Source organism: Candoia aspera, chromosome 2 (assembly GCF_035149785.1).
Source record: "Candoia aspera isolate rCanAsp1 chromosome 2, rCanAsp1.hap2, whole genome shotgun sequence".
Lineage (NCBI taxonomy): Eukaryota > Metazoa > Chordata > Lepidosauria > Squamata > Boidae > Candoia > Candoia aspera.
In genome coordinates this window covers 99,209,639-99,281,558 of record NC_086154.1, presented here as the reverse complement: position 1 = coordinate 99,281,558, position 71,920 = coordinate 99,209,639, and the positions used below count along the sequence as shown (strand labels likewise).

The 71,920-nt window shown below is 42.9% G+C and overlaps 1 protein-coding gene across 2 annotated transcripts; it reads left to right on the top strand.

Moving 5' to 3' along the window:
* The first annotated feature begins 11,836 nt into the window (after positions 1-11,836).
* NOTCH3 (notch receptor 3) lies at positions 11,837-71,155 on the top strand. Of its 2 annotated transcripts, none has more exons than XM_063292555.1 (34): positions 11,837-12,071; positions 20,796-20,877; positions 39,176-39,318; positions 39,518-39,853; positions 40,448-40,570; positions 40,914-41,147; positions 41,476-41,631; positions 41,841-42,026; positions 44,506-44,619; positions 46,132-46,245; positions 46,856-47,089; positions 47,368-47,478; positions 48,066-48,258; positions 48,468-48,613; positions 48,776-48,889; positions 49,823-49,942; positions 52,932-53,084; positions 53,524-53,752; positions 54,485-54,686; positions 54,911-55,064; positions 56,061-56,245; positions 58,362-58,494; positions 59,134-59,385; positions 60,714-60,826; positions 61,299-61,840; positions 62,197-62,517; positions 64,089-64,237; positions 64,361-64,577; positions 65,111-65,195; positions 65,489-65,651; positions 65,927-66,231; positions 66,820-66,967; positions 67,713-67,810; positions 68,528-71,155. In XM_063292555.1, the coding sequence occupies exons 1-34, from the start codon at positions 11,975-11,977 to the stop codon at positions 69,773-69,775; spliced, it is 7,200 nt and encodes a 2,399-aa protein (XP_063148625.1). In that variant the 5' UTR covers positions 11,837-11,974; the 3' UTR covers positions 69,776-71,155. The 2 variants fall into 2 exon arrangements, with proteins under 2 accessions (XP_063148625.1, XP_063148624.1); XM_063292554.1 differs by having other exon boundaries at positions 65,111-65,249.
* The last annotated feature ends 765 nt before the right edge of the window (positions 71,156-71,920 follow it).

Genomic DNA, 71,920 nt, shown 5'->3' with positions numbered 1-71,920 from the left:
CAGGTCTCTTTCTTTGTTTAATCTTTCAAACTAACTAGATGACAAATGATTTATTCTTAGTTAATGGACACCTGACTGTTTATTTTTCCTATCAGGCTCATTCCCCATAGCATGTGGATGTGTGTGAGCATGAGAAAGTTTCACCGTGCTGTATTTTACATAGAGAAGGTTTAATCTGCAGTGTGTTCCATGAACTGTTGGTCTGTGTTCTGCACTTTCTGCTTTGGGTGAGAGGTTGCTCCTGTTAAAGAGGAACAATTCTTCCAGCAGTTGATCCGGACAGTTTCTTTTGCTTATTTTTTTCCTCCACATACTTCTTCTTTAATTATGGCAGCTCTTTTTTTTACAGTTTATGTTTCTACTGTTTTCTTTAGGGCCAACTCACAGAACAAGCCGGGATATACCCTGAGTGTCTATACACTCAGGCAAAAGAGCCTGCTAACTAACTGGGAAACTGTGGCAACCACCTCGTAGTTTCCTCTTCATGCGGGGTCTCATGGGAAGGCACAGAGGGAACATGAGCTGCTTTGGTTTCGCTGTCAACGGCTCCCTGAAATGTACTGGCTCTGTCATGGACCCAAAGCCCAGTCTCTGTTTCAGGATTATGTCTCCTTTTCAAATAGGTAAATCTCAATATTTAGTCAGAAAAAAAATTCTAAACTTAGGACTAAAAAGTGATAGTAGAATGTACAACTGTAAAAGGCAGAAGTACAAGGAACATGAGAGACAAAACAGACATGAAATTGTTCTACTGTTCCTCTTGAGGTCATCTTAAAATCATCACATTCTGCTATTTACACTTCTGACATTACGCTTGATGATCTTCCAATCTTCGTCTTGTTGTTGATCTTTTACATTTTCAGATCAGCAGATGTGACCGATACATTATGGTACTCATTGTCAGATTTGAAACCAGACATTGAATGAAATTTGGAACCCATTTTGGTGCAAGGTTCTCCAGAGGTTATGTATTCCTAGCCACACTGCCGTCTCTCTCAGTGTCACTGCTGGTTCCGCAGAGAGTCTGGGGACAAACGACTTATTACACAGGCACACAAAATTGAAACATAGATCCAAAGCAAAGTAATTAAAATATAAAATATTTTCCTTTATTGATAATTAATCCAGTTCCCTCTTATTACTAACGTATTTGTAAAATTACTACTAATGCACTCAATTGTTTGAATTCATAATGTATATTTTTGTTTCCATAGTTTCAATTGAACATAACTAGGTTGTTTCCCTTGATTTTAAAGACATGGCACTTTATTTAGAGAGAGGCAATAGGTGAAGAAGGAGAGAAAAAAATGGACCTGCACAGAGTCACACAAGCTGTACAGGCTCATAGCAGAGTAGAATACAGAGTTTTGATTCTCAGCTACTTTGCTCATAAACACAAAATTTGTTGGTTGAGATATCACACAGTGGTGGAGACACCTTCTTATATGACTCCTTGGCTTGCTCATTTGCTTGCTTCATTCATTCATTCAAGAAAGTATATGTTGCATTTTCCAAAACATTTTCTCAAGGCAGTTTATAGTACTTATCATAAAATCCTTAAAATTAATGTATAAGAAGGTTTAACTAAAAGCACCACACAAAACAATTTCAGTCAAAGTACAAGAAACATGGTACTGTAATTATAAAACGTTGCATTAAAATACAGTCAATTGCATCAACAAAAAGGAACTGTAAAAAGTCCATTTAATGGCAAACAGAAAAAGCAGGGAGGGGCTTCCACAGATGTGGGCTACCACTGAAGAAGGCTTGTCTCTGATGTCAAATAGCCCCTGTTGTCCTTAGTGGTGGGCCTATAAGTAGATCTTTGGTGAACATTTTAAGGCCCAGGTAGGTTCATATGAGCGAAGGTGGTTCTTTGAGTAACTTGGTTCCAAATTGTTTATGCTGGGTATTCTAAATTTTTGTGATAACATGACCCATTAAAATGGTAAATAAAAGGGTTTGACCCCCATCATGAATACAACTAATTCAATACAGTTAAAACAGGACAAGAAATATAGCCTTACTATGAGATATACAATTTTATCATTCTTTCTTGACTTAAGCTTACTTAAGAAAAAGTTTGATAATCTTTTATTTACCCCCACTCCAAAATTTCCCATTTTAAAAGGCTAGAAATTTAAAATAATGGATAAAAATACTGATCTTCACAAATCCACGCACATATATTTCTGAAGACTTTTCAGAAATTAAAGATACATTGCAACACACAATTCTGGAAATCACCAGCCAGTAGGAAACCATCCATGACTCACAACACTATGATTGGTGGATGTTTTCATACATGGCTGGATTCATGGTTTTAGTCATCTCTCAAAATGTGATTCTGGCTTTCTAGTGGGTTTGCCCAGGCAAAGCAGGAACAACTTTTGATAGCACTCCTGCTTTGATTGTGTAATCCTGATCAACTTAAAAAAATATATTAAGGACCCCCCCCCCTTTTAAGTTGTTTTCTTTAAACAGAGCCTGGTTATGAACTTGTAAAGCAGCTGACATAAAATTACTATAACTTATTCTGAATGCTTGGTCTCTATAAGCATCCATACTGCAGCCTTGGGTTCCAGATGAGCTGAAGGTTAAATTCCAACAATTTAAACTGGATGTAAGCAGGGTAGGAGTAACTGGAGCAAGGTTCATTGCCTCTGGAGAGAATTGCAGTTGATGTATTAGGAGAAATTGGTTGTCAGCATCATTTCCTGAATAACATTGAGCCCAGGGAGATACTAAATTGCTGTTAGCATTTCAGGACAATTGTAGTTGTATATCTCCATCCAGATTTCCTCACAGTACCTCCATTCAGCAAAGGATCGTTACCTTGTTGTGGTGCTGGAGCTTGAGCACCTCAATGATGCCATGAGCTAAACCGTGAAGGGCCACCCAAGACGGGAAGGTCATGACAGAGAGGTCAGAATAAATGCGATCCCTGGGGAAGGTAATGGCAACCCACCCCAGTATTCTTGCCGTGAAAACTAAATGGATCAGTACAACCAGAGATATGTCGGTATACCATTGGAAGATGAGACCCCCAGGTCGGAAGATGGTCAAAATGCTACTGGGGAGGAACAGAGGATGAGTTCAACTAGCCCCAGACGTGATGACGCAGCTAGCTCAAAGCCGAAAGGACGGCTAGCGGCCGACGGTGCTGGTGGTGAACGGCGAATCCGATGTTCTAAGGATCAACACACCATTGGAACCTGGAATGTAAGATCTATGAGCCAGGGCAAATTGGATGTGGTTATTGGTGAGATGTCAAGATTAAAGATAGACCTTTTGGGCGTCAGTGAACTGAAATGGACTGGAATGGGCCACTTCACATCAAATGACCACCAGATCTACTACTGTGGACAAGAGGACCTCAGAAGAAATGGAGTAGCCTTCATAATTAATAGTAAAGTGGCTAAAGCAGTGCTTGGATACCATCCAAAAAACCATAGAATGATCTCAATTTGAATTCAGGGCAAGCCATCTAACATCACAGTGATCCAAATATACGCCCCAACCACAGATGCTGAAGAAGCTGAAGTAGAGCAGTTCTATGAGGATCTGCAGCCCCTACTGGACAACACGCCTAAAAGAGATGTTATTTTCATCACGGGAGACTGGAATGCTAAGGTGGGCAGTCAAATGACACCTGGAATTACAGGTAAGCATGGCCTGGGAGAACAAAACGAAGCAGGACAGAGGCTGATAGAATTTTGCCAAGACAACTCACTCTGCATAACAAACACTCTCTTCCAACAACCTAAGAGATGGCTTTATACATGGACTTCACCAGATGGACAACACGGAAATCAGATTGACTACATCCTTTGCAGCCAAAGGTGGCAGACATCTATACAGTCAGTAAAAACAAGACCTGGAGCTGACTGTAGTTCAGATCACGAACTTCTTCTTGCACAATTTAGGATCAGTCTAAAGAGATTAGGGAAGACCCACAGATCAGCTAGATATGAGCTCACTAATATTCCTAAGGAATATGCAGTGGAGGTGAAGAATAGATTTAAGGGACTGGACTTAGTAGATAGGGTCCCGGAAGAACTCTGGACAGAAGTTTGCAACATTGTTCAGGAGGCAGCAACAAAATACATCCCAAAGAAAGAGAAAACCAAGAAGGCAAAATGGCTGTCTGCTGAGACACTAGAAGTAGCCCAAGAAAGAAGGAAAGCAAAAGGCAACAGTGATAGGGGGAGATATGCCCAATTAAATGCAAAATTCCAGAGGTTAGCCAGAAGAGATAAGGAATTATTTTTAAACAAGCAATGCGCAGAAGTGGAAGAAGACAATAGAATAGGAAGGACAAGAGACCTCTTCCAGAAAATTAGAAACATTGGAGGCAAATTCCAGGCAAAAATGGGTATGATCAAAAACAAAGATGGCAAGGACCTAATAGAAGAAGAAGAGATCAAGAAAAGGTGGCAAGAATATACAGAAGACCTGTATAGGAAGGATAACAATATCGGGGATAGCTTTCACGCTGTGGTCAGTGAGCTAGAGCCAGACATCCTGAAGAGTGAGGTTGAATGGGCCTTAAGAAGCATTGCTAATAACAAGGCAGCAGGAGACGACGGCATCCCAGCTGAACTGTTCAAAATCTTGCAAGATGATGCTGTCAAGGTAATGCATGCTATATGCCAGCAAATTTGGAAAACACAAGAATGGCCATCAGACTGGAAAAAATCAACTTATATTCCCATACCAAAAAAGGGAAACACTAAAGAATGTTCAAACTATTGAACAGTGGCACTCATTTCACATGCCAGTAAGGCAATGCTCAAGATCCTGCAAGGTAGACTTCAGCAATTCATGGAGCAAGAATTGCCAGATGTACAAGCTGGGTTTAGAAAAGGCAGAGGAACTAGGGACCAAATTGCCAATATCCGCTGGATAATGGAAAAAGCCAGGGAGTTTCAGAAAAACATCTATTTCTGTTTTATTGACTATTCTAAAGCCTTTGACTGTGTGGACCATAACAAATTGTGGCAAGTTCTTAGTGGTATGGGGATACCAAGTCATCTTGTCTGCCTCCTGAAGAATCTGTATAACGACCAAGTAGCAACAGTAAGAACAGACCACGGAACAATGGACTGGTTTAAGATTGGGAAAGGAGTACGGCAGGGCTGTATACTCTCACCCTACCTATTCAACTTGTACGCAGAACACATCATGCGACATGCTGGGCTTGAGGAATCCAAGGCTGGAGTTAAAATCGCTGGAAGAAACATTAACAATCTCAGATATGCAGATGATAACACTTTGATGGCTGAAAGCGAAGAGGAACTGAGGAGCCTTATGATGAAGGTGAAAGAAGAAAGTGCAAAAGCTGGCTTGCAGCTAAACCTCAAAAAAAATATCCAAGATTATGGCAACCAGCTTGATTGATAACTGGCAAATAGAGGGAGAAAATGTAGAAGCCGTGAAAGACTTTGTATTTCTAGGTGTGAAGATTACTGCAGATGCTGACTGCAGTCAGGAAATCAGAAGACGTTTAATTCTTGGGAGGAGAGCAATGACAAATCTCAATAAAATAGTTAAGAGCAGAGACATCACACTGACCACAAAGGTCCGCATAGTTAAAGCAATTGTATTTCCCGTAGTGACATATGGATGCGAGAGCTGGACCATAAGGAAGGCTGAGAGAAGGAAGATTGATGCTTTTGAACTGTGGTGTTGGAGGAAAATTCTGAGAGTGCCTTGGACTGCAAGAAGATCAAACCGGTCCATACTCCAGGAAATAAAGCCAGACTGCTCACTTGAGGGAATGATATTAAAGGCAAAACTGAAATACTTTGGCCACATCATGAGAAGACAGGACACCCTGGAGAAGATGCTGATGCTAGGGAGAGTGGAAGGCAAAAGGAAGAGGGGCCGACCAAGGGCAAGGTGGATAGATGATATTCTAGAGGTGATGGATTCATCCCTGGGAGAGCTGGGGGTGTTGACGACTGACAGGAAGTTCTGGCGTGGGCTGGTCCATGAAGTCACAAAGAGTCGGAAGCGACTAAACGAATAAACAACAACAACCACCTCCATTTTGTCTGCATTAGAAGGTTATGTGCCCTCATTCATCCTAGAAAAAGACACCATTTGAGCTCCTTATGGATTAAACAGGTGGAAACCAGAAGTACAGCTTTATGTCATCTACAAAGTAGCTGCTTTTTAGCCCAGACCTGTAGCTAAAAAGCTACACTTCCACTCTGTAGCTTCTTATAGATTTTATGTGCTGCACTAAGCATGTACAGGTAGTCTTTGCTTAATGACCACAATTGAGACCAAAATTTCAGTTGTTAAGTGAATCTGACCCAATTTTACGACCTTTTTTGCTGCAGTTATTAAGTGAATCACCATGGTCATTAAGTGAACTACATGGCTGTTAAGTGAATCACGTGGTTTCCCTTTGATTTTGCTTGCCAGAAGCTGGCCAGGAAGATCAAAAATGGTGATCACATAACCATGGGATGCTACGACGGTCATAAATGTGAACCAAGCGCCCAAATCGTGATAGCATGACTGCAGGGATGCTGCAACACTTGTGTGAGCACCGGTTGTAAGTCATTTTTTTCAGCACCATCATAAGTCTGAACCATCACTAAACAAGTGGTCATTAAGTGAGGAGCACCTGTACCCATTTATGAGTACATGCCTACATACATACACACAACATGCCATGCTCTCTCCTGGGCCAGGCTGGCATGAGACAGTGAGAGGAAACTGTAGCTAATGAAAGGCTCTGCAGGGCCATTTTAATGGCACCACCAGCACTCTCATTCCCTAAGGTTTTTTTCTTCAGTCTTCATGGAGGCACACAAGCTATCTTGTCAACCCTCTTCCCTTCCCACCCAGGGACCAACTACAGGATCACTGGTTTCTTGCTCTTTTTAGCAGTGAGAAAACCATAAGATGGTTCCTCCTAACTAGGTGATGAGCTAGCTGGCAGGGACCATGCCACTTCATTTTCAGCCATCAGTGCTAGGAGCAAACAACTGATCTGTTTCTTGCTGTCTTGCTGATTGTGTCACTCAGTAGACCATTGGCCAGGCAGAAAGCTCTCTCCAAGCTTCCAGGGTTGGAATTTTTTCTGGACATGGGCTACTTGCAAATTCTGGGCCACAGCTTACCTATTCATGTTAAAACAGGGGACAACACAGAACTCCAAAATATGCGATCAGCAGCACCATCTTTTGTCATTTTGAGAGAGGAAATGCATGGGAACTCTGTTTTAAAGTCTAAAATAATACAAACTCTGAAATAGGTTTAACATAGTTAAAAAAAAGAAGAAGACCCCTCCTCAAAAACCATTTTTTAAAGGCTCCACAAATCTCAGCCCCAGCCATCAAGCCCTCAGACCTCTTGACTCAGCCAATATTATGTATGGCCTCAGCCAGGATGCTAAAAGGTTGATCATCTCTGTCTGACTGGGTAGCTTTAACTGCGGTTGGACTGTATGTGAGTCTTAGTTCAGAGATAGGCAGATTTTACTCGGCAAAGGATAACATTTGGTCTTTATGCAGCATTACAAAACAAGGCCAGGGGCAGGATGAAATTTGATTTAATCCAAATTCAGATGCAATTAAAATTAAATTGAATTGAATCCAAATTGAATTAACATTGAATCAGTTAGATAGATTTTATATTTTTTCCGGGACTATTTTTTTTTAAATCACAGGCAAAATTGGGGTTGATGCCACTGTGGGTGGGGGTTCTGCATCTTTTTCACAGACACCCACCCACCCTGGTATGCCCATGGGGAGATGAACATCAAAACTGCCACAGAGATGCACTTCTGGAGAGGTTATGTTTATCCCCATCTCCTTAGGATGTTACCTCTGCCATGAATAGGGAGTTAGTTAATCCTGGCAGTCAGCCATTTAGGGTTAATTGGCCTTTAAGGTTAATTGGCTGGGTCATTGACTCAGTTTTCCTGTTTGCAGGACAGCACGCTTCCCCCCTTCCTGTGAACAAAGCCAAGCCACTAAGTTACAATTCAGCAGCAACTTTAAAGGCACTCTGAGGATTATATCTGAGGCTTTGGGAGGCCACACCTAAATTTGAGGCCACAGATTGCACTCACTGACTTTTGTGAGTGCTGCAAAGTACATTTTTAGCAGCTCTTGGAGCTCAGAAGTAATGCCCATCCATCCTCATTCACTCTTGGTCTTGAAAATCAATCTGATGTAACCAGAACATAACACTGCAGTTTTGTAATGGGGGGAAGAGTTCTAATGCAGTGATCCAGTTGTAGCAGGCCTTTGCTTTGGGGTAAAGAAGTTGTGTGATTCGCCTCTCTCCCTCCTTGGAGAGCCTTGGCAAAGGATGAGTGGGAACCCAGCATGCAGAGTGGCAGCCTGAACATTCCTGAAAGTCCCTGGCTTCGGCTCTCTGTTCATGAGGATGGAAGGCAGCCAGGCTGCCAGATGTGAGTTACTTGCCTGTAGCAAGCAGTGGGCCTGGCTCAGACTGGTTCCACCACTTCTCTGACTTGAGCACTGATGGGAGCACTTACTCCCAACATTAGCCCTCTGGCACAGGCAATTTCTACAGGCAGTCAATTGGATTAAATAAGGCCAATATGGAAAGTGGAACATTTTCCAAATCTATGAGCAAATCTCAGATGTAACACTTTCATGGGGCCATCCAAGATTCACAGGGGAATGTGTGAGCTTTCATTTTTCACAAACCCCTTGTAGTGTGGTGTTAAACAACCTTCTGAAAAGAGTACTGTTAAATTCAGAAGCTCATAGCATGCTTTATGAATCTTGGTTGGCTGTTAATACTATGTTGTTTGCTCCTGTTCAGTTCTCTCTCCCCCCATACCATAGTTCAACAGATCCATGCTTTAAAATTCCCCAGAGAAAGTTATGGTTTCTCACTTAGTCAGGGCAAAAATAAGGTATCAGGGATTTGCAATGTATCCATGGCCCAAAGCATTGCTTACCCCCAAGTATTATTGAAATAATGTATACATGATATTTTAAACACCTGAAAAATTCTCCAACCAGGTGCCCTCCAGATGCGTTAGATAACATCTCCTATATTCTCCCATGCCGGTGTACGGTACCAACTTGGATATGTTGCTAATGGCATTAGATTTTGGAGACTTTAAGCCAGCAGTCAAGATATTACAAGTAACCTTTTCAGTTGGTGACACTTTTGGAATTTTGTGAGCACGTCCTAAGCACATGTGCAAAACAGCTGGCACAAGAGAATTGCCTCTTCCCCAAGAGGCAGCCATGGTGGGCATGGCCAGTCATAAAATTTATAATGTGGGGAACGAGCCTCCCAGGATTCTCAGATGGGATCTTTGTGAGGCTACAAATATGTTGCCAGAGGCCTGTCATCTCTCTTCAATTTTTAAAAAATTAAAATAACTTTTTAAAAAAGTCATTTGAGTTAGGGAGCCTGGTGGGCACCCAGAGATATATCTGAGGGTGTACTGGTAACCATAGGCACCATGTTCCTATAACCTGCATTTATGGTAGGAATCTCATTTTGGAAATTGAATTTATACATAGCTTCAAAACAAAGGAGTGATGTTGAGGTGCGCTAATCTGGTTCATAACCTCTTTGTCATCACTGCATCCTGATGTTTTAGTACTTTTTTCTCAATATTATTGTGAAGCCAGGCAAGGATCTTACTTCCAGTGGCAAAATTTGGGAAAGTAAGGCCAAAGAAGTTAAGTAATTGTGAAACCATTCAGGGAGTTAAGGGTGGAGCATGGAGTCAAACCTTCATTTCAAAAGCCAAGAGTCAGTTAAGTTAATTAAATTCAGCAAAAAGTTGTTTGAATGGGTTGGAGTGTTTTGTTACTGTATCCCTTTGGAGATCAGAATCATGTGCCCTGTGCTTCCATATTTGGTTGAAAGGGATCTTCTCCTGGGCTACTTCCACATAGTCAGTTCATCCACAAATCTCAAAAATATGTTGTACTGTCCCACAAGTGTCCTCACTCTGCTGCCTTCCCAATCCTCAGTACTTCCTATGAGTAGCCACTGCTCTCTCCAGCTGGCCAATGTCCTCTTTGGGATATCTAGTTAACCCCCCCTCGCCGCCCCTGTTCTTGCCTTACCACATTTGTTTTTTCAGAGAGTAGAAAACCTACCCCCTTCTCAGTTGTAGAAATCTGGCGAAATGGTGGCAGCACACCGTGGCACTTAATTTTAGCAGGGAAGCGGGGGAGTGAGGACGAAGTAAGAATTTGGGCCCATGGTGAAATTTCTGGAAGGTTTTTTTTTAAGACTCTGCTCTGCTGCTCCAGCACGAATGGCACATTGCTGGCTTTGCACTGCTCATGCTGGAGATGAGCTCAGTGGCTGACAGCGCCTGAAAACTGGTGACATTGTGGGAACAAGGGGCATGGCACTGAGCTCAGATAGCACAAATCAGATGTGTGGAAGGACTCAAGTAAGTGAATTGGGGTCCTGTGTATCTTTAAAGCCTTTGTCTCATTCCCTCCATTTCAGGTGTGGCTGAGTTACACCTTAGCCATGTTGCCTAGGACTGACACGGCCTGCCTCTTCAAGGCCTTCTACCTTGTTGGCCCTGCACTGGGGTCTATAAGGCCCTGCGCTATCCCCTATCAGTTCTAGGGGAAAAGGCTTTAGTTTCTGTGACTTTTTCCATTAACTCCTCTCCCCTCTTTTGTGAGCTGGCTCTTAACAGAATTTCAACACATGATCCAAAGTACCTTTAAACATCAATTTAACAGGTACAACCATTATGATCCTCTGCATGATTGCATTCATATTCCTTTCTTAATTGCCTATTTACAGTCCATGTATATTTTAAAAAAGCAATGCCAACGTCATGATGGCGAAATTCTCAGGGAGTTGCTAGTAATCCTTTGAAGATTAATGTCTGGGGTGCTGTAATTCAGTGTCTTGTAGCAAACCCATCATCCCCATCCATAGTATGGATGGTTGAGGCTTTGGACTGAGGTGGTAAAACATCTGAGGCACTAAACTGGGGGAGGGGGGCTGCTTTGCACCACGAATTCCCCCGTAATGGTGGATCCCATTGACACATTTCAAAGACTCAGAAATGCGAAATTTCTGGAAAGTTTTTTTTTTAAAGACTTTCTTTGTGCTTTTCCCCTCTCCCTGCGTTCAGCGGCAACGTGCCCGAGTTTGCGTTATTGGAAAGAGTCAAGAGGTTGCTGTGGGCTGTTCCCTCCACCTTACAACTGGGGGAAGGATGGAAAGTTTTCCTCTCCTTGGGGATTTCGACGCTCGGGAAAGCAGCAACTGTTTTTGGTCACGTTTGGAGGCTTGGTGGGGTCGTGTGTGGGAAAATGCAAGGCAACTTGATGGTTGGAGCGTGTAACCGAGCCAAGCCATCCAGCGATTTCCCGGCCTTGTCTGTTCCCTCTCCCCCGTTTGTGCCTCAGGCCCCTTCCAGGCGATCCCGTTGGCTCTCCCCTCCAGAAACCCCTCAAATCTTGCTGATCCCAATCTAACAACCCACAACGGCCTCAAGTGGAAAGAACTGAGCTATAAACCTTCCCGTTCAGGTGGCTCGCGTGTCCCTAGAGGCATCCAGATGTCCTCGCATCTGGGTAAAGGGGGACAGACTAGAACCCCCTTCCCCCGCCCCCCGAATTCCAAAGAGCGGGAAGGAGAGAGGAAGCAGCGATGCCCTGCAAAGCGCCACGCTCCTCTTTGACTTTACGCACACTCGTTTCCCCGCGCCTCCCCCCACCCCGCCCAGCAGAGGCGTGGGGTGTAGGGAAAGAGGGAGCGTGGGAGCCGAGCCGAGCCAGGCCAGGCGGGCTGGGTGCGGACCCCGCCCCCGGGCAGCAGGGTCGCTCCGCCCCGCTCTCACTCAGAGAAGTTTCCCAGGGTCCGGGGAGCGAGGAGGCGGTGCCGCGCTTTCGCTGTCTCGGCGCCTGGCCCTAGCCTCAGCTTAGCCCCTTCCATGGATCTATAGGGCGGCCGCAGGAACTGAGACCCAACGGGGGGAATGGGCTCGGCGCCCCGGTTCCGAAGCCCTTGGCGGGCATGGCTGGGAGGTGGCTTTCTGGTGGTCGCGTTGCTGGCCCGCCTGGCACTAGGGGCAGGTAAGGAGCTTCGGGGGGGGGGGGGCTGCTTGAGATCGAGTGCGGGAGTCCCCCTTCCACCCGGACGCTGGGGGATACTTGGGACGAGCTCGTTCCGCGCTTTCCTAGGCACTGGGGATCATGGCCTCTTCGTTTCCTCTTTTCAGACTTTTCAAACAACTTCGCTGGGTCATTTTCGGCTCCGTTTCGGCTCTTAAAGTTTAGAGCGCTCTTTCCCAGGACCGGGAGATGCGGGACCCTGAAGTTATTTTCCTTGTTCTCAGCTAATTCTCTGCCCTCTCCCCCGCCCCCTCCCCCGCCCCCCGTGAGAAGGAGGGGAGGGGAAAAGTTTGCTGAGTCCGACCACAAAGAAAATAAACGATCATTGTTTAATTCCAGATTGGGGAAAGGGGGAGAGGGAGCAGCGATTAAGCTGGACCGGTTTGGGGGGGGGCGTTATTTCATCGGCACTGATTTGAGCTACAAGGAAAACAATGTTACACTTTTTATTTACTTAAAGCAAACTTTCTTTGCAGCCAGTTCCAGCTTCTCAACTTGGAGCAGCTGGAAAAACTGGAACGTGGATCTAGGATTTGGCTTCACTCTATCTTTGCTGTGCCTAGTTTTCTTTTCAAATGAAATCTAACTCAGCAACCGTGCCGGGAGGGGGCGGGGGGGAGATTTGCAGTTTCCTCTAATCTCTCACTGGGGTTTAGGCGTGTAGGCATGGCAGAGGATAGTTCTGTACTGTATATCTGTCTGCGTTTACAGAAAGGTTAAAGGGGGAATAGGATTTAGGGAACATTCTTGCTGAACAGATAGGTAACTAGGAGCATTCCATTAACAGTGTGTTCAGAATGATATATATGATTGTGCAATGGATGCATATTAGGTTTGTGTATATATGTACCACCCACATATTTGTCTGGATAGGAGAAAAATGTACTAGCCTGAATGGCAGTGTTCACGTGATACACTTAACTAGATCAGCTAAGAATTAGCAAATGCAGTCACACAATATGTTGAACTTGATTAGTGTTTAATTTTAAGTTTAATTTTTCATTACTTAGTGTATTGCCTGAACTTAACCCATTTGGTTAGTATGTGCTTCAGTATATTCTGTAAGCTCAAAAAGTGGAATCATTTAATTACTTTGCTTTATGAGTGAACAATTTGGAAGAGGTGTGTACATGAACAAATATGCTGATCCTAGCATACTAAGTACCGCAAGTATTTGCATTTTCTTGTGATGGGAGCCATTATGAGCAAAGGGAAATATGCATGGATTTTAAGGCCTCCCTCTCCCTCCCCCCTTATTTTAAAATTTGAGATTAAAAGAAATTATCTTGTGGGTGGTGCTTTTGTTATGTGCTGCATTGTGTTTACAGGATAGTGAAAAGAGAGGTTGATGGCTTGGGCAGATGTAGTAGCAGCTGTCACCCCTGGTCTCCCTCCTTTACATTCTGTGGGATGTACACACTTTTATTGTTGCTGCAAGGAATTCCCCCAAAATTGTCCAAGGAATCACTCCAGCCAGTGCTCCAGGCCCAAAAGTACTAGGTTTCTGCTTTGCCTGGAAGTTGCAGTTTCCTGGCTATGAAAGTAGAATAGCATCTTGGAGTCATACAAGGGAGTGCAGAGCTCAGCAATTGAGGCAGCCAGTTCTCATGCTTCTTGGGAGTCCTGCGGCTCAGTCTGTGCCCTGAAATCCACTCCTTCTCCCCCCCTCCCACATACATGCTCACTCACAAACTTTTTTTCCCCCCCCAATTTGTGCTCTGGGAATAAACTGAGATGCAAACAGGAGATAAGATGATTTAATTGGGTATCAAGCAGCAACTTGCTTTGGCCCATGAATCGTGCACCGAGATGCCAGGGAAGAGATAATTACTGCAAAAGGTAAATAGAATGTAGGACTATTATTCAGCATTGGTTTCACTCTCCCATGAAGCTGCCTGACTGGTTTGGGGAAGCCGACCTTGCTTATTACAATGTTCCCAGCCAGCTGGTTCTGCAGTGCGTGGGAATGTGTGGCTCGTCCCATGCATGAGGCCAGGAGATTGTGGATGCCCGGGAATATGAATCCCTCCTCCTCTCCCCGCCAGCTTGCTGCTTGGCTGGACATAGACAGGGCTTTGTTCTTGGTTGAGCAATTCCAAAGTGGTGCTGTTGAAATCCTGGCGCAGAGGAGGGCTTGAAGCTGGTGCTTTGAGCCACCCGTGAATGTTTTTAATAACTCTGGAGAATTTGCATTAGCACTAAAGTGATGGGAAATTCTCATCCTACAGCTCCCAAAGCAGCATATAGAGGCCCTTGAGAACTAGGTGATATCAGGGCCAATTTTCTGAGTTTGGATTGGCAGAAATAAAGTTTTGTTGTTAGGAGGGTGGGCTGGGCTGAACCAGATAAAGGTCATAGAAAGGTTGGATGTCTGTCTTGTGGGAGGATGTGATCTGGAAGGGATCACTTTTCTGCCATATTATACATAGGAAACTTAAAGCTAGGCATTTATTTATGAATTCTATTTTCTGCTTTTCTACTAAAAGCACTCAAGGCAGTTAACAGTACAGAAACTATGACAACATTGATTAAAAACTCAGAAACAAATATATAAGAAATAAATGTGGCCCACCAGATTAAGCCTACTTCCTCAGGAAACTAGCTTAAATGTCTAAAATCTTCTTGGGAAAAAAGTAATTATTTGCCTGTTGGCAGGAGGACATTGGCATTTAGTTTAGCTGGCCTTCCTCCGTATGGAATTCTGCAGCTGGGTGCAACCACTGAAAAGGCCCTCTGTCAAGTTCTATTCAATTGTGTTTAGGATTTATGGGACAGAGACAGAACCCTTTAAAGGACCTGGACACTTGGGTAAACTAAAATTAAAAAAAAAAAAGACCTGAGCTCTTTCACATAATGTAGTCCCTAGACACACAGGGATTTGCACGTGGCCAGAAATGTCACAAGAAAGTCAATCTTGTTCAATAGCCTAGTTGCAATTTTCTGGACTAGCCAAAGTTTCCAATCACTTTTTAAGAAAGTGTATTACCATGGATCTGGCATTTACAATTCTTGGGCTATAACTAGGAGATCATTTAAATCTGAGCATCCAGGCTTAGGGCTAAATCTGGATATACTCCCCAGCTGGGAATCTAAGAGTTCAAGGAGCTTGTAAACTCCTCTGCTGCTGCTCCTGCCCTTTGGAACAGCATTCCCCCCCTGAGATTTGGTTTGCCCCAACCCTGCCTGAGTTTCTTTTTCACCAGGTGCAGGATTCCACACACCCCTGCCCCGCCAGCACTTATGTGTTTCTACATTGTTCTTTTGGATTGTGTTCTTTATATTTTGTTTTGTTATGTGTTTCTTTAAATTGATTATTGTTATTGATGTATGCTGCTCTGAGTCAAGTACCGAGTAGATAATAAACAGACTCATTATTTTTTTCCTTTTTTTATTAATTAGAAATTGTTCAAGATATAATTAACACACATAATGTAGAATATAAGACCAACAGAATACAAGTCTAAAAAAGGAACAGGCAAAGCTAAGCCGGTGCAGGAGTAGGCAAAAAAGCACATCCGACCAGTGGCTTCTGACCTTTTCCAGCACAGGTATAAAAGTACTTAAAAATTAATCCCTTACTATTAATTAAACATTTAGTAACCTTGTATCTCTAAAATCAAACCATTCAATCATCAAAACCTAATTAATAAACAGACTCATTAAAGAGAGGGTTGACCCCCTGTACCCTGCTCTGCTTTTCAACAGCACCTCTGTTTTCAGTCTCTTGCTGACATTGAGCCACTGATTGAGAACTTGAACAGCTTCCTTGGACTGAGAAGGAAAAAACATTTTCCTTTGCCATCAACAGATGTAGTTTTGGTTAGGGTTGCTGTCAACAGATGTAGACCCCATTCCCTTGCAAAGCAGACATTTTGTCTTTTCCAAGGCTGTTTCTTATTTTCTGCTTTGTTATACTAATAACAATATGGTGATCTAGCACTAAAGCACTTCACTTGATAAAGCCCGTATCTGAAAGCCATTCATGTGATCATGTGCACAGTTTTTTTTTACTTTGACATACACTACATTCCTTGAGATGAAAAACTTGCATTCTGTGTAGAAGGAATTTTGTAAGATAAAAAGTCCTTCCCTTCCAGAACAGGTGGAATCTGTTGCTATAAAGTATTTGGTCTAGGACTGGACATTTAATATATTTCAGTCAGTTGTCTCGTTAAAAGGAGCAAGGATTGACTTGGGAAGATTTAAGCCAGGCCTTAGCTTTGTTTAAAAACCAAGTTGCACAGTAATTTATTTGATGTTATCCTGTAAAATTGAGTTTTAAAATTCAATATGCTTCTTGTTAATGGCTTCCCCACATTCACCCATATTCCTATTTCTTTTTAAGTATGTTGTGTGAAATTGGAAAGGACATTTTCCATGTTGACGTAGATTCGCTCTAAGAGTCATTAGAGCTTGGCTATTGTGGAATTTTCTCTGGGGATATGAAACTTCCCTCATTTTTCAGATCTTGAGATGGACACGCCAAGCTGGCATTTTATTCCTCCTAGATTTGTTAGAGTGCCTTCACGGGTCTTCCTTGATGTTGGATCCAGCTAGGTCCAGTTACTGATTGGTTCTGTTTAATTGGCCTCCATTACCCTTCTTTCAGGGCACTTTGTCTTCTGTGCATTTGTGGAAGGGGGAATCCTGGTTTCCTTTCGTGCTGAGGTTGGACCTTTTTTCCTGGGCGCAGGAAGAAGCCTTCCCTCCCTGTTTCTGGATCCTGGGAGCTGAAGCTGTCTGTGCTCAGAGCAGAGAGTTGTTGAGATACAGCAGCTGCCTCCTTGCTGCAGCCTCTTCAGAGGCAACAGTGAGCCAACCAGCTGGCCATTCAGCTCCCAGCCTCTTTATTCTGCCCACATTGCAAGCTTGCTAACAAAGGCATTGCTAAGGCAGCTGGAGAGAGTTTGGGATGCCCTTCTACAGCTTTCCTGCACTCAGTCACTTCTGGGACTGACTTTCAGTCGGTATCCGCTTTTTCTTTCATCGACTTGGGATTGAAAGTGCGTGTGTTCAAGTAGTCTCTTACTTCTGTTATATTCAGGGGTCCTAGTTTATTGTAACACTGCGCAGGAAGTCTTGAAATCAAGACTGGTGCCCACTGTAGAGCTTCCAGACCAAACTTTCTCAACCTTTTGACCCTGGAGGAACCCTTGAAATGTTTTTCAGGCCTCGGGGAACCCCTGCACATTCAGGCTCAAATATTGACCACAGGTTACAAAATTATTATATTTGTTTCGTGTGTAGGCCGGTATATATGCATTAACAGTGTTCTTAAACTAAAAATAAAGAATGAAACTTACCTATTTAATGTGAAGTTGCCTGAATTTGAAATAACTTTTTAAATACATTGTGATCTCCCAGGGAACCCCCAGTGACCTCTCACGGAACCCTGGCTGAGAAACCCTATTCCAGATGTTCTGTTGAAAAGCAGCATGGATTGAAAATGGGGCTACAGTATTGGGGCTGTAACGTCTGGATAACTACTAGAGGGCAGCAAAGAGTTAAAGTTTACTGTATCGCTTTGCTGCCACCTAGTGGTCTCCCAGATTTTTGCACCCCAGATAAATTAGCCCTAATGAAAATAAGTGCAAACATTGATCAGCCTTAAAACAGTGGGAAAATTTGGCAGCCTGAGCCCTTTCGAGAACAGAGCTACTGAAGGGGAGGGCATCTTGTGTCTGGAAAGGAGGAAATGGTAGAGAAAAACGAGGGCTTGCATTGTGCCAGGAATAATCTCAGTAAAAAGTCTTTACTGTCTCTCTGTTGAACTGCTCTGAGAATGTGTCCATGTTCAGAAATGGGATGCTCAGTTTGAAAGATGTACTTAAGGAATTTTGAAGGACTTTCTCCAAAAGGACCCCTGCCCTTTTATCAGTGCATGTGTGCACATCTGTATACATGCAGGCATATGGGGAACAGTTCTTGTTACAATGGCGGAGTGTGAAAATAGGCTGCTTTGTTCTGCATACAAGGATGTGAGTGAGTCTCTGCAGATGCCAGTAAGGTGTTTAATGTCAGAAGAACCCCGTGACCTGCAACCTTTGTTGATGTGTTGTCAAAGGCATGGGGTGGTTGAAAAGTACAGCACCTTGGGTTCAGTTAAAGTAGGGCTTGTTTTACTCTAGACTGAACACAGAGTTACTGGGAGACATTTTGCTGCAGCATTTTTGCTGGCTCTGCATGCTGACAGAGTAAGGGGCGGCAGTGGAGGGGAGAGGCATTGTCTGGAACTGATCTGTGTGCTGGGCACGCACTCTGTTACAAGTGGGTCTCTGGAAAATGGCTGAGAATGAGGGGACTGCCTGGGCCCCAGCTCCTTCCATCTTCTCTCTGCTTTGAGAGGGGAGGGGCTTCAGTCAGTGTCCTGTTCTTCAGCTGAATTTCCCTTCTTGACTGGGCCCGGAGCACTAACAGTACCTCTTGTACCACAAGGGCTTCCTTGGGGAATGGATGCCCGTCCCCTTGTGATCTTTTCATAGGGCACTTGAGCACTCCACTCACATGGCTGGCAGAGGGGGGTGCTTGCGGTTCTTTCCCTTAGCCTGAACCCCACCAGGAAACATGCTGGGCAACTTACTAATTGCTCCTCATGCCCCACTCAACACCGCTTCCAGTATTTTTGGAGTAGGATGACTGTGGGCTTCAGACTCCCCCATTTTTGGAGCCCTGTTTGTTAGGCTCTTCCCCTGAAGAGATGGGGACTGGGAGATAAGGTTCTGCCTTCAGCACAGGCTTGTCTGCAGTAGTTTTGAACTCAGTGCTGCTTTCAAATAACCCTTCCTGGGGGTCCTTCTCTGTGGCAGTTCTAGGGAATTGTCAAGCCCCTAAGAACCACCCCAGTCCCAGTGAATTTCATTTCTCTTGCGGAGTGATAAGAATGTGGTTATATGTTGTTGACCTCTGGTTGCTCCTGGAGTAGCCACTTCTGAATAAATGGCTAACTCCTGGTTGTATCTGATAAGAAATCCCTCTTCAGACTGTTGAACTGGGAGTGGAATCAGTTGTTCTAGTAAGGCCTGACACAGTCCTTCAACATAGGCTCTCCCCAGCTAAGCTTTTTGGTGGCATTGGTCCTTGCCTTGTTATTATCATTACGATGTTTCCAAGTCACTAGAACAGTCCAAGACTCAATTTAGGAGACTACTTAGTGTGAAGTGAGAGGTTGCTTAGTGGAATTAAGCCACACTGTGATTTTTTTGGAGAGTGTGAACATAAGCATATGCTCTGAAGAAATGAACTGGTATATGGGAGACTTACATATCTCTTGAATACGTTGGGGACAGCAGCAGTAGGCAGATATGTCCCAGGAGCTGCTAACTGCCACCTATATTACAAATTTTTCCCATTCTTGTTTTCAGCAGAATTCTCAGATGAATTCCCATCACCCTTAGCCAGTATGGTCAGTGTCCATCCTGGTTAGAAGGTTTCAGTATTATAATTGAAATGCATCTGGCTTAGACTTTCGGATCCATCCCCATAATTTGTTCCTCTCCCTATGAGATCTGTGCTTTGCTTTCCCACAAGATGTGAAGGGGGGGGTCATGAGAAGAGGCCATTTTCTTCCACCAAGAATGCTGCCAATTGATCCCTTTCCTCATGACTTTTGCTAGCGTTCTGCTTACCTTTTGACCTTCAGCAATGAAAGTGTCCTATAATTACTACGAAGTGCAGAGGTTAAGGCTGTGCCAGTGGAACCAATCAGGCCTATTCTGGGCTTGTGAAAGAATCTCACTATGTCTGCTATCCAAAATTGCCTTCACTATTTGATTTAACACGTTATTTTATTATTTTATTTTATTTATTTTGTTTTGTTTTGTTTTGTTTTGTTTTATTATCTATCATATTTCTTCACTGCCCATCCTGTACAGCAATGACTCTGGGCGGTTAACATGTTATATCACTGAGGATTCAGTGGCAGTTATTTTTTTTTCTACCTACCATAGAGATGAAAAATTCTTGGATCTTTGAAGCCATTTATGGAAGGAGTACTATTTTAATTATGCATAAATAGATTTAAGAGTTTTTTCCTCCTGGACTTTCCCATTTTTGCAAATTCTCGTGACCCTATGTCTTCGTTCTGAAGTCTCCTGATAGCAACTCATAGCTATTCCTTTGGAGAGTATTTTAGCAAGAAACATCTTCACTTGTGGGATTGTGGACAAGGCTGGTCCTGGCAAAGTTTGCCTTCATTTACTGAGATCACCTTGTTTAACAATATACATAAAAGGGGGTGGGGAAGGGAGAAGGAGCATGCCCCCCTTGTTCATTCCATAATGCATGCTGTGTATGAGAAGGGCCCTTGGTGTTTGGAGTTGGGGCTGAGAAAAGCCTGCCTGAACTTCTGCAGAACCACTGTTTGAAAGATACACACACTGTTCTGGACTGGATGGATCTGAGCACTCACCTGACAGAAGGAAAGCAGACAAGCAGGTTGGCTAGCTGGCTTTGGGGTATTACTGGAGAATAGAAAAGTAAAAGAGCTACCAGTTTGGACCGGAGGTAGTCATAAATATCAGGGCTCAGAATTGTCTTTTAAGATCAGACATAGCTTTCCAATTGTGTGTTCCCAGCTTGTCTTGGACTATAGCCTTTTGGTTTGTTCTTTTGAGCTTAAATGTGAATTTGCAGTTCCTACCATTATGCACAGCCTGCTCTAACCAAGCCTCTTCTTTTTTCCCACAGCTGTCCAGTGTCTAGATGGCAACAAACCCTGTGAGAATGGTGGGACCTGTGTTGTTTACTCCAATGGGATTGCTGCTTGCCTGTAAGTGAACTCTCTGCATGGCTTTTATAGCAGCTGAAGTAGCTTAGGTTATTTTTTTCTTCTGAGTTTACATTTTCTTGTTTGTTGTATTTATATCCTGCTTTCTATGAGAACCAAAGGCAGCTTACATGGGGATCTCCTCTAATTTTATTCTCATCATAACCCTGTAAAGTAGGTTGGGCTAAGAGAGAGCAACTGACACAAAGGCACACAACTAAACTCTATGATCAAGTGGGAACTCGAACCTGGATCTCCCTTTTCAAAGTCTAAGATCCTTATTTCTTACTGCCACTGGTTCTCATTAGATAGAGTTTGTTGTGTAAAGCAAGTATAGAGTTTAATCTGGAAGCACTACAATTGTCATTGTAAAGTGGACATTGTAAGTTTGTTGTGGAATGTCACACAGAAAATAAAAGGTCTGGAAATCCTTACAATCTTCATAGCGGAGGTGGTTCCTCCTAGCACTCTTTGGAAGGGATCCACAGTGGCCTTGCCCATTACAGGCTCTGCTTGGTCCAGGGCAATTGTGAGATAGTCATCCTGACTAATGTCCATTTATTTCAGAGTTATACCTGAAGTGCTTTTCAACTGGAACGCTGCTATGAAGCATTTTATTAGTGTCAAAGGAGAGTAAGTGTAATGGAGCAGATGAACATAGTCTAAGGAAACTTAAGTTCAAATTACTGCTCTGCCATGAAGCATTTGGGGTGGGGCTTCTCTAGACCCATTGTTATTTATCTGCCCAAGCTACCCAGTATCTTTATTGTGAGGATAAAAAGAGTAATCCTCATGTAAACTACCCTGAATTCCTGGAAGGGGAGGTGGGGTAAACATCTGATGAACAAACATTAGGTAAAGGAAAGGAGGAAAGAAATCTGAATCTGGCTTGAACAACTACATGTTGAGAGATTTTTGAAAGATTATGTGCCATCAAGTGGGTGTGGCTGTTTCTCCATGATGATCCAACCTGGCCCTTCAGGTTTTCTAATGGTGCATTGCACTGATTGCTGCTGTAATCAGGTCCATCCATCTTGTTGCTGGTTGTTCTTTTGTCTTTCCTTCCACCTTTCCTGACATTATAAACTACTCAAGAGAGCATATTCCTTGACTGCTGGCTCCTTTATTGTTGATCCTAAAAGAAAGAGGTTATCCACTGCTTTGATATCTTCATTGTCTGTTCTAAGACTTATTGCTGTACATATTGTCTGGTCTTCTTTATATTTAACCTTAGTCTGTTTTTTTTCCCACTGTGCTTCTTGATTTTCATTACTAGAGTTTGCAGATCATTTGTATTTTCAGCTATCAGTGTGATGTCATCAGCAAGCTCAGTTTATTGATGTTTCTTCCTCCAGTTTAAAAGCCACATTCATCTTCTTCAGCCTCCCTCAGTTCAGCATGTACTGTAGTTTGAATAAATAACTAGAGATTATACACCCTTGCTTCACTTCTTGGTCTGTTTGGAGCATGTTCTGTCCAGACTGTGGCTTCCTGTCCTATATATAGGTTTTGCATGAGGACAGTGAGATGTTCTGGAATTCTTGTTTTCCTAGGGACATTCTACAGCTTGGTATGATCAACACAGTAGAAGGCCTTTCTACAATTAATGAAGCACATATTGACTTCGTTTTGGTATTCTTCAGCTTTCTCAATTATCCTGTATGCATCAGCAGTAATGTATCTTGTTCCTTGGCCTTTTCCAAAACAAGCTTGACATTTGGCAGCTCCCTTTCCAAGTAGGCTCTAATCTGCGATGGATAATACTAAACCTTATTTTGCTAGCATGTGAAATTAAGGATATTGTACATGCTGTTTCTTTAGTTTTGGTATGTAGACTGACCTCTTCCAAACTGTTGACCACTATTGTTATCCTGATTTGCTGGCCTAGTTTGTTAGAACCTTTACAGTTTCTTTTTCCGTTGCTTGCCATATTTCTGTAGTTATTTCATCAATTCCTGTAGCCCTCTGATTTGGTAATTTAGTGCAGTTCTAACTTCATCTTCTAGTTCCAGAGGTTCTTGTAGATAGATAATTTCTTCTAAAGTAACTTGGCTGTTGACTTCTCTAATGATTTCAATATACTTTTTCCATCTTCGTTTGCACGTTTTTTGAATCATTTACTGTCAGCTATTTGTAGTCTGAATCTTCTTCTGACTACAAAGAACTTGTGCAAAACTTTTTGTTTTGCCATGTCTGCTTCTATCTTCAGTGTCTTTACAAACGTTGTGATATTGCTTCTTGTCTCTTCTAACAGCTCTCCGACATTCTTTGTTAAATTCCTTCCTGAGATCGTTGTCTTCCTTGGCTTTGGCTTCTCTTCTTGGCAATTTCCACCATTTGTTCTGACATCCAGTTTGTTTTCTTCTGTTTCTTGGTCTTTGGTAGACTCTTTTCACATTCATCATTAAAACTTCTCTGATTTCGTGTCAGTTTCTCTAGTTCCCTGTCAGTGGGGTTCAAGCTTCAAAGCAACTTCTGATGTTTTCCTTGAAAATGGTGGGTCAAGATCATTTTGTGGAAACTAGTTGGTTTAAGCTTGACTTGGAACTCACATTTGACCAATTTGTAGTCTATTCCTCAGTTTCTGGTCATGTCTTTGTTGTTGTCACTGAGCTCTTCTGCCTCCTTGTACCAATTTGATTTTTGTCTATTCTATCTGGTGATGCCCATGTATAGGGGCAATATTTTGGCTGTTTGAAGACTGTGTTAGCAATGAAGAAATCATTGGATTGGCAGAAACTGATAACCTAGACCATACAATCCAACTATGTTTTTTAACTTTGGTGTTCCAGTCTCTAACCATAAGCAGCACAACTTGTTTTTTATGTTCTGTTGATTTCATATTAAAACTTGACCATAAAACTTGTCAACCTCCTCTTCTGCATCGATGATTGATGCACAAACTTGGCTAACTGTCATAATTAAGGATTGTCTGTGAAGTCTAATTGATATTCAGTTACTGACTTTATTGTACCCAAGTACTGTCTTTGGCATATCGTTCCTGACTATGAAAGCAACACTGTCCTCTTCGTTTATCATGTACAGTATGATCTCCTGACTGAAAGTGGTCAATTCCAGTCCATTTCAATTCACTGATACCTAAGATGTCAATCTGCAGTCAGCTGATTTAATCTTTCACTGCGTTGAGCTTCCCCATGATCATACTTCTTATGTTCCATGTTCCTACTATAGTTCTGTCTTTGCAGCTTTGGATTTTCTTTTCCTGCATGGCAACATCAGCAACTAGACACCTGAAGGCTTTAATCTAGCCACATCATAACATTAGTACTCTGAAAGATCCTCAGCATTTCCTCAGTAGCATATTGTGTGTTAACCAAGCTGAGGGGCCCATCATCCAGCACTATATTGTCAATCACCTCATATTGTCTATCCATGTGGTTGTCTTGGTAAAATACAGCGGTTGTTTCCCATTGCCTTCTCCCATACAATATTAAACAGTGCTTTGCCATTGTTACTAAAATTATCATCTGACTCCTCTTCCTTTTTATATCTTGCCTTCATCTTTGTACAACTCAAATGTACCCATCTCTTATTTCCCCCATAACAGTGACCCTGTGAGCGGGATTGGGCTGAGAGAGAGTGACTGGCCCAAAGTCATCCAGCTGGCTTTCACACCTAAAGGAGGACTAGAACTCACAGTCTCCTGGTTTTTAGTCCAGCTCCATAACTGCTATACCAGACTGGCTTATGCTGCCTGATATAGGTGCTTGCTTGCTTTTGCTGGGCAGCTGGGATGACCTTCACATCTTGTGTGGCTCTATGGGAAGTATATACTCTTGGTATACACTTGTGACATTCTTCACTCCTTCCTCCCAGGAATTACCCCCCCCCCCGCCATGATAAGGCAGCTCAGGAGGGTTTCAGGAGGGTGGAGAGATTAACACTTTCTGAATTCCTCAATATATTGTTAGACCCTCAGCAAAATAAGACATAGTACATATCAGTAATGGGGTGGAGTAGATTTGAATTAGGAAAAGGAGACCTACTTCCAATCCCATTTGGAGTACCCTGAAGCTTTAAATAGAAATGAAACTTAGGGAGACTTGACTTCAAAAATCATAGAGAATCTTCTGTGCCCCATTGGTTTTGACCTGTCTCTGTTTATAAGATAGCACATCACTCTTGCTGGCAGGTTGTTGCGGGGATTTTTCAGTATGGATGCTTATTGTTTTCATTATTTTGACAGCCACTAGGTTATCTTTGCCTTTTGATCTGGTGCATATTTTGGCAGGCACTTTATTGCATGGTGGGAGAACACCCTTCAGAGTATATTTTATGTTGCCTTACAATGTTGGCTCTACTTTTCTGTAACAGGATTCCCAAGCTATACTGATAAATAGTGAAAGTTGGGGGAGGGGGGAGGAAAAGCTATCTGGAGTACAGAAGACACAATCCATTTCAGCATTCTTAATTTGTCCATTGCTTCCTGTTCAAGTGGATATGGTGCAAGGTGCTTTTCTGGCTTCATTGCATGGATGGCCCAGGGCTCTTTGAGTCTTACTTGTCCTGCTTCTTCAGTTGCTTCTCCTAGTGGCAGTTGGATGAACTAGTGCAGCGAGTTGCTAACTTGGCAAATTGCTGCCTGTGCTGGAATCCAGGACAGGTGGATCTGCCTGCAGCTGCCACGCCCAGAACAGGTGAATCACTGGGAGGCACGGAGCCTGGCCTGGATCCCTGGATGGGATGTGATACGACATGAAAAAGAGTAGCTATCTCTTAGACCTGATCTGGAGTCCAAAGACAGAATACTGCCAGCAGCACTGAAATGGCATTTAGCCAATTTCTTTTAGGCTTTGTGCAAAATAGTGGTTGTGGGGGTGGGGGGTGGGCTTTCGGGAAACTATAGATGTGTTTTATTAGGGGTTCAAGAAGGAGGAAGAAATATGCAGCATGGTCTGAAACCTGTTGGACAGGTTGAGTAGGGAGGCCTGGGAGTGCCCAGTATTGAAGGGAAAAGCTTTCCTCCTTCCTCCTCCTCCTCCTCCTCCTTTCTTCCTACCTCCTCAACACCTGCACAGAGGCCTCCCCTTTTTGACTCTTTTTGGTTTGGCTGTGCCCAGCTGGGGAGGAAGACAATAGGTAATTTTCAGTCTAGCTATGCCTGTTTCTCCTTTCCTCCACCCTCCCTCCCTTGTGGCTTGAATGAGGAAGTAGAGTGTGGCAAAGAGCTGTAGCAGTCACTTCAAAATTAGTGCAAGTAGTATGATGGGAAATGAGAGGCAGAGCTTCTAAGAAAGGTGTATGAGAAGGAAAACAGAATATGGCTGGAGCTGGGAGAGGAGAAATGATTGGGGAAAGTGGGCTAGGGTGGAAACTGGAATTAAGTGAGGTCGAAGGATAGGGCTGAAAATGCTGGATGATGAAGAATGTAGACTTTAGATTTTAACGCTAAGCCTGATGCTGCAGAATCTTGCATATCATGTATAGTTTTAAAATGACTGGGTGTAAAATGAAAGTCTCTCCTCGAATGAGTGTGCTACTTCTACTCGAGAAGTTTGATTGCAGAGGGGTCACTGTACTCTGTACAAGCTTCTGTCTTAGCTCTTGGTCCTTCATATCTATTGCTTAATCTGTTTGACACAAACAAAATTTAATATTCAGGAGAGAGAAAGAATCGCCTTGCTGTGGGTAGCCAGTATAAACCTGCTCTTTCAGAATATGCAAATATGCATATGAATTCTAATCCTAGAATTGTGGTTTCCTTGGTTTCATAGTCTGGATTTTTGTATCTGTTGGGATTCAGGGCTAATGGGCCTCACTAGCCTTTTATTTCTGCAAAGGAGTTGGGAAAACTAGCATGAGAAGACTTAGGCTGCAATCTTGTGCTTACTTCGATGGAAGTAAATCCAATTAAGCTCAGTAAGACTTAATTCTGAACATCACCAGCATTATACTCCGAGATGGGGATTTAAACTTTGATGCCCTCCTTCTGTAGAAGGGGTATTATAATACCAGGAGATAATCCTTGAAGAGATGGCATCTCTGCAAGCTCCTGGAGCAGAGGGTGTCTATGTTTCTCACTTTTTGATGTCTGATTACTGATTCATTGGAAAAGTATCTTGCTTGAACTTTCTTCTAATTAGGCTTCCAAAAGAGAGTTACTTTCTCTTGCCAGCAGGGCAGAGTTAGTATCCAAGGTGTATACTTCTAAATCTCCTTACCATTTTTCAGCTAAAGATACAAAGAACTGATTCCAAATATCATTTACATTAAAGTCCAAGAGCCTGGCCCCTACTATCAACTTAAAGAGTGATTTATATGTGATTTAAAATCAGGAAAAGGGTGTTTCTGCACAAGAACTCCTTTCTGTTACAAAATATAGCATCCCTATTTTTACTAAGGCTTAAAGAGGTTAGTTATCTGTGTAATTTTTTGTATGGTTATGCACAAGAGTCCCTTGCTTCTGGACTAAAATGAAGCCATTTCAGAACCAAACTTGACCTGACAGGCCTATCATTCACACGTTAAGTCGTGTCCGACCCTTCATGACCCCATGGTCCATAGCACACCAGGCCTTCCTGTCCTCCACTGTCTCCTGGAGTTTACTCAAATTCATGTCCATTGCATCAGTGATGCTATCTAACCATCTCATTCTCTGCTGTCCCCTTCTCCTTTTGCCTGCAGTCTTTCCCAGCATCAGGGTCTTTTCCAGTGAGTCCTCTCTTCGCATTAGGTAGCCAAAGTATTTGAGCTTCAGCTTCAGTGTCTGTCCTTCCAATGAATAGTCAGGGTTGATTTCCTTTAGGATTGACTGATTTGACCTCCTTGCAGTCCAAGGGACTTCTAAGATTCTTCCTCAGCACCACAGTTTGAAAGCATCAATTCTTCAGCACTCAGCCTCCCTTATTTAATTATTTTATAAATTTATTCACCGCCCATCTCTCCCCCATGGGGTGCCTCTGGGCGGCTTATGGTCCAACTCTCACAGCCATACATTACTACTGGGAAAACCGTAGCTTTGATTATACAGACCTTTGCTGGCAAGGTGATGTCTCTGCTTTTTAATATGCTGTCTGGGTTTGCTATAGCTTTCCTCCCCAGGAGCAAGCGTCTTTTAATTTCATGGCTGCAGTCACTGTCTGCAGTGATCTTGGAGCCCAAGAAAACTAAATTTGTCACTGCTTCCATTTCTTCCCCTTCTATTTGCCAGGAAGTGATGTCATTCACATGTGCACCCCATTAACTCTACCTTCCATCCATTCTTGATTACAATAATGTGAGTCAGAAAGTGACAAAAATGACTCAGTGACCATTTTACTGTTAAGAATTCCTTTTCCCTTGCTTTTTACTTGAACGGGGCAGATATGTGAAAATAAACATGTATTTGCCATTGTCATGTCTAGTTTGGTGAGCAGTGTCTGTTGGAGTAACATCCCAGCCAAGTAATTCATATGGTGGAGCCTTTTTGTTGTCAGAACTTGGCACTTCCTTGATTCTTCATGTTGTAGATTTTACAGGATAGATTTTGTGCTGCCATAAAATATAAATTGCAGGGCAACTGAGGAAGACTTTTTGCAATAGTATAGCAAGATAATCTTTTGTCCTCAAAGTTCCAGCTTAATGAGAGGTTATGAAAGATGGTGAGTTTGGGATATTTATCTAGAAACATCAGAATTATGAGTCACTTGCACATCCTCTAGTTTGCTTCCTGTGTAACATGCAAAGCCAACATTGCTCCATTTCCCCACAGCAAGAGCGCGAGTTCTACATATGAGTGGAGCTTGCACATCTCACCACAATGAAGCTAGGTGCCTTTCCCCTCTACATATAAATACAGAAAATACCCCCCCAAAATGCAAGAGATGCTTTCTATTCTAGGTGGAATCTCACATTAGATTAATTTTAAAAGATTATCTAGCTGTTTTAATTAAATAAAATGAAGTTAACCTTTTCCTTGTTCCTTTAACTGTGGAGCTGGGCTATCTGCTCCTTGGCACCTAGAAACAGGAGTCTGTAGTGCCTTCGCCTCCCACCATGCATACCAGTAACAATTTGGACTTCAGCACTCCTTTGCTTTTACAACAAACTTCATTCCTGTCGCTGGAATGAACTACAGTATGTTGTCTGTGTGCTGTGAGCTGGCTTTGAAATTAGAACAGGAGGAGGAGAGGTAGCCTTCTCCTTCCTACAGGAATTCAAGTGGCTTCTTTGTTAGTTACAGTGGGGTCAAAGTGATACTCTAGTGGGAAGGTGATCCTATTTGCTGCAAGCCATTCGTAGATTTGAAATCCATTTTAGAATTGCAGTTGTGATGTTTGCTCCATTAATATCGTGTGTCATTTGTTATTTTGGCTTTTGGTTGATTCAGTGAGTGCCACCGCTATGTCAGATACTGGTTTCCTTTACAGTACTTATAAATTATGAACATTTGTCTGTCTAGCCCAATGCTTCTCTAAGTTGGCAATTTTAAGATGTGTGGACTTCAACTCCCAGAATTCCCCAGGCAGTGGCCAGCATGCATGGCTGGCTAGGGAATTCTGGGAGTTGAAGTCCACATATCTTAAATTTGCCAAGTTTGAGAAACACTGGTCTAGCCCATGGCTTGTCAAGAGGGAGGCCTGGAGTTTTCGGTTTGGATCTTTGCAAAGAACAGCACTGGAAACTGGGTCAGAAACCTGAAAAGCTACCAGAACTAAGGGTAAGCCCAGGAGTCTGTAGCAAGAAAGGCAGTCCTGGAAGGAGGCTATGCTCTTTACGTCTGCTTCAGCCTGTGTTCTTTTTGTGCTGCTGACTGTGTATAAGTCCTCTTTAGCTGCTTGTGCACAATTTCTTTTCAGTGAGCTGAGATGGGAAAAGCTGTTGTTTTCCTTATTTGGATGGGTGTGTGAATGGGATTTGCCTGCAGTGCCCTCAAGCAGGCCACAATCATTCAATTTTGGCATAGGGCTCCAGGCCTGCTACTAGTGCCTGCGCAACCCTGGTGTAAGGGCTGAGTCACAGAGCACTGAGCAACATGCACAGACAGTTTTGGTGATTCATAGCCTCAGGAAGGAGACACAGAAACTGATTCTCTTTTCTGGATGTGAGCAGGCAGGGGCATGGTGCCGGGGCTTGGCTGCTACTGCTGAAAGAAGAGGCTTTCTCTTTGGGGGATCAAGGCACCCCATATTGTGAGATTGCTTGTATATTGCCCTGGGGCAAGGAGGAGTGTTCACTAGATTAACAGGGCCCTACTTGTTGGTGGAAGATAACGACCTGGCCAACTGACTGGAAGAGATCCATATTTATACCCATTCCAAAGAAAGGAGATCAAACAGAATCTCCTTTCAAATTACCAAACAATTTCATTAATTTCACATGCTAGCAAAATTTTGCTGAAAATAATTCAACAACATTTGCAGCCTTACATCGACAGAGAACTACCAGAAGTCTAAGCTGGATTTAGAAGGGGACGCGGTACGAGAGATATCATTGCTGATGTCAGATGGATCTTGGCTGAATGTAAATAATACCAGAAAGATGCTTATCTCTGTTTCATTGATTACGCAAAGGCGTTTGACTGTGTGGACCATAACAAGTTATGGTTAATATGACAAAGAATGGGAATTTCAGAGCACTTAATTGTATCCATGCATCATTGGATCAAGAGGCAGTCTTGGAACAAGAGGAATGGATCAAGAGGCAGTCATTAGAACAGAAAATGGTGATACCGAGTGGTTCAAAATTGGAAAAGGTGTGTGGCAAGGTTGTATACTTTCACCCTACTTATTCAGTGTGTATGCTGAACAAATAATTCAAGAAGCAGGAGTGTACGACGAAGAACAGGGTATCAGAATTGGTGGGAGACTCGTTAACGATATGCAGATGATACAACTTTGCTTGCTGGAAGTGAAGAAGACTTGAAGTACTTGCTGATGAAGATCAAAGATTGTAGTCAGCAATACTGACTACACCTGAATGTGAAGAAGACGAAGATTCTCACAAATGGACCAATTAACAATGTCACAATAAATGGAGAAGAAATTGAAGTTGTCAACAATTTCAGTCTACTCGGATCAACGATCAATGCCAAGGGAAGTAGTAATCAATAAATCAAATGACATATTGCGCTGGGAAAATCTGCCATCAAAGACCTATCTAAAGTTTTCAGAAGTAAAGACGTCAGTTTAAAAACAAAGGTGCATCTGACTCACGCCATGGTCTTCTCAGTTGCCTATGAAAGTTGGACATTAAAAAAGGAAGATAGAAGAAGAATTGATGCATTCAAATTGTGTTGGTGAAGATTATTGAAAATACCATGGACTGCCAGAAGAACAAACAAATCAATTTTAGAAGAAATACAACCAGAATGTTCTCTAGAGGCGAAGATAACTAGGCTTAGACTCTCATACTTTGGGCACATCATCAGGAAAGTCTGATCGCTTGAAAAGGACATCATGTTTGGTAAAGTCGAGGGCCAGCAGAAAAGAGGAAGACCTTCAATGCGATGGATTGATACAATTACCCCAACAACAGATGCAAACATTGGAACAGTCAGGCATGTGGTGCAAGACCAAACAGCATTTCGTTCTGTTATACATACACCTGCACCTTAGCATTTTTTTTAAGGGGGGCGGTATGTCATGTTCTCCGTTTCAATGTTCTGCATACATCGTAACGCTTCACATGTCACTCTGTTGCTCCGTGTTTCCCTGTTGGAAATTTCCAGCCCTGCGAGGCTGTAATCTCTGGAATGCATGTTTGGGTTGGTGTCCTTCTTCAAGGTTACTTTCCCAGGCCGGGTTATGACGCTGGGTAGCATCTGGCATGGGGTGGTTGCTACAATGGGACGCGGGGCGGAGTTGGACTGAAGCAACAGTATTTGATTTGTATTTGGCGCGCTTTTGCTTTATTCTCAGCTTTCTCTGTATCTGCACACTATTCCTTTAATAAATCAGTTATCTTAAAGCTCGGGCTTGTGAGACTGAGTATATTGGAGTAGGCAACCATTACAGTCGCCATGAGTCGTAAATGACTCAACGGCAACTAACAACAACAACAACTTGTTGCTGCAGGACAGTGGTTTGTGGCAGGTCTGCCATATGCTGCAGACCAACGTTCTTCCTCTGTGCTTCTGATTTTGGTTTAGTGGTATATATAAGCCAGGCTTCTATACTGGCTTTAACAGACCATAGTTAAAATATTAGCTTAGTGTCTCGTATGAACAAAGCCAACAGAAGGCACAAAAACTAGACGATATTTTAAAACTGAACAAATCTTAGTTTTACTTTAAAAAGAACAATTGTGGCAGGAGGAATCAGGTTTGTGTGACCCTGAAGTGAAGTTCTCTTTCTTTCCCATACCAATGAAAATAATTAAAGCTGCTCTTTGCTCTGGAAAGGAATTTGCCATTAGTGCCAGTGGCAGCTTCCCCCCTGGGGGAAATGCCAGGCTCAAAAAGTAGTTTCTCCTGGAACTGCAGCAGAAGGGGAAAAGGTTAAATCCTTTCTGGTTGTTACTTTTAAAGTAACAAGGTTCCAATCATGCATTTAAAGCCTCTGTTTTTAATCCCAAAATAAACAAGACCAAATTGCCAGCCATTCTGGCCAACAAATCAAATCAGCAAACCAGATTGCATATTCAGGGGGAAGGGACAGTCTAGGTTCTGTTTCTCCTTCAGCAGCAGCAACAAAAGAGCTGGGCCTCTTAGGTGAATTTGCTGGGAGAGTTTCTCTCAGATCTCATGTGACACCGTGTGAGACCATGAGCCCCAAGGCCACCAGATCCATTATTTTCTCCATATCATATTGGGATCATTGATGCTCAGATTCAGCCATGTGACTCCATTTTTTTAAAGGGGGCACTTTTAGCTACATAACTCTCCATACTTGCCTGGATGGGCCATGGCACACTAGTATGGTGGGCCAGAACATAAGATACACATTCTCGCTGGAGATAAGTTATAGCCCAGTGCTCCTGGACTGAGTCTGAATATTCTCATTTAGGTCACACGGTATGTAGCAACGTACCTATACAGCAGGGATTTGTTTCTGAAAACTGTGCTCTCTCTGTCCTTCAGAAGCTGATTTGGCATTCCCAGGAAAGATACATAATGAAGAGAATACAGAGCAGATAATTATGAATGAATTGAGCAAATGAATCAAGCTGCATTTTAAAGAGGAATACCTTTATTTCCTGGCTCCTAACCTACTGCTCTTATGGAACTATTTCCCAACTCTAAATATGCTGATTAGTATGATTGTTCTGAGCATAATCCCAGCCTTTGAAAGGATTATTTTCCTTCTTTCCAAGGTTATGAGGAATTGTGCAAACTCTCTTTGGGCTGGCATCTTTCACCTTTACATCAGAAAATACTGCATAAAGGCTTGAGGCAGTTTGTTAGCAAGCCAAGAAAATATTCTGTAATGCCTAGTCTATGTTCTTCTAGTTCAGTTACAAATAAAATGACTGAGGATTTATTCATGGTTAGTACATATATGTGATTTGTGAAAGCTTCTAATCATGATGGAGGGATAGAGATGACTGGTGAGAAGACAAGGACAGCGGAAACTCCTTCAGTTTTGGCTTTGCCTTCTTGAAAAGAGTAGTGGTCACTTACTGGCTTTTACCTCCAGAGCCAATTTTTAAAAAGAAAGAGAAGAGTGATAGACCTGGGCTAAACCCAGGTGTGAGAGGTAGAGGATCTTGGGGTGTCATGCAGCAAGTCATCTTAACATATCCACTTCCTCCTCAACCTCATTGAAGTGAGCTTTGCTGACAGCAGAAGAGCCCTAAAGTCAATTAAAATGATGATAACTGCAGATCTCCTCTACAACAGAACAGCATCAACTTAAAATTCACCTCATGGCCATCAGCCAAGACCAGGGAAAGGAGCTGCTGGACATGAAAAAGGCCTCAGAAGTGGTGATTAGGCAGCACTTCCAGCAGCAACTGCAAATTAAATGCCAAGAACGTCCCACGCAATTTGAAGACAAAGATTGGGCTTCCTCAGTGGTTTGGGGAGAAGGAACATAACCTGGGCTGTTCATCCCACAACTTGGTACATGGTTGGGAAGGAGGAACAACCATAGTGGTACATCTGAAGAAGGGTGGAGAGTCCTAGAGTGCAGAGGGAATGATTGGCCATGGCTCTGCCTGTCATTTCACATTCCAAGAGAGGAAATACAGGAATGCCTGAACAGCCTCTCCCTGCTGAAAGATGAAGTGGACCCTGAGAACAACACTGTCCCTTCCACAAATAGAAACCACATGCAAGGGGACCTTTTTGCCTTGTAGACCAGTTTTTGGGCAAAAGGTTAGGCAGCAAGGGAAGATCTGAGATGCACACACCCAGGAGGAAGCAATGAAAATACCACCCCAACCACCACCTGCCAAAGAAAAGAGTCTTCTGCCTCTAGGAGCCCTTTTATATATATTATCAACTTGTTCATTTCCTACCTCTTCTTCTGGTCCCACCTCAATCCAACAGAGCAGGAGAGGACAAGCACAGAAGAGATGAAACGAACAAGGCTAGATATGTGCAAAGAACCCTCAGCAGGAGCAGAGCCCACTCAGACTTCTCAAAATGGTTGGGCACCTCCACAGATGCACCAAAGGCTCAAATCTTGATCCACTCCATAACTAAACAGACAGTTTCACTTTTCCTCAAGGCTTCATGAGATAGAGATGGGAGTCCCTTCTGACATCCAATCAGTGCTTGAGTGAGAAAGGGAAGAGGCAGAAATTTCCAGTAAAATTTCAAACCTACACAATGTAGACTGTTTAATGTGCATTTCTACCTAGTACTCCTGAAAAGATTCTCAGATTAGAGCAAGCAGTTGCCACAATAGCCCCCAATGTATACTTATTTCTCAAGGGGCTTTTGAAATATTCCCAGAGGATAAACCATCAGATCCATAATGGCTGAGTAGAGGCCATTCAGTTTTTTGGTCAGAGCCATGTGCTCAGGCTTGGTGGTTTGATGGGATCTGTAGCTCAAGCACTGTAACACATAATACTAGTCTAAAACTAAATCTTTCTCTAGAAAAAAATTGTTAGTTGAACCCTGGGATCTGTGCTAATTGACAGAAAAGAAGGCCTTGTCCATTAAAAGGACCAGAGTAGAATGAAAGAAGTCTTTGACTCCTTTTCACAACAGAGATCAGAACCTGAATAAATAACATCAGTGTGATGCCCAAGACATTCAGGTAGGCAGCTTTTGCAAACATTCTGGCACACCTGGCAATGCAGCTCCACTGATAAGTGGGTGCTAGAGACAGTTCAGGGCACATACATACTGGAAACAGAGGATCAAGGAAACTGAGTGTCTTGCTCCACTATGGGTAGTCCTTGGTTAATGATGGTAATTGGGAATGGAATTTCCATCGCTAAGCGATGTGGTAGTAACGTGTGACATCATGTGACCACATCACTTAGCGACAGCACTCCTGTCACTCCTGGTTGCTGTCATTAACTGAATCCCACCTGGTAGTTAGGCAAGGACCCACCCTGATCCAAGCCATTCCTGGCTTGATCCCTCCCAACCCTGGGTCTTGGTGAGGTAAGGGACACTCCTAACAGGTGTCTGCAGTGCAGCTACTTAAGTTTATATGCCACATTCATCCAACAAATTCACTTCTGCAGATATGGCCTTCGCCTGCCAAATCCTACAGAGAGTGCTGTAGTTTGACTGAGCCTGCCTAGGGGCTATAGTTTTAGTACATCCCTTTCTTGTCAGCTCTGTTGCTCCAATAACTGAGAACAGGAGTTAAATTTACTGTCTGTGACGATGGACCAAACCTAAAAGAGCCTGTCCATGTCTGGCTGTCTGGATCTGTAGCTACCGCATTCTATTTTATTTTGGGTGGGCGGGATATGCCTTTCTTTCATGCACTCAGCTGCTGTACTGATTTAGATTGATTGGCTGTAAGTACAGGTAGTCCTCACTTACTGACCACATTTGAGACTGGCAACTCTGTCGCTAAGCGATGCAGTTGCAAAGTGAACCAGCACATGACTGCCCCCAACTTAATGATATCAGTTCCAGCTGTGGTTGTTAAGTGAATCACTTGCGGTTGTTAAGTGTGACATCACATGACCGTGACTTGTGACTTTCTGCTGGCTTCCCCATTGAGTTTGCTTGTTGGAAGCTGCCTGTGAAGGTTGCAAATGGTGATCACGTGACTGTGGGACGCCATGACCATTGTAAATGCACGTCAGTTGCCAAGCACCTGAATCACAATCATGTGAACGTGGGGACACTGCGACAGTCACAAGTTTGAGGACTGGTCATAAACCTACTTTTTCAGCACCATCGTAACTTTGAACAGTCACTGACTGAGCAGTTGGTAAGCAAAGACTACCTGTAATAAAGAATGTAATCCATACAACTAAATGTCAACTCCTGTGGCTGAAGGCCATCTCCTCCCAAGGACAAGAAAGTCATTCTTCTGGCCTGCCTTCTTACCAGAAGAGTAGTCAACCTCATATATTAGGTCCATCATCTGTGGACAAAAGAATAGTTTGCAAAAAATTTGAGTGTTGATCTGCATTCAGACTTCAATCAAATCGAATCTTTATTAACAGTCAAAGATCAGCATAATATCTAGACTTCTAGCAATCTCAAGTACCCAGTGGGTGAGGACTGGCTAGAAAGAAAAGGAAGTTGCTTGAAGAAGGAGGTCATGGGTTTTATACACTTGCGCTGGAAGCCACTAGAATGAAGTAGCTTTGAGGCCCTGGTTTTACGACTTTTTTTTTTTTTAATTGTCTGGCTCAAGTGGTTATGGTGAGGAGATGGTGGGTCTTGGAGACTGTAGCTTATTCTGACATGATTTCTGAGGGGAACTAACTTTGGGAAGGAGCAGCTATTGTGATTTAGCAAAACTGAAAAGCAGCTAAACCGTTTTGAAGAGTAGACTTACTGTGAGACTGAGCACAAGGTTTGCTTAAAAAAACACAGTACAGTATAACCTTTTGTTTACATTACCTCCTTGGATGAATGGTCAAGCTATGTGGATTTAACCAGAGCAGGATACACTTCTGTTTATTACAGAATAGATTTACTTTTGGGCTGAAACATCAGAACATCAATAAGCAAATGTTAGTAAAGTATTTGATTTCTTAAAGAACAATGTGTGTGCTATGGCTCCTATTAAATCTTAAATTGCTGCTATCAGTTAATTTTACTTCACAAATCTACAAATCATACAGTAGACTCCCAGTGTTTCCTCTTTTTTTTACGGCTTGCATGTTGTGTGCGTGCAGGCACCTGAGCGCACAATGATTGCACACAAACATACACACAGAGCTGCCAAAGTGCAACTGGCAGCTTTCCTCCAGATGCAGCTTCAGGGACTTCCCTGGATGCCTTTTCCTTTGGCCAGTTGCTGTCTACAAGTTGTGCCTGCCTTTTCTCTGGCCCTTTCTCCTCCTGGCTCTGGAGTCTGAGGTCCCCATCTGTTCCAGCACAAGCTGCATTCTTGGTTTTCAGGCAGGCTCTTCTGAACCTTCAAGGCAGAGCTTCTCTGTGCTTCAGATGGGTCTCTTCACCACCGCTGACCGGCTTCAACTGTCTCTTTCTCTCTCTGAGTTTCCATGACAACTGGACCTCATCAGAGGCCTATCTTTGGCTTTGGGTAAACTTTTTGTTGGCCCTCGCTCGCACAAGATTCATGGCATCTGCTTTAGATTTGAGCTGCTGGGAAGCAGCGGTCAGCCAACTTCTGCAGGGTGGCTGGCTGTTTTTGGCAAGGGGGTGGTGGGTGGTTCCTCTGCCTCATGTGACAGCAGGACCCACCCTGTAGTTGGTCCAGCGTTCCCATTCCTTGTCTGATTCCTCTGTGGACTGCAAGGCCCGGCCAGTGCCCAGGACGTGCTGTTCAGGCTTGGGCAGAAAAACAAACAGGCTTTCTGTGTTGCTATGGCAATGGCAGGCTGCGGGCACAGGCTGGGAGAGGTCTCTGAGGCCCTTGGATTTGCAAGGCCTGTTTGAAAGACTCCAGAATGGCCATGGATTAGGAAAGGGAGCTGCCTAACGCTAAACTACTACCACCAGCACTACTTGGCTTGGCCATTACTTTCCTGGACCCAGGTTGGTAGAAAGCTTTGAGAGGCAGAAGAATCCAATTTGTAGGAAAGTGCTGGATTCTGCTAGTTGAGTTTTGAAAACTGCAAGAGTTGGGGGAAGAATACTTCCCTATGTGGTTCTCTCTAGTCAACCAGGGTGATTTATAAGTTTAGGCCATCTTTCCTTCTGGGTGCAGTAGCTATTTCACCCATGTTCGTATGTCAGTGCAAAGCTCTCCCTTTTTTGTCTGCCAGGTATTGGCAATATTCTTCTCAGAAACAAGAAGGATCTCTCCCAAGTTTTTATCTATTTAATTTGAGTTCAGCCCTTTTCCAAAAAAAATGTACCTGGAGTCCATTCTTTAGATTCGTGAATCCTGTAAAATCCTTTATTCTCTGCACTTGACTAGATTTTTAAACCTGACTAAAGAAATGTCTGGGTTCCTGATGTCAGGCATTACAACCATCTTTCCAGAAACTACATTTAGTTCCCTCCCAAGCATGTATCCAATTATACAGACCTGTTTTTAGCTATGTTCTGTTTTCAACTTCTCTCAGTGTTTTGCTGTGAATTCTGCTGACAAAATCTTATGCTGGAAAGGGTCGTTTCTTAGATTTGCCTGGAATTTGTTAGTAAGAGGAAATGGTTGGCTGGAACCTGAGACAAGGCCAATATTTAAGATATCTATTTTCAGCTTGGGAAAGGTGAGTGTGGGCAGTTTTAGCAAAATTTGCAAATGACAGATGCTGGTGAACTAGGGTTGTGCAAGCTAGAGGAAATTGACTTCACTGAAGTGTTATTTAGTGGAGGAATAAGGTTTACAGTAAAGCCTTTGTGCAGGCTCCTAACTGGTTTGCAATTCTTAAGTGCTTTTGTGAAATCTGCAAAAAAGAAATATGTGACCTGGTGAAAAGTGAGCCTAATTGTTCATTGAATTAGTTCTTCATGGAGGTATGATAGGAATATATCTGTAACAGCCACTGCAGTTTATGGAACGAGAAACTTAAATGTAGATTTTTCAGGTTTGAGGCTGTTACCTGATTGTGTTCTTTTTCAGAAGCTCTTTGCTTCAAGTACAACACTTCTCTCCCCATTTTCCTGAAGGTAACCTCTCTAGAACTGCTTTTTATATTACCCTGCTGCTATTTCTGTCAAATTTCTCACACACTACCATTTCAGAACCCTTTCCTTTAGATGTGAATCTGTGTTAGTTGTAGGTCTTTAGAATATGTGTCTGATGTATGATGGACGTAAGTGCCAGATACCAATCTAATAATTTTTTTTTCATGCTAGATGCCAGCCTGGACTGATCGGAGAGCACTGCCAGTTTCAAGATCCATGTCACCAATCACCCTGTGCCAATGGGGGCTCGTGTGAAAGCACCTTGCGTGATGGTACTGTGCACTACCAATGTACCTGTCCCAAGGGCTTCCGAGGTGAGCATATCCAGTGTGATAGAACAGGGAGATAAAAGCTTCTGCAGAAGTTCTGGTAGATAAGTAGTCCACTGGGATGGCAATACAACTGGGTGCTCTCCAGGAAGAATAGGTCCAGAATATAAATGAGGAAGTAGATCTTTTTGGGGAAGAGCCATCTATTGCTCCATGATCATAATGTATTCCCTTTTCTGTTTAGGTCAGGACTGCTCTCTGTTTGATGCATGTGCCAGCAAACCGTGTGTCAATGGTGGCCGCTGTACTAACTGGAATGGCCGATATAATTGCACATGCCCATCAGGTTACCAGGGCCGCAACTGTCGGAATGATGTAGATGAATGTCGGGTGTCTGGTCTGTGCCAGCATGGGGGTACCTGTCTTAATACACCTGGGTCCTTCCGTTGTCAGTGCCAAGCTGGTTACACAGGACAGCACTGTGAGAGTATCTCCACACCTTGTGCTCCTTCTCAGTGTCTCAATGGGGGCACTTGCCGTCAGACAGGAGATCTCAGCTATGAGTGTGCTTGCTTACCTGGTGAGTGAACTTGCAAAAATTGTTGCTTACCTCTGCTCTGTGAGAGAGTGGTGGAGTGCTGCATAGAGAGATTCAGAGTAAAAATATCTCTGAGGCAACTGGGTTGTGTGGAATAGGAGCATCACATGGAATACAAGCCTATTTGCTCTTGCTAAATTGTATTTCACTGCTTTCCTGTCAGGAAGCTCATGGGAAGCTATTGAGAGCTTTGGTGGGGCAGGAAGGAAGCAATCTGAAGGGAGGCAGGGTAGGCAAGTTAGCGGACAGCCGCTGCAGCTGTGTAAGCCAGAATGTAGTGGGAGGCTTGGCTAATGCTTCCTCCTTGATCTAGTTTATGATCAGGAATGCAGGAAGGGCTTTCACTGCATAGCTCAGAGGCCCGTTAGCATTGTCTCCAGCAGTTCCTAGCCAGGCGTTAAGCTATATGTCATCTATCCTGGCAGATATTCTGATATGTTCTTGATGGAATTAACTCCCATGAAAGGATGCGTAGTTGTGCATTCAACTAATAGTGGACTGTTTTTGTTTTCCTTTCCTGAAGCTAATTTTCCCACTATCCCCAACTAGACTAAATGATTTCTTCCCTCCTCCCAGGTTTTGAAGGACACAACTGTGAAATTAACATAGATGACTGTCCAGACCACATGTGCATGAACGGAGGCACTTGTGTGGATGGTGTCAACACCTACAACTGCCAGTGTCCTCCAGAGTGGACAGGTACTGAGAAAGCAGGCCAAGAAGCAGAATGTGATTCATTTCAGGGGGCTTAATAAGGATCTGGGTAGCTTTTAAGATCTGGTTGTAGAACATTTTCTTTCCTGTTCTCCATGGCATTACAAAAAATATTAGCTATCAAGTTAGGAAATCTGCCTGTTTGATGGATAAGACTATTCTTTAGTCCTTCCAATTTTGGTAAAATGGTTCTATGCTGGCTCAGTGAGCTAGGGACAAAGAAGAGCAATGACACCTCATGACTGGGAACAGGATACAAACTACAGCGTTTGGATTCAACTCTTTTGAAAAACATTTAGCTAAAAGTTTCCTTGTTTTTGTACCATAGGCCAATTCTGTACTGAGGATGTGGATGAATGCCAGCTGCAGCCCAACGCTTGCCACAATGGAGGCACTTGCTTTAATACCAATGGAGGCCATTCATGTGTCTGTGTCAACGGCTGGACTGGAGAGAGCTGTAGTGAGAACATCGATGACTGTCAGACAGCTGTCTGTTTTCATGGTGCTACTTGCCATGATCGGGTGGCATCCTTCTACTGTGCATGTCCTATGGGCAAGACAGGTAGCTAGCCTCTACCATGCATGTCATATCAACAGTATTGTGTTTAACACGTGCATGAACGGAGGTACTTGTATAGATGGTATCAACACCTACAACTGCCAGTGTCCTACAGAGTGGACAGGTACTGGGAAAGCAGTAAATACAGTATTTAATCAGTATTGTGAAAAGAAAGCAGTGGGTATATGGGACATTGAATAGCATGAATATAGTTATCTTTTTAAATGGAAAGAATGCTGAACATGAAGATGCAAAAGTTGTTTCCTCTGGCTTTGTGGTTTTTTTTCTTATTCCCCATATATATAATTGTTGTCATGCCTTTCTTTTCCAGGTCTCCTTTGTCACTTGGATGATGCCTGTGTCAGTAACCCTTGCCATGAAGATGCCATTTGTGACACCAACCCAATGAATGGCCGTGCAATCTGCACCTGCCCACCAGGTTTTACTGGTGGAGCCTGTGATCAAGATGTAGATGAATGCTCCATTGGTGAGAATTGCATTTTTCTTGTGTGTCAGTGTTCAAGAAGGAAGGATGGATGGAATTCGGCATCTACAAAAGTGGGAGGGTCCAAAAGTTTTCTGAAATAGACTGACCTCTGCTGGCATGCCTTTAAAATGGTTTGTCTCAAGTATCTACAGATATAATTTTGGGGCCGGCCAACCAACCACTTTTACTTGTTATTTTGCCATCTGCAGGAGCTAATCCATGTGAGCATTTTGGCAAATGTGTGAACACACAAGGCTCCTTCCAGTGCCAGTGTGGACGGGGTTATACAGGTCCACGCTGTGAGACAGACATCAATGAATGCCTTTCCATGCCTTGCCAGAATGATGCCACCTGCCTTGACCGTATTGGCGAGTTTACATGCATCTGCATGTCAGGTAGGATCCCTGGATCTGGGTCCCAATTCACTGAAATACGTACTTAAGTTGCTGCCCTTGGTAGTGGGAATAATCTCAAGGAAAAGCAAGAAAAGGAGCAAGTAGGCAGTTGACTGGAAGAGAAGGCAGTCAAATCCCCGACAAAGCTGGGCTCATTGAATGGGCTTAAGTAGTTTACTTCCTTGGTTCAAACTGTTTTTAAAAAAGAAAATGTGAGAGATGTGATTCACTGTTAATTGCAAAGCTCTGTATAATACATAAAAGGTATTACAAGTACTTTCGGTAAATAATTAAAGAATAACCCTGGCTGCTTCCTGTCTGGGTGTTTGCTTGGTATGAGCCTAGGTTTCTGAAGTATTCTTGTTTTTTGCACTTCATGTGTCTGATTCTGGAACAAGAAGTGGCTCTTGGATTCGGATTCATCCATGTTTCCTTCGATGTGCTGTTCTATATTGGTGGAGAGGGGATGGGGTAGGATTTACTTAGAATGATGTATCATTGGCCCGTTGTGCAACTGGGATTTTTACCACTTGTTTTCTTAAAGCAGGAGATGCAGGAATATTGCAGTAGTCATGGTTTTAAGTAACTAGCTTGAACTTTTCCTTTATGCTCTCCCTTGCTAGTTGTGGAACTGTATTTCACATTACTATCATGAAACCATAATTCCTTAATATTTAGTTGGCCAATATAAACTTAGATGAAGAGCTGAGGAAGAATCATTCATGAAGAAAGCTAGAGTTATGAATGTGGGGCCTTTCATAGAAATCTGAGAGTGTATATATTGCCATGCCCACATCAATCTCTGCAGTTTAGCATTGCTGTGCTGTACAGTGGGGCAAGAAGCAGGCTGAGTCCTTCAGAAGCTTTTCTAGAGTCAAAGCAAGTATATACACAAGCAACACACTTCATAGGAAGTGAGAGATGACTATACAGTTGTCCCTTCTCCCATTGTGGCAGAGCTTTACGATGGCTGTATTGGATAAATTTGTACAATGTTCATACAGACAGTGGGAGTGCAGCATTGTGCTTGGAATATTAATGGGGAGGCCGGCCTAGTGAGTGATGAGAATTGGCTGTTCTTTGTGCTTCCATTGCCCCATATAGAGAGGAACACTCTCCTTCCTTGCTCACTCATTGGTTAATGCTAGCTTTTTGTACAAGCCTGGGGGAGGGGTGAGTCTTCCTAGCTGCAAATGCCTTTGGGCAAGAGGATAGTAAACTTGGTTTTAATGTTGTATGTTGTTCACCTAGTATTGCTGTATTCTGGAGCCATTTCTTTGGGGATTAGGATGCAGTGAGAGGACTGAAATTAAGACCTGATGCTTGGCAAGTGGCTTTAGAAATTAGCCAACATAGAACAGTATTATTTTTCTGGACCTTCTCATAGCAGAAATAGGAAGCCTTAAAAAGGATACCATCTTACAGTATACTAGATCAAGCTATTTCTCCATCTAGCACAGTATTACCTATTTGTCAACAGAGATTTTCTGCATCACCTAACTTATCTTTTTAATTAGAGATATCAGGAGTTCAGCCTGTGATCTTCTGCATTATAAATACATGTTCTATAGCTTATGTGTAGTGCTGTCCTACTTAAAGGAACATAAGTACAACTTCTGCTTACTTCATGTAAAATCCAGCATTCCAGAAAACCAAACTTAATTGAAAATAGATACACTATTACAGCGATTCTCAAACATTTTGGTCTCAGGCCTGCTTTACATCATTAAAAATGAGGACCCCAAAGAGCTTTGGTTTCTGTGGATTATAGATATGATATTTACTGTATTAAGAATTAAAACTGAGAAATTTTAAAATATTTATTTGATTTCATGGACCCCCTTTGAGAACCACTGTACTATTATATTGGCTTATCATTTTGGATTAGCAGATTATCTCATTTATGATTGAATATTCAGCCCACAACAACAGGGTTGTTGTGGGGAAAATAGGAAGTAGGAGCATTAGGTATGTTCGCTGCCATGAGTTATTTATAAAAAGGGCAGGATATACTATAATAATAATAATATATAAAAATGTACTCAATTCATCAGTTGAAATAGTAAGCGTATACTTAATGCAATTGTACTGAATTACTACTATGATCATAAGATTGGAATGTTTTGAATTACTAAAATATTGGGATTAGGGAGCAGCCAAAATAATGAAGATTGGACTTTTCAAGGGAAAATTGTTTCTGACCAGCTTTAACTATTAAAGCTCTCTTTGTAATTGTAAGAAGTTAGCAAATACTTTTCAAAAAAGTAGATTTTATGAGTGCCCAATTTTGCAAGTAAAATGCCATTTATTATGGTGTATCTTTCTCCATATAATAAATTAGTGTTTCTGGTGAGAGCTGCTCTTTGTCCCATTATTGCTGTGGGATGTATGCTGAGTACATATTATGAATATGTGGAAGGGCAAGGTGAAGTTTGATGAGGTTGGAGGTTGTGACATAAATGATTCTTCATGGTTACAGGTTTCAGTGGTACTTACTGCGAGATAAATATCAATGAGTGTGAAAGCAATCCCTGTGTCAATGGTGGTGTCTGCAAGGATATTGTCAATGGATTCAGTTGCACCTGCCCCTCAGGTAAGTATAGAGCTTTGCCAACCAGGAGCACTGCCTCATCTTTCCACTGGGAAAGAAATAAAAGTGGGCTATTTTCTGTATAACATTACAGATTCTGTATCTAGAAACCAGTTTCCACTTGGCTTCTTCTTACCTGACAGTGCATGTATGTTTTTTTAATGTATTTGAAGCGTGCCCAGCCTTGTCATTTAGAAGACTGGGGAAAAGCAGTCCCTTTTTGTAGGAAGCTTAGTGTTTCTCCTTTCTTGCAATATTACAGAAGGCCTGCTCCTTGATTCAGCTTAACATGTACAGCTTTTGTCTTGGAGTTGCAGTTTCTCTTGAGTTTATACTGCCCCCTGTGACACTTTTTATCTCCTGCCCCATGGTACCGTCTGCATAGGTATCCATTGCTGAGCAAGCAGCCCATCTGGAGAATTTTTAGGCAGTGTCTGGGCTACCACTGCAATTTTATGGCAGTATCATTAGCTCCTTCCCCAGGACTTGCCCAGCTTTTCTGCTATAACCGGGTGGAGGTCCTATGCTCCATTTAGTTGTTTTTAGGGTTGATTGACAGACAGGCCTATAGCATGCTCTGTGGGAGCTTGGACAATGGAATCTTTGTTCCCCCAGCCTGTCGCTCAGGCCCCTGAACCCAATTTACATGTGGGGTAGACACTGCAAAGCCCCCTGTGGAGAGAAGGGAGAGAGACATTAAGAGCTCTTGCTGTAGGCCTCTGGTGGTAAGGCTGAGTTGTGCAACTATGCTGTATTTTACAATGCCAAACTTTTTATGTTACTGCTTTTACTTATTTTTGTTCAAATTGTCAATTCATACTGGGTTGATCTAGGTTCCGGCCAACTGGAGACTCTCTCTTAGAATTGGCATATACTGACTCTTTCACCAACCATGCTTGTAATGCTCTTTGTTTCCTCTAATGGCAGTGGGCTGTTTATATGGAATTTTCCCTACATAGCCACTGAGAAAGCAGAGGTAGTTGTTCAGGTAGTACTTCCATTTTTCCCAAGGTAGCATTGGATTTACCAGAACCATTGTACTTATGCATGGTGTTGTGGCACTTTATGAAGTAAATTTTGTTATTTGTGTCAATTTAGGTAATTTGCATAAAAATACAAATAATGTTAACTGATGTGGAAAATTAATTCATTGAATATGACGTCCTTCACACTGAGGTCCACTAAATCAAGACTTCACTGTATTACTAAACTTCCCAGCTCCCAAGACTCTATAGATGGTTTACAATAATAGGGAAAACCAAAATCAAAAGCCAATAGCATAATGAATAGAATCAAACTCCTCTGGCCACTGCACTCTACAAAACCTGTAAGATATGGTACAGATGTTAGTATAAAATTTCTGTCTATCAGAGTGAATAAAAACAAGCACTACTTTTGTGTGTTGTCATTCTTTTGTGGGATGTCCTAACTTTCTGATGAAATAGGATCTGTGGTGTAGTTACCATTTCATTGGTTCTTCTGATTTATTTGACGTATTTTTCCTTCTGCATTCAGGCTTCTCAGGTTCTATGTGCCAAATAGACATTGATGAGTGTGCCAGCACACCCTGCCAAAATGGTGCCAAGTGCGTGGACAGGCCCAATGCTTATGAATGCCGTTGTACAGAAGGTGATTGCTTACTGTAGAAGTTGATGACTGTTGATAATGAATTCAAGGGTCTATGAGATACTGACTCGGGGAGGAAAAAAAATGCCTCCTATATATTATGTGCATGATATGAGCTCTTTCCTCATAACGTGCCCCTTCATCAGAAAGTATTTTGTGAAGAAAGAGTCTGAAGTAGGAGGTGGATAAGGCCTGCTTCAAGGACAGTATATTTCTATCTTTGGTATTGGGTCTTGGGTAAGTGGAAAAGAATGATAAAATGTTTGACAAACTAAAAGTGGATATTGTGTTTTTTTCCCAAAGAAATAGTAGTCTTTCCCTATAGTGGAGGATGGTATCTAATTCCTCCTACTTACTCTTGTAGTTGGGACCAGACTTTCATTATTCTTTGCTGTGATAGGAATTGCCTGTCTTTAGTTCCAGCCTTGTCTAAACTTCACATACCTCAGAGAGCTCCTAGCTAAAGAAATAGATCTGGAAGATCAGACCTTGGTCTCATTTTAATCAACAGCTTGGATTGACTTTTCACTTCCTAAAATGAAAATTAGGGGAATAGGCTTCCCTAGGAAGTCACTGTGATCCATGCTAATGTTGCCTTCTGTTTTTCTCATAGGTTTTGAAGGGGCTTTGTGTGAAAAAAACATTGATGACTGCTCCCCAGATCCTTGCCACCATGGCACTTGTGTAGATGGCATTGCCAGCTTCACCTGTACATGTATGGCTGGTTACACTGGGTACCGCTGTGAGAACCAGATCAATGAGTGCCACAGCAATCCCTGTCAGCACGGGGGCAAATGTATCGACCTAGTAAATAAGTACCTCTGCCACTGTCAGCCGGGGACCTCAGGTAGGACTTTCTTCTTACTCCACAAAAAATGCTCTCTCTTCCTTGCTGGGGTTCACACCCTCTTTTAAGGGACAGAACTGTTGGGCAGCCCCTATACCATTTGTAACACTTGCAGGCAGCACCATTAAATGATGTTTTGCTAACTCATACTAGCTTATCACACCATCTACACATGTCATTTAGTCAAGACAAAAAACATTTCCAGCTATCATGGAGCCTGATGAAGTGGGGGTGGGCTATTACTTTTCTGAGACCCATGATATGTCCTTCCCTTCAAGGTGCTAACTGCGAGATAAACTTTGATGACTGTGCCAGCAATCCTTGTGACTATGGGATCTGCCGTGATGGCATCAATCGTTATGATTGCATCTGCAAACCTGGCTTCACAGGTGATGGCTGGTGGGGTTATGTTGGGTTGGGGGCTGGGGCAAGAAAAGGAAGGGGAAGGGAAAGGGAAGGAAAGGAGGAGTTTGTTACAAAAGCTGCAGAATTGGTTTATATTATGGATAAACCTGTCTAGATTATAAGTACTTGGCTCTGCAGACAGAAATTGAGGTAGTTATTTTCAGTATGGATGTAGGAGAGAAATGTACAATCCGTGGCTCCAGGATGTTATGGGGCTTCAGTTGCCCCTCAGATGATAGGTTTTGCCTTTCTAAAAATTGTTGCTGAATTGTGATGAAGTGGAAAATGATTAAATACATGGAGAGTAAGAACTTTTACTAGTTCTTAATTTACAAGTATATTAAATCAAATTATTGCTTGTCATGGACCCACCTGATTTGGAATATAACCCCTGATATGCCACTTAAAGACCTAGTGTACTGCTTGACACCTAATGATTGCAGCTTTCTCTTAATTGTAGTTTTAATTCTAATTTTAGTTGCTACACGAGACAAAGCCAGACTGATCTACCATTCCTTAAAACCGTAAGCTTGATCATCTCCTTGCTGAGCAGTCTTTTTTCCCCTTCCAGGTCCTCTATGCAATATAGAGATTAATGAATGTGCATCCAACCCCTGCAAGAATGGTGGTACCTGTGTGGATGGTGAAGATGGCTTCTCTTGCCTTTGTCCTGAGGGTTTCCATGATCCACACTGCTATTCAGAAGTGGACGAGTGCAGCAGCAGCCCCTGTGTGCATGGCACATGCCATGATGACATCAATGGGTGAGAGCTTTCACCAGGCTACAAGTCCAGATGGATGTCTTTGTGAAAAACTGATGATTGGTCAGGAGTGGGCAGGCTTTGTTCCTGCTAGAGATCTGTGGCTGTGAAGAAAACAGGGCATTTAATTTGCCTCAACAAGCCATTCAAGTGGCCTGGTGGAATGTTTTGGAAGAAGTAAGGAATCTTGATTTCATTTGTTTGTTTTTCAGATACCAGTGCGAATGTGAGCCAGGCTGGGCTGGTACCAATTGTGATGTGAACCGCAATGAGTGTGAATCCAATCCATGTCAGAATTTTGGCACCTGCACAGATTATGTCAATGGCTATCGTTGCAAATGCAAAGAAGGCTTCCAGGGTATGCTTCCTTGCCCTGCTTACCTTGCCCATGCTTTGCCCTAAAGAATTCCATTAGGATGCCAGTTTTCCTCCAGTTCTGTATGTCAGGGTTGGATGATGGCACTGGTTTCTTCTCAACTCTGAGTTCATGGGATTGATGAAATTATCATTTTCTCTTCAGGGACTTACTGCCAAACCAATATAAATGACTGTGCTTCCAGCCCCTGCCTCAACAAGGGCACCTGTATTGATGGCATTGCCAGTTATACTTGCCGGTGTGACTTGCCTTACACTGGTGAGTAGAGAGTTCTTTGTGGCAGAGTTGGTGGACTGGATGTTTCTCTTTGAGGCTGAGCATAATCCTTGTTAGGAAAAGTAATCGCCTGGAAATTGCTGTATGGCAAGACCTGCCTCAGTTAAAGAGGCACCGTCATATCAATATTGCAGCTGCACAAAGAAGAACTGATACTGAGTACTAGATTGAAAGCTGGAGGCTTGTGGCTCATATTCATAATCTGTACTTTTCCTGTTCATGATATATTCATACAGCTCAGGTCCTAATTGTGTAAAAATCTCAGCTATATACATAACGCAAGGAGGCTGTTCCATGATGTTCTTGAAATACAAGTTGAAATGGATATGCATCAAAACAAGGCCTAGAAAGCATGTATCTATATGTATGTGTGTAAAATGGGCTGGGAAGAAACAGGCTGGTAATGTTGCCTTTAGGCTTCTTGACATCTTGATGTGTTCCTTGTCTATGTATTGATGTCAGGTAATAATATCACTACATCTGGGAGGGGAGGAAGCGGAGTGATTTCTCACAATGGGTAAGGTCACCAGCACTGTCCAGTACGTGCCTGTGACAGTTGTGCAATTCCATTTTAGATTTCACTTTAAATTACAACAGTGTTCATTCTCTATGGGGGAGAAACCACTTTTTGTAAGCAGCAGTATATTATGGCTTGAATGTTTGAGATGTAACAGAAATATGCTTTCCCATAGAAAAAGCCTAGTTCTGTTCAAAAAATAATACATTTAAAGCTTTAATTATTTATGTTTTATATATGAAACAACATTCCCATTCATAGCACTTTGTGGCTAAACATCTGTTCATGGAGTTTCATTTGTGTTCACTTGGGAGTCTTACATTTGCAATTCTGGATATTCTGATGTTGGGCCAGTGGAAACCTGCATACTCTTGACAGGCTTCTCTTGTTTTCCCCAGGACGGAACTGTGAGAATGTCTTAGCTCCTTGCTTCCCTAACCCATGTGAGAACAATGGTGTCTGTGACCACACTCCTGATTATGAAGGGTTTACCTGCAGTTGTGCACCAGGCTGGCAAGGTATTATAACCATGTATTCTTTTTTCCCCATCACTTTCAGAGTATTGTGGAATGCAGCTTTATTATTCTTTGGTGGTAGCTTTATGTATGTCAAGATTAAAGATAGACATCCTGGGCGTCAGTGAACTGAAATGGACTGGAATGGGCCACTTCACATCAAATAACCACCAGATCTACTACTGTGGACAAGAGGACCACAGAAGAAATGGAGTAGCCTTCATAATTAATAGTAAAGTGGCTAAAGCAGTGCTTGGATACAACCCAAAAAACGACAGAATGATCTCAATTCGAATTCAGGGCAAGCCATCTAACATCACAGTGATCCAAATATACGCCCCAACCACAAATGCTGAAGAAGCTGAAGTAGAGCAGTTCTATGAGGATCTGCAGCACCTACTGGACAACACGCCTAAAAGAGATGTTATTTTCATCACAGGAGACTGGAATGCTAAGGTGGGCAGTCAAATGACACCTCAAATTACAGGTAAGTATGGCCTGGGAGAACAAAATGAAGCAGGGCAGAGGCTGATAGAATTTTGCCAAGACAACTCACTCTGCATAACAAACACTCTCTTCCAGCAACCTAAGAGACGGCTTTATACATGGACTTCACCAGATGGACAACACCGAAATCAGATTGATTACATCCTTTGCAGCCAAAGGTGGCGGACATCTGTACAGTCGGTAAAAACAAGGCCTGGAGCTGACTGTAGTTCAGATCACGAACTTCTTCTTGCACAATTTAGGATCAGACTAAAGAGATTACGGAAGACCCACAGATCAGCTAGATATGAGCTCACTAATATTCCTAAGGAATATGCAGTGGAGGTGAGGAATCGATTTAAGGGACTGGACTTAGTAGATAGGGTCCCAGAAGAATTATGGACAGAAGTTGGCAGCATTGTTCAGGAGGCGGCAACAAAATACATCCCAAAGAAAGAGAAAACCAAGAAGGCAAAATGGCTGTCTGCTGAGACACTAGAAGTAGCCCAAGAAAGAAGGAAAGCAAAAGGCAACAGTGATAGGGGGAGATATGCCCAATTAAATGCAAAATTCCAGAGGTTAGCCAGAAGAGATAAGGAATTATTTTTAAACAAGCAATGCGCGGAAGTGGAAGAAGACAATAGAATAGGAAGGACAAGAGACCTCTTCCAGAAAATTAGAAACATTGGAGGTAAATTCCAGGCCAAAATGGGTATGATCAAAAACAAAGATGGCAAGGACCTAACAGAAGAAGAAGAGATCAAGAAAAGGTGGCAAGAATATACAGAAGACCTGTATAGGAAGGATAACAATATCGGGGATAGCTTTGACGGTGTGGTCAGTGAGCTAGAGCCAGACATCCTGAAGAGTGAGGTTGAGTGGGCCTTAAGAAGCATTGCTAATAACAAGGCAGCAGGAGACGACGGCATCCCAGCTGAACTGTTCAAAATCTTGCAAGATGATGCTGTCAAGGTAATGCATGCTATATGCCAGCAAATTTGGAAAACACAAGAATGGCCATCAGATTGGAAAAAATCAACTTATATCCCCATACCAAAAAAAGGAAACACTAAAGAATGTTCAAACTATCGAACAGTGGCACTCATTTCACATGCCAGTAAGGTAATGCTCAAGATCCTGCAAGGTAGACTTCAGCAATTCATGGAGCGAGAATTGCCAGATGTACAAGCTGGGTTTAGAAAAGGCAGAGGAACTAGAGACCAAATTGCCAATATCCGCTGGATAATGGAAAAAGCCAGGGAGTTTCAGAGAAACATCTATTTCTGTTTTATTGACTATTCTAAAGCCTTTGACTGTGTGGACCATAACAAATTGTGGCAAGTTCTTAGCGGTATGGGGATACCAAGTCATCTTGTCTGCCTCCTGAGGAATCTGTATAACGACCAAGTAGCAACAGTAAGAACAGACCACGGAACAACGGACTGGTTTAAGATTGGGAAAGGAGTACGGCAGGGCTGTATCCTCTCACCCTACCTATTCAACTTGTATGCAGAACACATCATGCGACAAGCTGGCCTTGAGGAATCCAAGGCTGGAGTTAAAATCTCTGGAAGAAACATTAACAATCTCAGATATGCAGATGATACCACTTTGATGGCTGAAAGTGAAGAGGAACTGAGGAGCCTTATGATGAAGGTGAAAGAAGAAAGTGCAAAAGCTGGCTTGCAGCTAAACCTCAAAAAAACCAAGATTATGGCAACCAGCTTGATTGATAACTGGCAAATAGAGGGAGAAAATGTAGAAGCAGTGAAAGACTTTGTATTCCTAGGTGCAAAGATTACTGCAGATGCTGACTGCAGTCAGGAAATCAGAAGACGCTTAATCCTTGGGAGAAGAGCAATGACAAATCTCGATAAAATAGTTAAGAGCAGAGACATCACACTGACAACAAAGGCCCGCATAGTTAAAGCAATGGTGTTCCCTGTAGTAACATATGGCTGCGAGAGCTGGACCATAAGGAAGGCTGAGCGAAGGAAGATCGATGCTTTTGAACTGTGGTGTTGGAGGAAAATTCTGAGAGTGCCTTGGACTGCAAGAAGATCAAACCAGTCCATCCTCCAGGAAATAAAGCCAGACTGCTCACTTGAGGGAATGATATTAAAGGCAAAACTGAAATACTTTGGCCACATAAGGAGAAGACAGGACACCCTGGAGAAGATGCTGATGCTAGGGAGAGTGGAAGGCAAAAGGAAGAGGGGCCGACCAAGGGCAAGATGGATGGATGATATTCTAGAGGTGACGGACTCGTCCCTGGGGGAGCTGGGGGTGTTGACGACCGACAGGAAGCTCTGGCGTGGGCTGGTCCATGAAGTCACGAAGAGTCGGAAGCGACTAAACGAATAAACAACAAAGCTTTATGTATTAAACTCTTTTTACCCCTTTACATTGTGCACTATCTTGAATGTCTTTGAATAGAAACATGATAAAGAAATTAAAGCTTTAAACACTTTAAAATAACTGTTTCCATTTTCTTCTATCCCTATAGGGCAGCATTGCCACATTGACATTAATGAATGTGACCAAAACCCATGTCGAAACAGGGGCACTTGCACCAACACACTTGGCAGCTATAGATGTGCCTGCCGCCCTGGCTACACTGGCATCAATTGTGAGATGGATATCGATGACTGCATACCTAGTGAGTTTATTGAGTACATGGAACAACAGGAAAGAATATGATAGGAACTAAACAGTTTGATCTCCTGCTGGTTATTTTTTGAGACAGGATGTATGGCATTATTTCTGATCTGAGATCCCTGCCTTGTTGGTGTCCTGACAAACTAAAGTCTCAAGGCCTTTGTTTAACTGTGTTTTAACATGTAATTCTGACTTATCCTGACACATGAAACCAGACTGTGAACTCCTTCAATCATTTCCAGTGAAATTTAGACACATTTAGATGTTTTGGGAAGCATCCTCAACCTTGAAGTCCAGAGGCAGTTATGATGCTAGATGCACGGGGGTATATGAAATATAGAATTTAGTTTTTTTGTTTTTTGTTTTGGAGACTTCCTGGTAAAGGAGAACAATGCTTATGCTTACTAAAACCTTTTGAATATTCTTCTCCCTGCCAATAGATCCTTGCCTGAATGGAGGCTCCTGTCAGGATGGCATCAGTTCCTTCACATGTACTTGCCTGCCAGGTTTCACAGGGCTACGCTGTGCAACTGAAACCAATGAGTGCCTGAGCAGCCCCTGCCGCAATGGGGCCACCTGTACTGACTACGTCAACAGCTACACTTGTACTTGTGCCCCAGGCTGGGCTGGCTTACACTGTGAGCACAATATACAGGAGTGCACTGACAGGTGAGATTATCAGGATCATTGTTCTGAGGGTCAGCGTCTAATGTCTTGCTCACAATCTGCCTAGTCATTCAGGTTGCTCAACAGTTCAGCTTGCAGTATGGCCCCTAAAACTCTCTTTATACCACTAAAACCAAATAGTACAGTGGTGGGAGTTATTTTGGAGATTTGCATCATATACTTAATGCATTCCCACTTTCCCCTCCATGAAACATCATGCTTCATGAAGTCAGTTGAAGGGGCCTATGAATTCTCATCTGTTTTAATAGTTCTCATTACATGGATGGATATATAGTGCAAAGGGTAGAAAGATATCTTTTTCAATAGTATTCAAATGGAGAAGCAGATCATGATATGTGCATGCTCCTCTTGAACAGAACTCTGTAGCTTTGAATTAGCTGCTCATAGGTCATACAGTCCAAATAGAGGAAGCATTGGATGTTAAAGTGTAGGAAGTTTTACCTATAATGTTCCATTGCTTGTCATCTGCAGGCAAACTGAATCCCAAAAATTGAGCAAGAAGAAAGATTAATCACTGGGGCCATCTGCAGAGTGCCAGAACAGAATGGCTTTTCTTACTGTTTCATTTCTCACCTAGAGTAAAAATTCTTTAAGATACTTGTTTGCCAACATATTTAGCCTAGAGAAAGTTAAATCTCTGGTAGAGGAAACTCTGACTAGAAAGTCTCACTGGTCCCTCCTTCATTTTGGACTTCTCTGTTTATCTTCTGGCAGCTCTTGCTTCAATGGTGGAACATGCTTGGATGGAGTGAATTCATACACATGCCACTGTCGTGCTGGCTTCACAGGCACCCACTGCCAGCATGAGATTGATGAGTGCCAGTCACAGCCCTGCCTTAATGGTGGGGTGTGCCATGATGGTGTGCAATCCTATCGTTGTACCTGTCCTCAGGGCTACACAGGTCCTCAGTGCCAGGTAATCTGCTACAAGACTCAGGCAAAGGAGATGAAAATAATTTAAATCTTTAGCATTTATCTAATGTAAGCAAGGCTTCTGCAAGAAAGTCTGAGACCAGAGGGTGTATATACAATGGCTCAATACAAAGGGAAGATGAGGATAGAATGGTAAGACACTTGGGTTTCATATTGGAAAGAGCACAATATTTTTTCACACGCTCTTACTTTGTTCTGCCCTTCCAGAACCTTCTGGATTTGTGTAGCCGCTCTCCCTGTCAAAATGGTGGGCACTGTGTTCAGTCAGGTGCTACTTTATCCTGTGATTGCCCTGGAGGCTGGACTGGCCGCTACTGTGACATCCCAAATGTTTCTTGTGAAGTGGTGGCAAGGAACCGAGGTAAGGAGGCTTTCTGCTCCAGTTCTCTTCCATCTGTGAAGAAGAGGTTGTCTGTTGCTCATCAACCCCAAATACTTCAGGGCTACTGGGACAATGTCCTTAAATCCACTGATCCATTAATTAATCTTCCAACTGCAGTTCCTAGGGGTGTCCATAAAATATTTAGCAGTCATGAAATTTTATTTTCTGTGCTTTCCATGGATAGTACAAATACTGCTAATGTTATTTGATCCAATAATAGATTCAGCACTAACAGATATTTCAATATTCAGTCTGAGAGGATGTTTATTACATTTATTTCAAAATGGGGTGTCTCTAAGCAGTTCTGAAGATGTCTTGGTAGTCAGTAGATTGTGACAATAGAGATGATGCTCTGCTTGGTCCTCTAGTTCAGGGTTTTTCAAACTATGTTCCATGGAACCCTGGGGGTCCTTGAGAATTTGATGGGGTTCTGTGAAGGATTAAGGGCCAAAAAAAAAAGTTCACTCAAACACAGCCACGTTTCTGTCACTACAGCTTTGCCCCTTGGCCAGGGGTTCCAAGAATTTTTCTAAATAATTATTTTTAACTAACAGATTGTGCAGCCAAAAAACATTTGAAAGCCCTTGATCTAGTTATATGAAGTATATTATACACTCTTTCACTTTTTAAATCTCCCATAACTATTTCATTTATTTTATTTGATAAACATGTATTCCATTTCCACCAAATGATGCTAATGAGAACTATAAATATATCCTTTAAAGAGTAATAAGAATTATAATCAAATTTCAGAAACACTAGGAAAGTGTATTCTTCCTCAACAAATTGAATTTAGAAGGGAAGGAATTCCAGCTATTTTCTAAGGCTTGGAACACAGATAACCTTGATTTTGTACAGTTGCTACGGTTCTCTTGACTTTCTTTGTTTTTGGTGGCTCTGTTTAGTTCTTTTAGGAAAGGATACAGAGGATATGTTGAGAGCACACAGCGAGTAATTCTCTATTCCTTGGCATAGGTGTGGCCAAGGAACAAGTGTGTCATTATGGAGGCCGTTGTGTGGATGCTGGCAATACTCACTACTGTATTTGCAAGAAGAGCTACACTGGCAGCTACTGTGAGAGTGAAGTCAATCACTGCCAGCACAGCCTATGTCGGAGTGGGGGCACCTGCCGCAGCTTTGTTGGAGGTTATGCCTGTGAGGTGAGGAAGGCCTGGCCAATCATACAGGTGGAAAACCTTGCTTCTATTCTAGGAAAAGCGATGCTTCATAAGGAAGGGTGGGAGGCTATAACATTACAAGGGGATGTTGCAAAGATTGGGAGCTAGGGAACTGGCACAAATCTACAACTTCTTTTTCAGTTAATGTAAAACAAGATAAAAAGAACTATCTCCCAATGATCTATGTTGTCCCCAAACTGTATTCTGTTCAGTACTTTTCTTCGTAATATAGGTTGCAGTTGTTTTTCTTTGTTGGTGTTCCAATATACACTGCAAAATTTATACATGTTTGTTTTTCCACATCAGTGTTGAATGTCAGCAGTAAAACACCTTCCATTGTTTTTTGGATTTTAGTTGCAGCAATAGGCTACATCAAACTAAATTCCTGTAGTGATATTTACAGATTTCACTAAACAAGTAGAAAGTGTTTGTATATAACTAAGTTAATTTTGCAAAGTAGAAATAAAGGCAGCTTTAATCTGAAAACAAAAAATTCAATTCTTACCCTGGCTGAGACTGAGAAGAGTTAGAATTTAACAAAATCTGGACACCTATAAGTTTCCCATATCTACTTAACCATTCAATACTTGGATGGCAGTCTCTACCAAAATTCAATATCCATTCTGTCATCTTTTCTTAAATCATTACACCTCAATATATTTTCTTGTGGTAAAAATGTTGTTGCTGGCCTATCAAATTAAATAATAGAAGGACTTTAGGATAAAAGTAACTACACAGTTTTAAAAGATTTGAGCCAATATGAATTTTAAACAGTTTCAATACCCCCACTTCCTTTGATACAATAGTATATTCTTTTTTATCATATCTTCTGAATAAAGCTCTTACAGTTATTTAGTTGTTTCTGAACAGTTTGATAAGGCGCTTTTGGTTCTGGAGAATGATTGCATTTGTATTACTCTCTGAATCAGGGCTAAGGACAAAAGTAGTTCCAGGTAAATACATTGGACGGTACCTGCCAGCTTTGGGCAGGTGTTCCATGGGAGGCAAGTAGGCGCTTAAGAGTTTTCTCACAATTTACCATAAGTGGACAAGGAACGGAGAGCTTCTTTCTGTTCATGTGCACTGTGATGAATCAGGTAGGTAACCCTGGGAAGGCCCTGTGACCATGATTGTTGAAAACTGACAATAGTTTCCTGCTATTTTAAAGGGGAGACACATGAAACATGATGCCTCACTTAGGGTGCAAACCTTAAACAGACAAATCACAGTTAAAACTGCCCAGAGTCCCTCTGGTGGGAGGAGATGGGCAGTGACAAATTTGATAAATAAAATAAATAAAAAGACAAATACCCAAACTCCCCTCCAAACTACTACCCTGCTCACATGTTTGATGTGCAGCCTTAAATTTTTTGCAACCCTCTCTCTCTCCCACCGCCCCTCCCCTCCCTGCCCCCAGTTAAGTGTAATCCTTGGCTGCTCCTGTGCTAAATCATAGTCTTTCCAAAATGATATATGAATGTGTCTTCTCACATTAGCCCCAAAACAGAGTGGAATCTATATTTTCCAGTTCTTTAATACTATCATGAAAAGCAAACCGGCACAATTGGAGGATCCCGTAATATCAGAGATGGTCCTGCAATATTTCTAGAGTGGACTGATAGAGAATCTGTGTAACTGAAATGCAGATTCCTTTTCTCAGTGCAACACTGAAAAAACTGACTTTTGCTGTATTTTCTAATGAAAATAAGATGGTTCTGCCTTGTACATCTTTCATAACACAGCCAGTAACAAAATTCACTCTCTGTCTCTTCTTCACAATTGAGGCATCACTCCTTGCTTTTAAAAATAGCCATTTTGCATGATTACAAGTTTTGGGGAGAGGCTAATAATAATAGCAATAATAATAATAATGCCATTTGTGGATGTGGTAGATGTATTTTTGTTCTGCTTTATCTTATAGTCAACTTTATAAGACAAACTATTATCCATATTATGTATACATATTGGGATAGTTTTAAAAATTCTAAGTCTTATTTAATATTCTTGATTTAATGAAGAAGGGATAAGATGTACTCTGAAAGTATATTTAAAAGTATTTTCCTTTGTTACTATCTGTACCTATTTTTTCTCACTTTAGTGTCCACTAGGCTTTGAGGGGAAAAACTGTGAATTTGATATAGATGAATGCCAGTCACACCCCTGCCAGAATGGTGGGACTTGCATTGACCTCACTGGTCACTACATTTGTTCCTGCCCCCCAGGAACACTGGGTAAGCGCATAGCTTTTTTGTGGAGTGGGATAAAAGCATCTTTGTCGTATGGGAAATGTGTTCTTCTTAGATGGAAAACATAAGACACAGAGGAACATATTTTAGATTTTGCCAGTGCAGCTCTGACTTTCATTTACGGGGCCCTGGATTTCTCCTTAAGTCACTTGATAGGGAATATGGGCTCGTTTTGAAAGAGGACAACCTCCGATCTGGCCTTTTTCCAACAGGGATGAGCAATTTGTGACTTTCCTGATGTTGCTGAATGTAGACTCCCACTAGCCTCTAGCCATCATGGCTGACCATCAGAGATTATTGTAATTGTAATTTAATCACATTTGAAAGGCCATAGATTTCCTACCCCTTTTCCTCAGGTAATAAAAAGGGAAACGCTGCTTTACAGTAAGCAACCTAATGCTGTCTGAAGTTTTGAACTACAAAACCACAATCCCTTGCCCTGGTCACATTAGTAGCAGTGATGGGAGCTGAAATTGAATACACCTTGAATGCACCAGGTTGTGTTTTCTCATCTTAAAAGGGGAATTTATTCTTATCACAGGCAGTTCAAGAGGTGGGAAAAGAAGGTTTTGGGTGCATAGTGTTAGAATGTTTGGTGTGATTGTTTGTTGTTTATCTCTATAGGTGTCTTGTGTGAAATAAATGAGGACGACTGTGCCTTGAATCCTAATAGCCGTGTCCCCAAATGCCTGAACAATGGGACATGTGTGGACAGAGTTGGTGGTTACCGTTGCAGCTGCCCACCAGGCTTCACAGGCGAGCGTTGTGAGGGAGATATAAACGAATGTCAGTCCAACCACTGCCACCCACGCAACACACTTGACTGCATTCAAGAAGCCCGTGACTACCAGTGCATCTGCAAGCCAGGCTACACCGGTGAGTGGGAGTGCAAACAGGGTCAATGTGATGGATGCAAGAGGCAGGGAAAAATGTATGAGCTGGGCTACAATGGTGAGTAGAGGAGGCAGGCTAAAATAAATGCCAGTAGGAAAAAGCATGCAAATTGTGTGAAATCATTTATGAACTATGTGGCTAGGCTAATGGCTATTTCAGGCAGTTAATTTTACCAGTGGATGGATCTCTCTCTCTCTTGCTTTGAAGTTCTTAAAGAAATAGATCCATCTTAGTGAACAGTGATAGAGTTCACTAAGAGCCTAGGACTCTTGGAAAGTCACTGTTTGGTTACTCAGCTTCAACAACTACAAAATGAGCATTCAGGACTTCTGGTGAGAGTGTCATGAGAAAACATTTTGTTTGTTTGAGTAACTGATCCTTTATTTTAACAAAATAGATGAATAAATGCATGCACATTTTACCTAAACTCCTCTGGAGTCTCATGAATCATGAATTATTACATATCCTTTCATGTCCTTCATGACAAGCTTATGGAAAAACTTTGTTTTTAAATGATCACATATTTATTCTGTTGGAACCCAACTGTGCTTGGTTTGCTTTTCTATTTGGTCTATCTCAATCTGGTTGATAGTAAAACAAAAAAGAGTATATGTTATTCTTTTGCATTTTTCATACTGAAAGCTTTGCATTCTATGCTCTGTGGGGGATTTCCAGATTAACTGTTATCTATATAGTTAATATACAGTCATTTGTAGATTCTTTCTAAGCATCACTTTCTTTGCATTTGCTTGAGTCCTGAATTTTGTTTGTATTCTGTAACTCATGTTACATATATACTTCTAAGATCACAAATGTATAGCTTTTGCAAAGTTTTGAAGCCATTACAGTTTCATGATAGGGGATCCAAACTACATCTGTGGTGATCACAGAGAAACAACCTCTGGGAATTCAGATGTTGCTGAACTGCAATTCCTAGCATTGGCTTGGTTTCTTAGAAATCTTGGGAGCTATGGTTCAGCAACATATGAAATGTTACAGATTGCCTATGACTTAATTAGATGATTGCTATGTGGATCTATTTATATAGCTTGGAAAGGTTTGTGATTAATAAGAGAAAAGTAGCTATGCCTGACAGGTTGAATATTTCTGTAACTTATGCTTTACTGGGAAAGAATATGCTCACTTGGGAGGTACATGTCGATAGAACTCACTAGGCGTTTATGTGAAAGGAGAGGCTGTCAGCTACAGAAGCTGGTACTAAGATGCGAGGTCAAATTTAGTAAGGTGATGGTGTTCTTCTGGAAAGTTTGTGTTGTCATGAGCAGAATAACATATTTTTTTCTCTTTAGGCCGCCACTGCAAGAACATCGTGAATGCATGTGAGTCTCAGCCTTGCCAGAATGGTGGGCAATGTAAGCTGGCAGTAAACTTGCTTCTTGGATATACCTGCCATTGCCCTCGGGTAAGTACCTAGAGCAGAGCTACATGTAGGACATCATAACACATTCCCTGAGTACAGACATTACAAGGAATTAAGGCAGGGCAAAGAAGAGTTAAGTAGGGAGAATTGTAAGCTGGATACATTGAAGCTGTGCTATGTGTGAATTTCTGTCTAAGAAATTGGCATTTTATCATGGGAGGGAATGCTATTTCTGTTTGGGGAGTATTAGAGGACAATTCAGTTACATAATTGTGTGATACTGTAGAGGTTGGTGCTCTGGCTATAGCTCCTACAAGAGAAATATACAGCATTATGGGTGTAAGAATATGATTCTTAAGCCTTAAACTTTGGGTGGAAAAGGATTTTCTTACCAGAGTGGCAGTTGCAAAAAGGGATACGGTCTACCAGAGATACTCTGTTGCTAGACCAGCAGTTGGTGCGTTCCTGGTTTGTCTGGCTTTCTTCATTAACTCTTCTTATGGTTATTTTTCAGAGCTACTCAGGCATCAATTGTGAGCACAATGTGTTCTCTTGCCAAGAACTCTTCTGTTTCAATGGTGGCAGCTGCCGGACTTCAGCTCTAGGTGCCCACTGCTACTGTCTACGTGGATGGGCTGGACCTGATTGTCGCCTGCGTGCCAATAGCAGTTGTGCAAGTCTGCCTTGCCACAATGGGGGTGCCTGCCATGAGACTGCCACTCCCCCTTATTTCCAGTGCCTTTGTCTCGGTGACTACACTGGCATTCGCTGTCAGACTTCACGCACATCATGGCCACCTCTGGTCCCTGAGCGCCATTGCCCACTGGAAGAGTGTGCTGCAAAGGCAGGGGACTCCTATTGTGACAAGATGTGCAATAGCCCAGCTTGTCACTGGGATGGAGGTGACTGTTCTCTTTTGGTGGATAATCCTTGGAAGCAGTGTGAGAGCCCTCAGTGCTGGCAGTACTTCAACAATAGTCAGTGTGATGAACTCTGCAACACCGTTGAGTGTCTCTATGATAACTTTGACTGCAAGAACCGTGAGAGCAACTGCAAGTGAGTCCTGCCTTCCTCTTTGAATGGGAACCTGTAGGTCATATTTCCCTAGTACTCCCTAGAACTAAGCGTATGTATTCTTCCTGCCAGAATAACTAAATGAGACAGTCAGACAATGTTCAGAATAGGGGTGCTATATTTTTTCCTCTCCTTATTCTAGGTATCTTTATTCGGGTGAGGGGGAGCTGTCTCAGTATTCTAATCCTGATGTGAGTCTCAGTTGGTTGTTTTGTGGTACGGAAAGACATTCCCTGCAGCTATTTTATGGTTCTCCATCAATGAAAGGCGTATTTTGTGTTACTATAGGATTTGTTTTGGTGCAAATGATACATTTTCATCTCCCCCTCTTTTGACAGCCCTATTTATGAGAAATACTGCTCGGATCACTTTGCTGATGGACATTGTGACCAAGGCTGTAATAAGGAAGAGTGTGGCTGGGATGGGCTAGATTGTGCCGGGGAAGTGCCTGAGCACTTGGCAGATGGTGTTCTAATCATCACTGTGCTGCTGCACCCTGATGAACTGCTCCGCACAAGCACCATCTTCCTGCAGAAGCTGAGTGCCATTTTAAGGACCTCCCTGCGATTCCGTGTCGATGAGAATGGCAACTACATGATCAAACCTTATTATGGAACTGGAAGACGACAACGCAGGGAACTAGGCCAAGAGATAATTGGGTGAGTTTCATGTACATAGGTAGAGTAAAAGAAGGGTTTTGAAAGTAGGATAAGTAAGCTTATTTTATTATGTATTACAGGTAGTCCTTGCTTACTGCCTCGTTCAGCGACCGTTCCAAGTTACGACGGTGCTGAAAAAATATTTACAACCAATGCCCGCATTTACGACCTTCACAGTGTCCCTCAGTCATGTGATCACCATTACAGTCAGTATGTGTTGTGCCTGACCTGTTGTTCCCTCCCCACTTGAAGAGTGGAGAGATTGGAGAGGAAGGGATTACAAGAGAGTAAGCAGGCACACAATGGAGAATACACATCGAAAGGAGTGCACTTGGGGCTAGGAACCATGAGCGCACTATGCAAACAGCCCAGTGACAACCTGATGTATTCCCCGCTGTGTGCCTGCTTACTCTCTTGTAATTCCTTCCTCTCCAATCTCTCTGCTCTGTGGGGAGGGGGGGAATTACAGGTCAGATATAGGAGAGATTGCCTACAGAAATTGCTTGTCCCCCCCTCCCCCCCACTGAGCAGACAGGAAGGGATTACAAGAGAGTAAGCAGGCACACAATGGGGAATACACCAGGCTGTTTGTGAGTGTGTTCATGACTCCCAGCCCAGAGCACACTCCTTTTGATGTGTATTCCCCATTGTGTGTCTGCTTACTCTCTTGTAATCCCCTCCTCTCCAATGAATGTAAATGCAAACATTAATTCCCTTTTGCTCATTATCCCAGCATGGGAGTGAGCATTCCAAAGGGTGGGGGAGTGGGGAAAAGGAAAGCACAGTTGTGGTCACATGATTTCCCACTTAGCAACTACTTTGCTTCATGACAGAGCTGCTGGTCCCAATTGTGGTTGCTAAACGAGGACTACCTGTATATTATAATCTCTATGCATTAAGAGGGATTACTGTAACAGGCTGTAGATGGAGCTGCCATTGAAGATCACCTGGAAGCTATAACTGGTCCAGAATATGGCCACACAAGCAATTACAGGTGTACCTCCGGTTGGCCATGTGGTACCGCTGCTCCTCAAGCTACCCCGGTTACTACTGGGTTGTAGGATGCAGTTCAAGGGGCTGGTTTTCATCTATAAAGCCCTACATAGCCCTACTTGGGGCCCAGTTACCTATCGGACCACCTTTATCCAATTATCCCTACCTGTCCTATAAAATCTGATGGTTAATAACTGCTTTGCTTTTTTAACTATATTAAAACAAGCTTCTTAGATAGTGCTAGATTACTGGAAGCCTGTTAATGATAATTAAACAGTATATAGGGATGAACAAATGGGATAGATTTGTTGTTATAAAATGGTTGGCATGCCTTCTGTAAAGAGGGATGGACCTTACAATGTGTTGGACTTTTTAAAATGATTAACTTAAGAGCAAGTTCATCCATAATGCACATTTGGGAACGTCTCCCCTAAAATCAAATGTGTCAAGTCAGGCCATTCCATGTACCTAAGACTGATCAGAGAATAAAATGAAGCGCAGAGGTAGCTGACTTGCCTTTTCTTAGCATTCTCTGTGATGCCAAAGGAGACCCTTCTGACCTTTGCCACTTTCTCCAGGTCTGAAGTTACCCTTGAGATTGACAACCGTCTTTGTTACCAAGCCTCAAACAAGTGCTTCCCTGATGCAGAAAGTGCTGCTGATTACCTTGCTGCCCTGTCGGCAGTAGAGCGTCTAGAGTTTCCATATCCACTCAAAGCTGTGAAAGGTGAGATTCTCTCTGGGGGATGGAAAAGACTCTTCCTGAAAGGAACATTTCATCTGGTTGTCCTATTTGCAGTCAAGCACATGTATTCAATATGTTTCTAACATAGATATATTGCTTCTGCAGGTGTAAAAGAGGATATCAACACAGACCCATTCAAGTTATTGCCATTGGTGGTGGTAGCAGCCCTCATTCTCCTCGTGATCCTGGTACTGGGTGTGTTGGTGGCCCGGCGTAAAAGAGAACATAGCACACTCTGGTTTCCTGAAGGTTTCAGTCTGAAGAAAGAGAGTAGCAACAAGAACCGGCGTGAGCCTGTGGGTCAGGATGCTCTGGGCATGAAGTAAGGGGCCCTTATTCATTCAAGAACTACCCAGGAACAATCCCAAATCCTTGTATCAGAGCCTTGTTAAAGGAAAAGCCCTCCAGGGTATTTGCTGTCAAATCACGTTAACAGCCTGCTAAGTAACAGATTTACTATGGCAGAATGCTCTGTTTCCTTTCTGCTATGTAGACTGTCCAGGAAGAGATTTTTATTTTCCTATAGCAAGCCTAGAAGCCCAATGGGCTAGTAGAGAAGAGTTCCATCCCTCTTCTACCAGCTCACTTGCCTTCATGGAGTACTCTTGTTGCTTGTGGCTGTTCTATGAATTGTTGGTAGCTGTAGTAGGTTGCATCTGCTGCAGAGGAGAGTCAGTTGCTGCCTTCTTCAATTGCACTTCACTGCTATTCATGCTTTGATTTGTTGATGAAGCCCTTTCTCCTTAATCTATATGTATGTATCTGCAGGTGGATGGTTGGAATATAGCCAGAGGTACAATTCATTGGCTGCTATACTCTAGCATCTCATTTCACTGCACATATATTCTCCTGCAGGAATATTGGCAAAGGGGAGAGCCTGATACCAGACAGCTCGGAAGACTGGCTGGAAGCAGAATGCCCAGAGGCCAAGCGTCTTAAGGTATTGCCTGCTCATTGTGAGACTTTGGCTGACTTGAGAACCGGAGCTGCAAAGGTATTCCAGCTCATATTCCGAACTATTCCACTGCCTCCTCTCCTTTTTTTCCCCTTTCTGGTTTTCAAGTCTGGGCAATGCTATATGCACAGTTCTCTGCCAAGCTCCTGGTGGCCTAACTTGTTTGGTGTTTCCCAAAAAAGGACATTTCAATCAGTAATGATACTATGTAATGCAGAATTGGTATAGGAAGTATGACTTTCTGTGATAAATGACAGGCTTGTGTTCTTCATTGCCAGGTGGAAGAGCCAGCCATAGACTGCGAAGACCCAGTGGATTGCCGACAATGGACACAGCACCACTTGGTGGCAGCAGATATCCGTATGCCTCCATCTATGGCCCTGACACCACCCCAGGGTGAATTTGACACCGACTGCATGGATGTCAATGTCCGTGGGCCAGGTAACACAAAATAGCAGTGTTAGATGGATACACCAAGCCCTCTGGTGGAGTCTTTTAGACAACATTTGATCTGTCCAGGATTTCTTTCTCATGTAGCAAAACTTTGCTTTTCTAATTTTAGCATATATTATTTTTAAAAAATGTTTTATTGAATTTATTATAATTCCTTTGAATGTTGTGAGCTGCCCATACAATAATTTAATAAATTATTGTTATATTAGTTCAGTGAAGAACAAACTATTTGAAAGTAATCCTTTATTGTGTTCTTCATACAGATGGTTTTACCCCACTTATGTTGGCCTCCTTTTGCGGTGGCGGCATGGAGATGGATCAGGCTGAGGAAGAGGAAGCAGATGACTCCTCTGCCAATATTATCTCAGACCTAATCTGCCAGGGGGCTAACTTGAGTGCCCAAACAGACCGCACAGGGGAGACTGCACTACATTTGGCTGCAAGGTATGCCCGGGCAGATGCTGCCAAACGTTTGCTGGATGCTGGTGCTGATACCAATGCGCAAGATAACACAGGACGTACCCCGCTTCATGCTGCTGTGACTGCTGATGCCCAAGGAGTCTTCCAGGTGAGACTTGTCCTGTCAGCGTACTCATTCTGTGAGTGAACCATGGAGCCTTTCTAATTCTAGAAATACAACCATTTTGCTGTTATCCTCATGTTAGCCCACATTAAGAGCACAACAGTATTTCTTTTTTAATGAAGGACTATTGTGAATGTTGAGAGCCAGTTTGGTGTAGTGGTTAAGGCACTGGGCTAGAAACTGGAAGACTGTGAGTACTGGTCCCACCTTAGGCACAAAGCCAACTGCATGGGACTAGCTTGGGCCAGTCACTTTCTCTCAGCCCTAGAAAGGCAGCAATGGCAAACCACTTCCGAAAATCTTGCCAAGAAAACTGCAGGGACTTGTCCAGGCAGTCTCCAAGAATCGGACACAATTGAACAGATTTAAAAAAAACCCTGTGAATGTTAGAATCTAGTAACTGTTTGTGTGTCATCAATCTATTACCTCTCTGAGATACTGCAAAAAGACATTCCTAGCTTTCCCAATAATGAACCAAATAGCAGATAACAAAAGTATTGTAGACAGTATAACTGCTACTTTGAATGATGTAGTTTGCACTTCTCCCACCTAACACTGTACTACCGCTGTTAGATCCTGATCCGGAATCGATCTACAGATTTAGATGCTCGAATGGGGGATGGCTCAACTGCACTGATCTTGGCGGCAAGGTTAGCTGTTGAGGGCATGGTGGAGGAATTGATCGCCTGTCATGCTGATGTCAATGCCGTGGACGAACTGGGTATGTAATTTTCAGAGTGAATTGGCTTGGTCCTCAGTTTGGCTAGGTCTGGGACAAGGTTTCTTAACCTGACTACTTTCTATTGATTTCCGTTATGTTCCATTTTAGATTCTTAGGTAACCCCTTCATAACTACATTTACAAGATTGCCCAAATTGATTTAATAAAGGCACTCATAATTTAACATATACTTATTCTCTCACACACTTGCTCTCTTATCTGGCTATCGCTCCCTTCTGTAGCTCTTTCAGCACATGTTGATGAGAGTTTTGTGTGGCTCAGGCCACTGCTGCAGAAGCTGTGTGCAGGCAGCTGGGGGAGAGTGAGAGCAGAATATGTGATGAGAATGAGAAGGTTTGTGTTGTGGAGATGGCTTGTAGTTATTACTTAGGGAGTGGAATGTGGGCCTGATACGTAGGGATAAGCTGAAAAACATTTATGAACAAAAGATTCTGCCAGTAGATGTATCCTTCCAATCTTATATAAATAAATTTGTTAATTTTCCCCCTGTAATGAATAGTCTAGAAGCACCTGACGTTTTTACCGAAGAATATTCTTGCCTACAAATCCAGCTATATTTATAAAGGCCCAGTGTTAATGGGCAATATGGAAGATGACAATCTGGCAAGGTTGAAGGAAGATACTTTCTTAAAATTTAGGAAAGGTGGTGTAGTAGAAGGCTTTTAGAAGAATCTGAGAATCATTAACAAGTGACAAATACATTCTCTTGATATCGCTCCTACCAGGAAAATCGGCCCTGCACTGGGCAGCAGCTGTCAATAATGTAGAGGCTACAATTGCTCTGCTAAAGAATGGGGCCAACAAGGACATGCAGGACAGTAAGGTGAGTTCTGCAGTTGCCTTTTTAAAAATCACACAGTGCCATTGTCATAATGGTCACCAAAGATGGGCTGGAAAATAATAGTTTATATAGTTTGTTACATCCCAAAAGGTACCCTTGAAAATGTCTTCCCGTTTGACCTGGTGGCTTCCTTTAGGATGAGCTGTCCTGAATGTATATGGGGGTATTGAGGAGAGAGTTATTTGTACAGTCACTCACTGCTCTTATTTTAAATCAGCCCTCTAGACCAGCGGTTCCCAACTTTTTGGCACCAGTGACCGGTTTTGTGGAAGACAATTTTTCCACAGCTGGGGGTGGGTGGGGGATGGTTTCGGGATGATTCAAGCACTTCCTCTTTTTTCCCGACCTTTTATTCTTTTTTCTTTGCACCGTTTGGAGGTAGGAGCCAATGGGCTTGCTTTCTCTGATAGGAGGCAGAGCTCAGGCAGTAATGTGAGCGATGGGGAGTGGCTGTAAATACTCGGGCTGTAAATTTGCTCACTCACCCACTGCTCATCTCCTGCTGTGCGGCCCGGTTCCTAACAGGCCACGGACTGGTACCAGTCTGTGTCCCGGGGGTTGGGGACCCCTGATCTAGACAATGCCTTCAGGGGCTGTTGGCCATATTTATCAGGGAATTCTGGTACTCTGAGAATGTCAGACTAGTGAAGGCTAGGCTGTTTGTTGAATGTGGTCATGGACTTGCCTTCTCTACAACAGGAGGAGACACCACTGTTTCTAGCAGCTCGGGAAGGCAGTTATGAGGCAGCCAAAATCCTACTGGATCACTTTGCCAACCGTGAGATCACCGACCATATGGATCGGCTGCCACGTGATGTGGCTCAGGAGCGCTTGCACCATGATATTGTTCGACTTTTGGATGACTACAACACTGTGCGTAGCCCACAGGGAGCCCTGCCTGCTGGTCACTCTCTCTCCCCTCTCATGTGCCCTCCCAATAGCTTCTTACCAAGCCTGAAGCCCACTCCACAGGGCAAGAAGAGCCGTCGGCCTAGCACCAAGAATGTAACCGCAGGAAGCAGTGCCAGCCTGGCACGGGAGAGCAAAGAGGCCAAGGCACGGGCCAAGAAGCTCAACTTGGAGTGTCAAGGCTCTCTCCTGGAGAGCTCTGTCACCCTGTCTCCTGTCGACTCACTGGACTCTCCCTATGTGCCTAACCCTGCCTCACCTGGGGTCTTTCACACAGCCAATGCCTCACTGTCAGTACCCTCTACTCCCATGGTCCATGGCATGATGGAGGCACCCTTTGCTGTCAGTTTGGCACGCCTTAGCGACCTAGGGGATGGCACTCTGCTTTCTATGAACCGCCTCTCCGTGCCACCTGGCCGCATGGGGCTCAGTCTGGGCATGGTGAGCCCTGTGGCCATGCCCTTTGACTGGCGTGCCCGTGTTCCCACTTCTCAGTGCCAACCCATCATAGGGGTGGTGCACCCTGCTGCTTCCCACCCCAACCTGCACCAACCTGGCCAACCTTTCCCATCAGGATTGCTCCTGCCTAACCACATGGCCATGGGGCACGGCGCTCAGGGCTTGCCCAACCCAGCTCCAGCACAGCCCAAGGAAGCTCCCCAGCCCATGCCTCCTCCAGCAGCCACTGTGCGCACTAACCAACCTGTCTCGCCCCAAGAGGGCCAGGGTCAGGTAGCACCACCTCGTGGAGGGCCCCCACCATACCTAAAGGCAGCAGGGGTAGAGGATTATCCGACACCTCCCTCGCAGCACAGTTATACACAGGGGCAGGATGCAACACCCAAGCACTTCCTCCACCCTCCCAGTGAGCACCCCTACCTGACTCCTTCGCCAGAGTCTCCAGAGCAATGGAGTAGTCCCTCACCGCACTCCCTGTCTGACTGGTCTGAGTCCACACCCAGCCCAACCGTATTAGGGCCAAGCCACACCCAGCTTCCTTCAGCAGAGCCCTCCACTAAAATGCAGGTATTTGCATGAGGAGCTTGCTTGTGAAACACATCCCAGAGGCCTAGGTCCTTCTGTGGCCCCCATTGGGGCCTGTGCCAGCCTTGGGGTTCTCGTTTCCCCATAATTGTGTTTTTATAAGAAAAAACTAAAGTGTAAAAAGTTTTTTTAATGCCTGATCTAGGAGGGGAAAGGATGGCCTCACCATTCCCACACTGCCACAGAACGCAGGCTGGACCTTTCTTTCCCTCCCTTGTTGTCTCATCAACTAGGTTTTTGGGGAACTTTTTTTACAAGAAACCTTTTTGTATAAACCTTGCATTTAACTCTTTAAGCTTTTTATTTTTTACAATGTATTCAATATCATCCTGTTGCGTGCCATTCTTCTTCCTATGGGTCTTGGGCTGTAAGGAACGGAGAGAAATTGTACCCCTTGCTCTTCCTTGGAATGGTTCTGTCTCTTGGGCTGAGCAGCCACCTCCCTTCCCACCATGTTGGGATGGGATTCTGCTCACTGTATTTGCGTACTGGGTACGCAGCATTAGCTCGCTGGCACTGCCGTCCAGAGGGTCGAGTCACAATCTTGCCTCTGTCGCACAGGGAACCAAGCCCCACAGCCCCACCCTCAAACTTGGCACTTCGTCACATTCCAGGTTAATTTATTCATCTTAAATTCTGCTGCACTCCCCATCGTCCAGTCCCCCTTGAATTCCTGAGTTGCTACTGCTAATGCTAGCTATAGCCCTGGTGACTTTCTAGTCTCCAGAGTATTCTGAGCCACTCTGTATTTTTATGCCTGGCCCTTACTGTCTCCCCTGCATCTTGTCTAAGACCCATTGTCATAAATGGCACATGTTTTGCCCCTGTGGCACTGCAGGATCTTGAGGCAGCCACAGATACCCAGGGCTTCACTTTGGTTTAAAAGGTACTGAGGTCATATGAAATACCTTGTTTCTCCCGAAGACTTTTGGCCCAGCAGTCCATTATCTATTTTGCTTTGTATGCCCTACCTCCTTGTACCCTGTACATTCCAGTTATTCCTGGCTGTATATATTGCTGGTGGAAACAGTAGCAGACAGGATCTTGTTACCATTGGTGACTGCTGCTTCCTGCTTCCTTCTCCTTTTCCATGCTATGTAGCATAGTGGGGGAATGGCCCTGCCAGTTGCCCCCCCTGCCATAGAAGGACCATTTCTAGCTCATTTTAAAACTTTTAAAAAAAAAAATCCAGTGTAAACCAAGTAGCTTTAAAGCAGCTGGGTGCTTTCTGTACAGAGCGGCTTAAGCCGTGGCATAATAAACATAGCTAATAAGGAAACTGCCTTCCCTTCCTCTGTGTGTCATTTATTTTTATTGTTTATTTAGACTGTGTAACAATACATTAAAGAATGTAAAAATATTCCACTAACAATACCATTGCCTTGTTTTCTTTCCATCCAAGTCAATTCAGAATACTAACAACTGTTCTTCTACTACAAGACTCCCACATGGCTATTCTCTGACTGGTTCAATATAAACATAACATTTGGACAAGAACTTAAAAGAATATTGCCAACTCTTGAGTCACTGTTCCAATATGGGAATTTGCAAAGACTGAAGCACTTAGCCTGCACACTTTAAATTAGAAAGTTTTGAACTTTTCCACCCCAACAGGTTTTTTGACATGCATTTTCAGCTACTGAAATACAGAACGTATTGTGCCTTGCATTAGGCTTCCATGGGTGCTGGTTAGGCCTGTTTGGGCTTTTTCAGTGTTGCAGCTGCAGAGGACACCCAGGGCTTCCCCACTATGTTGTGCGGAGGCAAAAGAAATAGGCAAAAGAAATAGCATCGGTCAGGGATCCTCCATAAAATCTGAGAAATCCCCAAAATTTTCAAGGCGGCCCACAACTGAAATAAAAGGAAAACATATACAGAATATTTTAAAAACAAATTTGCTGCTGCAAGGTTAACTTTTCGTTCATAATAAAATATTACTATTTACTTTTTTTGTCTGAAAACCTTCACTTGGATTTTTTACTTCCTGACTCCTTGGACTCAGTACATCATATAATATCACATAATTTACAAATGAACAATATATGTCTCTTTTTCTGAGAAAAAAGCAGGTTCATATTTCCAAAACAAGCTTTTTGAAACTGACAAAAACTTAATTTATATTAAATTTATATTAATGCA

Bases quoted from the DNA above. Each gene is read 5' to 3' on its own strand.
- NOTCH3 (XM_063292554.1), top strand. From the start codon at position 11,975: ATGGGCTCGGCGCCCCGGTTCCGAAGCCCTTGGCGGGCATGGCTGGGA. The intron at 46,246-46,855 runs GTGATTGCTTAC...TTTTTCTCATAG, and splicing joins TGAATGCCGTTGTACAGAAG to GTTTTGAAGGGGCTTTGTGT. The intron at 55,065-56,060 runs GTAAGGAGGCTT...TCCTTGGCATAG, and splicing joins AGTGGTGGCAAGGAACCGAG to GTGTGGCCAAGGAACAAGTG.